Here is a 72089-nt window from a genome sequence, read left to right as displayed (position 1 = left end):
GCATGTTCTTGAAATGAAACGGCTTGAGGAGGAAACCAAAAGGGCTGAATTTCAGCTGCGGGAAAAAGAAATAGATAATTCCCGGGTTTCTTCTAGGGAACGGGAGTTTGATATGAGCAAGAACATCCGCCTGGTTCCCCCATTTCGTGAGGAGGATGTGGACAAGTATTTCACAGTGTTTGAACGGGTGGCTTTGTCCTTGAAGTGGCCTAGGGACGTGTGGACCTTGCTATTGCAGTGTGTCTTTGTGGGTAAAGCACGGGAGGTGTACTCGTCTTTATCTGTTGAAAGAAGTCTGGACTATGAGTGTGTGAAGTCGACAGTATTAAGGGCTTATGAATTAGTTCCAGAGGCGTACCGGCAGAAGTACCGGCGCTTTAGGAAGTTTGATAGTCAGACTTATGTGGAGTTTGCTAGGGAGAAGGAGGCACTTTTTGACAGGTGGTGCGCTTCTCAAGGAGTGAAGGATTTTGAGCTACTGCGGGCCTTGATGATTATGGAAGACTTTAAGAACTGTCTCCCTGAGAGGGTTACTACTTACCTTAATGAGCAGAAGGTGAATGAGGGGTCTAAGGCTGCAGTGTTGGCAGATGAGTATGTATTGACTCATAAATCTGATTTTGTTGGGCGATCCTATAGTATTGATGCACGGCCGGTTGATCGTGGTGGTGTCGCCGGTGGCAGTGTCAAAGCTGTTTCTGTGCCTGCAAGTGGCAGCACGTTGATACAGGGGGAGGTCCGAGCTGATAAGGTTGACGGAAATGTAAGGACTGATGAAGGTCCTGTGTGCTACTATTGTAGAAGGAGAGGGCACATGTTAAAGTCGTGTCCCGTTCTGAAGCAGAAAAATGCAAAGCCTGTGGCTTTGGTGGGTGCACAGAAGGCACCTGTCGTACCTGAGGTGCCTGAGTCTGATGAGTGTAGGAATTATTCTGCGTTCATCATGAATGGTTTTGTTTCTCTAGAGGATGGGGGTGATAAAGTTCCAGTATCCATCTTGCGTGATACTGGTGCTACTCAGTCCTTTATATTGGATGGTGTACTGCCGTTTTCTGGGGAATCATCGGTTGGGTCAAGTGTCCCAGTGGTAGGATTCGGGATGGATGACATGGTAGTGCCTTTGCATACCGTGCGTCTCGAGTCCGAGTTGGTTTCAGGCCGGGTAACTGTTGGGTTACGGCCGTGTTTTCCCGTTGGGGGAGTTTCTGTGATTTTGGGGAATGACTTGGCAGGAGGTAGAGTTTTAGTCACTCCTGAGGTGACGGCTGTTCCGATGGTGCAGAATCCTGATAGATTGGCTATGCAGCATCCAAAGGTCTTCGCAGCTTGTGCTGTCACGAGGGCTATGGCTAAGAGCCAGGCGAAGTTTGAGGATGTGGTGGACCTGAGTGAGAGCATTTTTGGGGATCAGGATGATAGATCCTGTGTGGTGAAGGGTGTTTCTCCATCTCAAGATGGGATAGTGTCTGGAAATGTGCCAGTGTCACTGTCACGTGACCGGCTGGTTGAGGAGCAAAAGAGTGATCCAGGTTTATCTGATCTGTTCGACTGCGCAGTGCCTGAGGGGGATATGGATTCCACAGCAAAGGGGTATTTTCTAAGGGATGGCTTACTGATGCGAAAGTGGTCTCCCTTGGATGTATCTGGGCATGATGATTGGAGCGTGGTTGATCAGATTGTGATGCCTCGTCGGTATAGGGACGAGATACTCTGTTTGGCTCATGATGGTCCTCTGGGGGGACATTTGGTGGTCAATAAGACGTATGACCGCATCTTACGGAATTTTTTTGGCCAGGGTTGAAAAAGGACGTGAAACAGCACTGCAGGTGTTGTCACATTTGCCAGGTGGCAGGAAAGCCGAACCAATCGATTGTTCCTGCGCCTTTATATCCAATCCCTGTGGTCGGTGAGCCGTTTGAGCGGATTCTAGTTGATTGTGTGGGCCCTCTACCTCGGACAAGGATGGGCAACAAGTTTTTATTAACAATTATGTGTGCGACTACCCGCTTTCCGGAGGTGGTCCCTTTGCGTAGAATTACTGCCCCTGCAATTGTTAAGTCTCTCACTAAGTTTTTTTCGTTGTTCGGTTTGCCCAAGGTTGTGCAAAGTGACCAAGGTACCAACTTCATGTCGAAGGTTTTTAGGCAGGTAATGAAGTTGTTAGATATTAAGCATTGTTACTCCAGTGCATATCATCCTGAGAGCCAGGGAGCTCTCGAGAGGTTTCACCAGACTTTGAAATCTATGTTGAGGACTTACTGCCTGGAGTTTGAAAAAGACTGGGATGAGGGGGTTCATCTAGTTATGTTTGCGGTGCGTGAGGTCGTGCAGGAGTCTTTAGGGTTCAGTCCTGCTGACCTGGTGTTCGCGCATACTGTACGTGGTCCGTTGAGGGTCCTGAAGGAGAAATGGTTGCAGGAGGATACAAAACGTAGTATTTTAGACCACGTCTGTACTTTTCGCTCTAGACTGAGGAGGGCATGCGAACTGGCAATGGGTAATCTTGCCTCTGCTCAGTCTAGGATGAAGGACTGGTTCGACAGGAAGGAGCCTGTGGAGGTTGATGGGTCGGAGCTAAGTCCTTCTAAGCATGTTTTGGCTGCAGTGGTGCTGCCCCCTGACACGGGTGGTGATGTGGGGGAGGCACGGTTGTCTGTGGCAGTAACGCAGGGAAAGCTGAGTAACTCTGAGGCTTTGGAGACGCTTCCCTTGCGGTTGTCTCATTTGACTGGCATATCCGTGGCAAGGATGATGTATTGGCTGATGCATTGTCACGCCAGTGATGTCTGTGTTACTGAATAGTTGCTGAAATTTGGTGGTGTTTTTTTTAGTTCATTTTCAGAAACTTATTCAGTATCTTTGGGTGGGGGTGTTAGGCACTTTCCCCCCCCCCCTGGTGAATGCTATGTACTTACTTCTCTGTTTCTATCCCAAGTACAGGCCTCGTGGCTGTGAGTCTGGAATCGAGGGGTTAAAGGCTCCTGTACCCGATTGGCCCAGCTGCGTCAGGTGACGGGTGACTCATCTGAAGTATAAATACGAGAGCTTCCCAGGATCCTCTTCTCTTCGTCGTGGACTCTGACTGATGAGCAGTCTGTTGGTGGGGGCCGAGGCAGCCAGACCACATGGCATAGAACTTTGTGTATTTTCACCATTCCTTGTTATCAGATATTGTATTGGGACGGATAAGGGCTGACCTTAGAGTTTTCGTGTATTTTGGTTTCAGGGTTGTAACTCTTTGGGCAGGTTTTGGAATCTCCGGTTCGACGGCCCATGGTGTGGCTGGCTGGAGCATTGTTAAATTGTTTGTCGGTTTATCCATATCCCTGACTGGGTTGTTTATATCAGGTTTGAGTTTTGTGTTCCAGTGAATAATTAAAACTGTTTTTGAACCTGAACCTGGTTATTGACTTGTGTTACGTGGCTCTGAAGTACTTGCATTCGGGAGTCGTAACACCCAACATCCCAGCCACACTGCAGCAAGACATTCAGTGATTATTTTAATGCGGTCAAGGTCGGTGAATGGAACTTTAAAAGTTAGCCCCCACCAACTGCAACAAAAGCATCAAGCATTGCTCAACTGAGCACATTCCCTTCACTCATCCACCAACAATATCCTTAAATCACGGCAGACCTACCACAGTGTGCTCCACCACCCTTGCATAATTAGTGCCCCTTCAGGTTCATAACTAGCAACATAATACTGGTAAAAACTCAATGTTGTGATGTTGACTGAATCTGAAGATGACTCCATTCTTAAGGTTTAGACAAGTGTCATCTATTCTTAGGTGGTCAATTATGAAATAAACCTGCAGCTTGGCTATAAGGCTATGTATCTAACGGTCATTTAGCGATGGAAACTACAAATATCTTACACAACTTTAGATTGATGTCTTATTTTAACATATGTCATTTCATGAGATTTTGATAGATATATTTTGATCTTTATGCCAATTAAACTTCAATACCAAGGATTGGTCTTGGAACATTTCCAAGAACGTAATTTAAGAAAAGCCCATCAAAGAAGTTCAGATCTGTGCAAATCCCTCCATTTAAAATAATTCATCACGGGAATATTGGGATGAGATCACCACCTCTGTTAAGGATTTTCTGTATTTCTAGAGAAATGTATACAGAGAAAATGTCTTTTGCTGTGCAACTACTTTTAATAAACCTATCTGTATTTGTCAGCCTGAGGTTCAATTTGATAAAGGTTCAGCCATTCTCTACTATAACCCACGATAGTTTATAGTTTCCACTATAAATCCACTGACTCCCATGGCTATCTAGAGTACTCTTCTTCCCACCCTGCTTCCTGTAAGGACTCCATCCCCATCTCCCAATTCCTCCGTCTACGCCGCATCTGTTCCCAGGATGAGGTGTTCCACACCAGGGCATCGGAAATGTCCTCATTCTTCAGGGAACGGGGGTGCCCCTCCCCCACTATAGATGAGACTTGCATCAGGGTCTCTTCCATACCCCGTAACACTGCTCTCTCTCCCCATCCCCCCACTCGCAACAAGGGCATAGTCCCCTAGTCCTCACCTTTCACCCCACTAGCCGTCACATACAACAAATAGTCCTCCGTCAGTTTCGCCACCTCCAACGTGACCCCACCACTCGCCACATCTTCCCATCTCCCCCCCTCTCTGCTTTCCACAAAGACCGCTCCCTCCGTTACTCCCTTGTCAATTCTTCCCTTTCCTCCCACACCACCCCCCTACCCGGGCACTTTCCCTTGCAACCGCAAGAGATGCTACACTTGTCGCTTTACCTCCCCCCTTGACTCCATTCAAGGATCCATGCAGTCGTTCCAGGTGCGACAGAGGTTCACCTGCATCTCCTCCAACCTCATCTATTGCATCCACTGCTCTAGATGTCAGCTGATCTACATCGATGAGACCAAGCGTAGGCTTGGCGATCATTTGGCCGAACACCCCCGCTCGGTCCGCATTAACCAACCTGACCTCCCGGTGGCTCAGCACTTCAACTCCCCCTCCCATTCCGTATCCGACCTCTCTGTCCTGGGCCTCCTCCATGGCCGGAGTGAGCACCACCGGAAATTGGAGGAACAGCACCTCATATTCCATTTGGGCAGTCTGCATCCTAGCGGCATAAACATTGAATTCTCCCAATTCCGTTAGCCCTTGCTGTCTCCTCCCCTTCCTAGCTCTCCCTCAGGCCTCGGGCTCCTCCTCCTCCTTTTTCTTGTCTTCTCCCCCCCCACCCTCCATCATTCTGAAGAAGGGTTTTGGCCCGAAACGTTGCCTATTTCCTTCGCTCCATAGATGCTGCTGCACCCGCTGAGTTTCTCCAGCACTTTTGTCTACCAGCCATTCTCTAGCATCTCAGAACATTTGGCATATATCAGAATCGTAACAACACATTCTGTTTGCACTTTGGGCTCTCCACTGCACCAAACACAACAACAAGTTGCTTTCTTTCAAGGAGTATAGGCTAAGTTCTGGGTACAGTTTTGACATTAAACGCAGTGAAAAGACTGCAGATGCTGGCAGTTGGAGCAAATAACAAACTGCTGGAAGAACTCAGCTGGTCAAGCAGCTGGTGGGGGAGGGGGAATAGTCAATGTTTTGGGACTGAGAGTGAAGAGGTAGGATAGCCAGTAAAAAGGGGGATGGGTGAGATAGTAACTTGTGGTTGATACGTGGACCAAGGAGGGGTGAAGAATGTTGGGTTATTTAGGGGTGATCGAAGGAGAGAGAGGCAGATGTACTGTGTAGGAAAGAACTGTAGATGCTGATTTAAACCGAAGATAGACACAAAAAGCTGTAGTAATTCAGTGGGACAGGAAGCATCTCTGGGGAGAAGGTATGGGTGACGTTTTGGGTCAAGACCCTTCTTCAGACTAGTTAGGGATAAGAGAAATGAGAGATATAGACAATGATGTAGAGAGATAAAGAAAAATGAATGAAAGATATATCAAAAAGTAACGATGATAAAAGAAACAGGCCATAGTTAGCTCTTTGTTGGGTAAAAACGAGAAGCTGGTGTGACTTGGGTGGGGGAGGGATAGAAAGGGAGGGAATGCCGGGGTTACTTGAAGTTAGATAAATCAATATTTATACCACTGGGCTGTAAGCTGTGATAGGTTGAGGTAGACAAGGGAGCTGGAAGCAGGTGAAGAGGGCAAAGGTGGAGGCAGCTGTTGGAAGCTGTTGTGGAGACACAATGGCTACAAGTGCAGGAACCTGATAAGTAAGGCTGAGACTCGTGGATTGTCAGAGGAATTTATAAATGAGCTCCAACTATTAATAATCTATATTATTTCCAAGTTTGCTGATCAGAAACTAGGTGGGATTATGGAGAATATAAAGACGCTTCAAGGGGATTTAAGCCAGCTGAATAAGTGGGCAAGAACATACCACATGCAATATGGAAAATGAAGTTATCCACTTCAGTGCAAAAAAAAACAAAAAGAAAGTTTCATTTTAATTCATGGAAGATTAGATAATATCACTGACAGTGCTTCCTTCTGAAGGAAGATCCCACAATGAAACATTGTCTGACCATTCCCTCACAGATGCTGCCTGACCCATTGAGTTCCTCCAGCAGGACTTTCCAATGAAATGGCACTGCATAGTGCAGGTAGATGTGCTGATATTCTTTAGGCCATGCATCTTTATATTGGACAAGTGAGACAAACTAAATTTCACTTTATTTGGCAAAATGATAAGTAGATTATTTCTGGATTTTCACTTCCACACGGCAATATGGATTCTGTATCTTTGAAGTGAAGTTCCCATGTTGATCAGAGTGCAGTGGAGAAGGAACAGTGTTCCAACAGCCCATTCTAAGCACCCTATTAACTGGCCTATTGCTAATAGTGAGTTACATCTGCCGCCTTCCTGACCTGACTTTTTGTCCAATTACTCCTGCTCCACTGAGATACACCCACACATGGCTATTTGTATTCATTCACTCCGACTACATTTTAGCATTTTAATTTTTGTCACTGCTGTGTTGGTATTTTGGAATTTGATTTATTAACTTCACTATATAAGTCTGACCTGAAGTAGAATGCGTTTTGATTGTACCGTGACATTTCAATCCTGCACAAGTTCATCGACACCAACTTGCATAAAGGTTAATAAGTAAAAATTGTTTTTTTGCTCATTTTATAAGTTTGTAGGAGAGAATTGTTGGAGTACTGCTTAACATGGACGGATATCTTTTTACATTGTATCAGACATTTAGCCCATTTTGCTCATACCTATTTCTATTAAAATCCCCCTAACTGAAACTATTAGAGGGATTTATGAGCGCTTGTGGGTGAACCTCAGTGGAGCAGGAGTAATTGGACAAAAGATCAGGTCTGTAAGGTGACAGATGTAACTCACTTTAAGCAACACCTGAAAGTGCAACAAATGCCGACTAAAATCATAGAAATGAGCCATATCCAAATCTGCCCAACATATCTTCTGAATAGCCGTTATTGTCTGAAGAATATTTTGGCTGTAAATTCTGATCAAAAAGTTCAAAATCTGAACCATTTCAGTCAGTAAAATAACAACAAAAGATTGTTGCTACTTAATTTAGATGCAAGTATCTGGCATGTAGAAGATGACATAATAAAAAAGAACACTGTTGACTGAAGCCAACATTTCTGAAGGTTTTGCCCTATGGGCTTCCTTGAGGCTTTAAGTCCACAAAACCAGAAGGTGTACATTGATGTTACCCATAAATTCTGAGTTTCCTTTTGTTTCCATTTGTACCTTATTTAGATCCAATGCAGCTCAATTGACCTGGATTGTTAACAAATGTAGGCTTTATTTTAATTCTCCCTTTATGAATGAGGTTAGCAAAACATCGGATCTTTTCGAGTCAAACTTTTCTATGGATTAAAAATTATTCAAATATAGCAGCTTTAAGGATGGAGCCTTCATCTTATGCACAAGGCTAAATGTGTTGAAATATAGAATAATTCACAATATTGAATTAATAATCAATATTAATTTGGATTACATTTATTTACTTATCTCCAAGGTATATAAGACCTTTTGAAGCTGGTCATACTGCCCAATATGTCTTCCGAAAATCCATGAAGATTATTTTGACTGTAAATCCTGATTACAAAGTTCAAAATCCAATCCATTAGAATCAGTGAATTCCCAGCAAAGGATTGTTACTAATTTACTTATGAGAAAATGTTTGCCACCAGACAATTTTGATATTCCTTGCTCATTTCAATAAAGACCAAATCTCCATTAACTCTCCTACTTATTATACCTAGAGTCAGTATAAAACACACACTAAGTGTGACACAACGTGAAAATAGGCCCTTCGGCCCAACTTGGACCAGTAACCACTGTTCTATTAGCTTAAAACTAGACTAAGTGGGACCCGTTGGGTCCCATGTTCACACGGCATGGCTGGTCCCCAGTGCAATATTCCACCTCTCCACCAATTCCAATATTGGTGGTCAGTGGAGGGGGGGGGGGGGGTTTCTGGAGTGCTAGTATGTGTGTTGAGGGCTGAAGGGACTGGTTTCCTGAGGGCTAGTATGGACATTTTGGGCCGAATGGATTTTTGGGCTGGCAGCTCAGTCACTCAGGCTTGGTAGGCCGGCAGCTCAGTCACTCAGGCCTGGTGGGCTGGCAGCTCAGTCACTCAGGGCTGGTGGGCTGGCAGCTCAGTTACCCAGGGCTGATGGGCTGACAGTTCACTCATGGCTATTCCTTGAAATTCCATTTCAAGCAGAGTGCAGACTACGAAATTCAATTTCATAGCATTTCAAGCAGAGTGCAGGCCACCAAATTCAATTTCGTACCATTTCAAGCAGGCTACCAAATTCAATTTCATAGCATTTCAAGCAGAGTGCAGGCCACCAAATTCAATTTCATAGCATTTCAAGCAAAGTGCAGGCCACCAAATTCAATTTCATAGCATTTCAAGCAGAGTGCAGGCCACCAAATTGCCAAACAACTATTGTCAATTAAGGGCTAACAAATAATTTATTGCAAATACATTGCAGACTCACAATTCAGTTGATTCACATCTTAGAATCACAGTTGTGGACTCTCCCTCGCGAGCATCCAGAGTGCCTGACTGACGTCCAGGCATCCGGGGTTTTATAGTCCCTTGACTATAGTATTATAGTCAATACGATAATGGCTGATCATCTAAAATCAGTATTCCGTTCTTTCTTTTCCCACATATCATAGAAACATAGAAACATAGAAAATAGGTGCAGGAGTAGGCCATTAGGCCCTTCGAGCCTGCACCGCCATTCAATATGATCATGGCTGATCATCCAACTCGGTATCCTGTACCTGCCTTCTCTCCATAACCCCTGATCCCTTTAGCCACAAGGGCCACATCTAACTCCCTCTTAAATATAGCCAAGGAACTGGCCTCAACTACCTTCTGTGGCAGAGAGTTCCAGAGATTCACCACTCTTTGTGTGAAAAATGTTTTTCTCATCTCGGTCCTAAAGGATTTCCCCTTTATCCTTAAACTGTGACCCCTTGTCCTGGACTTCCCCAACATCGGGAAAAATCTTCCTGCATCTAGCCTGTCCAACCCCTTAAGAATGTTGTAAGTTTCTATAAGATCCCCCTCAATCTTCTAAATTCTAGTGAGTACAAGCCGAGTCTATCCAGTCTTTCTTCATATGAAAGTCCTGACATCCCAGGAATCCGTCTGGTGAACCTTCTCTGTACTCCCTCTATGTCAAGAATGTTTTTCCTCAGATTTGGAGACCAAAACTGTACACAATACTCCAGGTGTGGTCTCACCAATACCCTGTACAACTGCAGTAGAACCTCCCTGCTCCTATACTCAAATCCTTTTACTATGAATGCTAACATACCATTCGCTTTCTTCACTGCCTGCTGCACCTGCATGCCTACTTTCAATGACTGGTGTACCATGACACCCAGGTCTCGTTGCATCTCCAATTTTCCTAATCGGCCACCATTTAGATAAAAGTCTACTTTCCTGTTTTTGCCACCAAAGTGGATAACCTCACATTTATCCACATTATACTGCATCTGCCATGCATTTGCCCACTCATCCAGCCTATCCAAGTCACCTTGCAGCCTCCTAGCATCCTCCTCACAGCTAACACTGCCCCCCAGCTTCGTGTCATCCGCAAACTTGGAGATGTTGCATTCAATTCCCTCGTCCAAATCATTAATATATATTGTAAATAGCTGGGGTCCCAGCACTGAGCCTTGTGGTACCCCACTAGTCACTCCCTGCCATTCTGAAAAGGACCCGTTTACTCCTACTCTTTGCTTTCTGTTTGCTAGCCAGTTCACTATCCACATCAATACTGAACCCCCAATACCGAACCCCCAATACCGTGTGCTTTAAGTTTGTATACTAATCTCTTATGTGGGACCTTGTCGAAAGCCGTCTGAAAGTCCAGATAGAACACATCCACTGGTTCTCCCTTATCCACTTTACTAGTTACATCCTCAAAAAATTCTATAAGATTCGTCAGACATGATTTACCTTTCGTAAATCCATGCTGACTTTGTCCAATGATTTCACCACTTTCCAAATGTGCTGCTATCCCATCTTTAATAACTGACTAACTGGTCTGTAATTCCCCATTTTCTCTCTCCCTCCCTTTTAAAAAGTGGGGTTACATTAGCTACCCTCCAATCCTCAGGAACTACTCCAGAATCTAAAGTGTTTTGAAAAATTATCACTAATGCATCCACTATTTCTGGGGCTACTTCCTTAAATACTCTGGGATGCAGCCTATCTGGCCCTGGGGATTTATCGGCCTTTTATCCATTCAATTTACCTAACACCACTTCCCCGCTAACCTGGATTTCACTCAGTTCCTCCATCTCATTTGACCCGCGGTCCCCTGCTATTTCCGGCAGATTATTTATGTCTTCCTTAGTGAAGACGGAACCAAAGTAGTTATTCAATTGGTCTGCCATGTCCTTGTGCCCCATGATCAATTCACCTGTTTCTGACTGCTAGGGACCTACATTTGTTTTAACTAATCTCTTTCTCTTCACATATCTATAAAAACTTTTGCAGTCAGTTTTTATGTTCCCTGCCAGTTTTCTTTCATAATCTATTTTCCCTTTCCTAATTAAGCCCTTTGATTCCTTTATCCCTTGATCCCTTGATTCCAGTGAATTGACCTCCACTGCCTTCTGTGGCACAGAATTCTACAGATTCACAACTCTCTGGGCGAAAAATATTTTCTTCATCTCAGTTCTACATGGCCTACTCCCTATTCTTAAACTGTGACCCCTGGTTCTAGACTCCCTCAACATCAGGAACATTTTTCCTGCATCTAACCTGACCAATCCTTTAAGAATTTTATATTTTTCTATAAGATGCCCTCTCATCCTTCTAAATTCCAGTGAATACAAGCCCAGTCGACCCATTCTTTCATCATATGTCAATCCTGCCAAACCAGGAATTAATCTGGTGAACCTATGCTGCACTTCCTCAACAGTAATAATAATGTCTTTCCTCAAATTAGGAGACCAAAAAGTGTTGTGGACAATCATTGTTCCTTTAAGGATTAATTTCTGTGAGTAATTGCTTTGGGACAAATTCCAGAAGATAGCTGGTGAAAAGTAAAGCACACTCAGGATAGTTGCTGATTTAGTACATTGTTTCATGAAAAAATTCACCTTTATAGTTTAAATTATGAACTATTTCTAATATCCTACCGAAAAAGGTGTCTGTGAACTTTTTCTCTTCATTACATATGTGTCTGAAATGATTAATATCCAGTTAATGCATCCCAGGAAACAAAGATCAGTCTGAAGAAGGGTCTCGACCCGAAATGTCACCCATTCCTTCTCTCTAGAGATGTTGCCTATCATGCTGAGTTACTCCAGTCTATCCAGGAAACAAATAATTTATTTTCTATGAGCAAACTCTGCAGGACATGGTTCAACAAGTACATTAATTTTGATTATAAACTAATTTTAGTTACACACATTCATGATCAAATAATTCCAGAATATCAAGTGTCTCTTTGCATCCCTTCGAGGTTTGATTGCAAATTGCAAGTCCAGATAAAATAAACGGCAGTTTCGTTATTTTATACCAATGCCTTATATAGAGAAATCAGAAATCCATTTAAAAGTGAGATTTCACCACATTCTGTGCAGAGAAAAATTAGATAGATTAGATTAGATTCGTTTTTTTGTCATTCAGACCTTTCGGTCTGAACGAAATTTTGTTTCCCTGCAGTCATACATATAATTTTTAAAAATGGCAAAAACACACAATCAACACAAATTTAACATCCACCACAGTGAGTTCACCAAACACCTCCTCACTGTGGTGGAAGGCAAAATCTTAAAGTCTCTGTCTCTTCCCCCTTTGTTCTCCCTCTGCGCCGAGGCGACGGTTCAAACTCCGCGGGTGGTTGCTGCCTCCGCCGCAACTCCAGGGCCGAGTCGGGTCTCCGCCGCTGCTGCTGCTGCTGCTGCCGCCACCGCAGCTTCTGTGCCGAGCCGGGTCTCCGCTGCCGCTGCTGTTGCTGCTACAGCTCCAGGGCCGAGTCAGGTCTCCGCTGCCGCTGCTGTTGCTGCTACAGCTCCAGGGCCGAGCCGGGTCTCCGCTGCCGCTGCTGCCGCCACAGCTTCTGTGCCGAGCCGGGTCTCCGCTGCCGCTGCTGCCGCCGCCACCGCTCCAGGGCCGAGTCAGGTCTCCGCTGCCGCTGCTGCCGCCACAGCTTCTGTGCCGAGCCGGGTCACCGCTGCCGCCGCCACCGCTCCAGGGCCGAGCCGGGTCTCCGCTGCCGCTGCTGCCGCCGCCACCGCTCCAGGGCCGAGTCAGGTCTCCGCTGCCGCTGCTGCCGCCGCTACCGCTCCAGGGCCGAGCCGGGTCTCCGCTGCCGCTGCTGCCGCCGCCACAGCTTCTGTGCCGAGTCAGGTCTCCGCTGCCGCTGCTGCTGCCGCCACAGTTTCGGGGCCGAGTCAGGTCTCCGCTGCCGCTGCTGCCGCTGCTACAGCTTCGGTGCCGAGTCCGGTCTCCGCTGCCGCCGCTGTTGCTGCTACAGCTCCGATGTCGCCAGCTCCGCCATTAGGCCTCGGCGCAGACGGAGACGGGGAATACGACCGAAGAAAAAGTCGCATCCCCCGAAGGAAGAGACCAAAACATGTTTCTCCCACCCCACCCACACACATACACAACTTAATAAAACAAAATTAACTAAAACATGACAATGAACAAAACGAAAGAAAAAAAACAGACGGACTGCAGGTGGGCCGCAGCTGTTAATATCTCCCACAGTATTATTGGATTGTGATCTTAAATCATAATGCAAAGTAATAAACTGTCAAATTTAGTGATTCCAACCATCGATTCTGGTATAATGGCAAGTTAACCTATTTATTATGTTGCCTTGTACATTTAAGGATACCTTGTCTGAAATCAGTAAGACAGAGGTTAAAGCCTTTAATCCACAAGATGAAATAGAACAAGCAGGGTCCTTGAAAGTGGCATTTAATTGCAATTAAGGTTAAGGTTTCTTATATCTGTAGTTTGTAATTAAGTTGAAGTACTTTTTCCAAGATAAATCAGACCTAATTATTAATAATAATTCATTAAGTCTGGGGCACAATTGTGTACAATCACAGATTACTATTACATCAAATCATGGATTTCTTTAAATTCTCAATTAAGGTTTATTCGTAATAACAATTTAGTTTAGTTTAGTTTAGTTTATTGTCCCGTGTACTGAGGTAAAGTGAGAAGCTTTTTTGTTGCATGTTATCCAGTCAATGGAAAGACTATACATGATTAGGCTGTGGATGTATTCATTGTATTATAGTCAAGCAGTATCCAGTTTGCTGATCAGTTGCTTGCTGTCTCAGCACCAGTTCAAGTGATTGCATTCTTGCATCAGACCATTGTAGTTTGCATCCTATTTCCGTGATATAAGCATAAATATCAGGCTGATGCACCAGCAGAGTGTTCACATTGTACTGTCAAAGAATCAGGAAGGTGGCCCCCATGAGTCTGCTCCATCATTCAACAACATCCTGGCTGATCTGATCTTGACCTCTGCTCCATTTTCCTGCCTTTTCATTGACTCCTTTTTAGATGAAACCATCTCCGCCTTGAGAGCATTCAATGACTCTGCCTACAACTCTCTTAGGTAACATAGAAACATAGAAAATAGATGCAGGAGTAGGCCTTTTGGTTCATCGAGCCAGCACCGCCATTCAATATGATCATGGCTGATCATCCAAAGTCAGTACCCTGATCCTGCTTTTTCCCAATATCCCTTGATTCCGTTAGCCCTAAGAGCTATATCTAATGCTCTCTTAAGGGAGTGCAAAGGTTCAAACCCTCAGGAATGTCCTCATCTGCCTGAAATGGCAAGGCCTTATTCAGAAACCATGTCCCTAATTCTAAATGCTCCTTACATGGAGAAACATTGTCTCGTCGTCCACTTAGTCATTCCCTCTGGATCTTGCCTCTTTCAGTAAGTTCACCTCGCACTGTTCCAAGTATTATATTAGTATAAAATCAACCTGCTCAATCATTCTGTGAGCATTCCCTAAACTGTAAGTTAAATATGGAGACAAGAGCTGCAAGTATTTCATGTGGTCTCAACAATGTCCTGCACTAGAACTTCAGCATATTTGCACTCCATTCCCTTTGCATTAAAGACTAGCACTTTAATCTCCTGCCTCGTTACTTGCTGTGCCTGCATGTTGGATTATATCTAGGGCACTGTCCAGCAAACCTCTGTGTTGCTTGATGACTAAACAATATTTGTGTAGATGAGACCCTCATGAAAAGTTTACATTGAAGAGGAACAGGGGAGTCTTAGTTTATTTAGGTGATATAGCACGAAAACAAGCCCGATGGTGCACCAAGCCCAAGCCAACCCATTCATAATCCGTTCACATCAGTTCCACATTATCCCATTTTCTCATCAACTCCCGAAACACTAGGGGCAATTTTACAGTGGCCAATTAATCTGCAAACCCGCATGTCTTTACGATGTGGGAAGAAACCGGAGCACCCGGATAACATCCACACAGTCATAGGGAGAATGTACAAACTCCACACAGACAGCACTCAAGATACAGATTGAATCAGGCTCTTTGACTCTGTGAGGCAGCAGCTCTACTAGCTTCACCACTATGCCACCCTCTATCCTGGGTAATATTATTCTACCATCTCCAGAATTAATTTATCTGATCTTTATCATTTTGCATTTGTGTGCAAATCAATTGGCGTATCTCAAGTCATTACATTTCAAGGATAAGAATTTCGTTGTCTGTATGGTGCTTCAGGAAATCCTCAAGGTACAAAAAACATTGCACAAATGCAAACTATTCTAAATGAGAAATGTTAGGAAAGACACATGGGAAGAAACAAAAGACTATAAGCAGGGATCAAGCAAAGTCATTCCTTCCATTTAGTAGGAGAATTGTGAACTTGTACTTACTCTCACATGTTGAGGTGGGGGGGGGGGGATCCTGCAAATTATATAATTTGTGCTGGGATGTATTTACATCAATGTTCTGGAAATTTGCAAGATCTTAAGCAAGTATGCTGATGTGCTGACATCAGCAAAAGCCATTTACTTCTTCCTGTCTTTGTGTGTCTTCTCTCTTCTTCCAAAACCAGGTTCGTGTACATTGAACTATGCATGAAATTACCTTTAAAGTCTACTTCATATAAAATTATGAGAGGCAGAGATAGAGTAGACAGTCAGAATCACTTTCCAAGGATGGAAGAATCAATTACTAAAGGGCATAGCTTTAAGGTCAGAGGAGCAAGGTTTAAAGGAGATGTGCAGAGGCAAGTATTTTACACATAGGTTGGTGAGTGCCTGGAACCTGCTGCTGGGGGTCTGAAGAAGGGTCTCGACCCGAAACGTCACACATTCCTTCTCTCCTGAGATGCTGCCTGTCCTGCTGAGTTACCCCAGCATTTTGTGTCTACCTTCGATTTAAACCAGCATCTGCAGTTCTTTCCTAAACATGCTGCCGGGGGTGGCGGTTTAAACAGATATGTTAATGGCATTTAAAAGTCTTTTGGATAGGCACATGGATAGGCAGGAAATAGAGAGATGTGGATTATGTGCAGGTAGGTAAGTGATAGTTTTGGCATTATGTTCGACACAGACATTGTGGGCCGATGGGCCTGTTCTCGTGCTGCACTGTTCTATGTTCTATGTCCAATGTTATATTCTCAGCTTTGACTGGCATTGTCAACAGTGTAAATGGGCCTGGCCACAATGGCCTTCTGCAGGGTCAGAGTGAGCTTCCAGCATTTACAGACAGCCATCTGACTCTTCTCCATTAGTGGATCCTGACCTGGGTATGACACACATCCTTGCTGTTCGCAACACAACACCAACAAAGAAGCTTCATCAGACTATATCTACCCCATTAACCCATTTTTTCCTATTGCAGATATACACTTTGTCCTATCCATCCCTTTTGTAAGATTCTCTGCACCTTCAAACTACAATTTTTTTAATCCCTTTCTCAGTTGTGATTTAGGGTCTCTGACATTTTGAATTTCTTCAACAGTTTGTTTTTTGATCAATGAGTCCAGCATTTGCAGTTTCTTGTGTCTCCATCAATCATGATTGTATGGAAATACTGGTTCAGCTTCTTATGGTCTTCTGTGAGAATTTTTGTATAATAAATCTGAGATTTCCTATTCCCATAATTATCAGGTTTATTGCCCTTTTCACCATCACATTTCTTGTACTTCCTTTGTAATGAAAACTACATAAAAACATAAAAATAGGCTATGGGTGAGTGTCTGGTGTTGAATTTGGGGCAGTGACTCAATCTTGTGGACAGCCACAAATAATTTAAGCACAGATTATGTCATCAAGCCCTTTCAAATGAAATGCCGCTTTGTAACTGACTGTAAAACATACTCTATACATTCCATAAATCTTACTATTGAAATTAAGTAAGTCATAGTATTGTAATAAGGTGCACATCAGCATAGTGTTATTAACACACAAGTTGCACTCTTACGATTTTTAGCGATGCCTCAGTTGCCCAACAACAAATTGGTAGCTAGAAACCACAATTGATGTAGAAACATGAGCAAAACAGATTAAAATTTCAATGTATTATTCAATGAAGAAAGACATTGCGGCTGAGATTCCATGGAGATTCCATCTGAGTAACTCAGGCAGAACAACAACTTCATCCTTGGAACATATCAGGCAAGGAATAGAAGACAAGAATGAAAATATAATGTCGAGTAAGGAGCACAGCAGAGGATTCTAACCTAATGCTTCATAATATCGCCAGATATGAAGCAAGACAGGTAGTTAAAAAAAGAAGCTGTTATCCAACAGAAGACTCTGATGCCAGAGGGGACAATGGCAACCAAACCCACCTGCTTGAATACAGACACACGCGACTTGACGACTGCCTGTTTTGCATCCAACTCAATTTTACTGTCCACTGATGTCAATGTAGAATAGACCAGGTATAAAATAAGTGTGCTATCTCCACCTATTTCCTAGTGAATCCACCCATTTTCTAATAACAGTATGATTTAAAGAGTTATAACCATATAACCACATAACAATTACAGCACAGAAACAGGCCATTTCGGCCCTTCTAGGCCGTGCCGAACACTTACTCTCACCTAGTCCCATCTACCTGCACTCAGACCATAACCTTCCATTCATTTCCTGTTCCTAACCTCATATCTTCTTTTAGCTTTTCTAATTTCTTTCTTAAGATTCTTTTTACATTCCTTATACTCCTCAAGCACCTCATTTACTCCATGCTGCCTATAATTATTGTAGATCTCTCTCTTTTTCCGACCCAAGTGTCAAATTTCCCGTGAAAACCATGGCTCTTTCCAATTATTACTCTTTCCTTTCAACCAAACAGGGACATAAAGATTCTGTACTCTTAAAATTTCACCTTTAAATGTCTTCCATTTCTCTTCTACATCCTTCCCATAAAACAAAATGTCCCAATTCACTCCTTTTAAATCCTTTTGCATCTTATCAAAGTTAGCCTTTCTCCAATCAAAAATCTCAACCATTGGTCCAGTTCTGACCTTCTCCATAATTATATTGAAACTAATGGTATTGTGATCACTGGACCCGAAGTGCTCCCCAACACATACCTCCGCCACCTGACCTGTCTCATTTCCTAACAGGAGGTCCAGCACTGCCCCTTCTCTAATAGGTACCTCTATGTATTGCTGCAAAAAACTATCCTGCACACATTTTACAAACTCCAAACCATCCAGCCCTTTTACAGAATGTGTTTCCCAGTCTATGTGTGGAAAATTGAAATCTCCCACAATAACTACCTTGTGCTTATCACTAATATCTGCTATCTCCTTACATATTTGCTCTTCCAATTCTCGCTCCCCATTAGGCGGTCGATAATACACCCCTATAAGTGTTGCTACACCTTTCCCATTTCTCAATTCCACCCAAATAGCCTCATAGACGAGCCTTCTAATCTATCCTGCCAAAGCACTGCCGTAATATCTTCCCTGACAAGCAATGCAACACCTCCACCTCTTGCCCTCCAATTCTATCACACCTGAAGCAACGAAATCCTGGAATATTTAGTTTCCAATCACAGCCATCCTGCAACCATGTTTCACTAATCGCCACAACATCATACTTCCAGGTGTCAATCCAGGCTCTAAGCACATCCACCTTTCTTACAATGCTCCTAGCATTAAAATGTACACATTTAAGAAACCCATCACCTCTTATTCTCTGTGTATTATCTTTTTCTTCTTTCTCCCCTACATGTTTGGTCTGAGTGCTTCCCTTCTCTGCCTCCTGCCTCACATACTGTCTACTAGCTTTCTCTATTTGAGTCCCTCCCCACAACCGTTCTAGTTGAAAGTCTCCCCAGTAGCCTTTGCAAATCTCCCCGCCAGGAGATTTAGTTAGATAACCAACTTAGTTAGTTTAGTTTATTGTCACGTGTACAGAGGTACAGTGAAAAGCTTTTGTTGCGTGCTAACCAGTAGGTGGAAAGACAATACATCATTGCAATCGAGCCATCCACAGTGTACAGATACATGATAAAGGGAATAAAGTAAATAATGCTTAGTGCAAGATAAAGTCCAATCAAAGATAGTCCGACAGTCCCCAATGAGGTAGATGGTAGCTCAGCCCTGCTCTCTAGTTGTCGGCAGGATGGTTCAGTTGCCTGATAACAGCTGGGAAGAAACGTCCCTGAATCTGGAGGCGTGTGTTTTCACACTTCTATACCCTTTTGCCCGATAGGAGAGGGGAGGAGAGCCTCCCTCCTTCTACATTTGTTCCCTACTCAGAATTCAGAGGAATTGTGCATTCTTCAGTTTTAAAAGGAGTTAAATGATTGTAACAGAGATATATATAAGGTGCAATGTTAATTTTCAGTATAATTGCAATATAAGCACAATTTAGTTAATGTGTATAAATTATAAAAAAGCAAGTTTAGAACTGAGTGGATGCAGTTAATGTTCCAAGCACAAAGCACTGATTGTTACTTGAAATATGCTGCATTTGTATTGAAATAATTTACCATCATAATTACAAATAGATTATAAATGTAATTGAGTGGACTGGTATTATCCCATGATGATTTCAGCATAAAGCACAAGGAGGCCTTTCAGTCTATTATGGCTGTTCTGACTAGCAATCCAATTAACTCCTTGCTCCTCATTTCCCCATATCCCTGTACTTTCCGTATTCAAGTACTGATCTCCCTCCAATATATCTCTCGGGCAATACCATTTGGATTACAGCAGCCTACACAGTCGCTGGAAATGGCTCCTCTTTATCAATGCAATCAAAAAGACTCGATGAATATTAACATCTCCAACATATCTACATAGTGCCAAAACGGAAACAACCCCAGCTTCCCTATATCTGTCATATCTGCTGTAATGGAGCTGCAGACATGCATTCAATCAGTTAAAATAAAGGACACAAAGTGCTGGAGTAACTCAGCAGGTCAGGCCATATCTCTGGAGAACATAGATAGGTGAAGTTTTAGGTTGAGACCCTTCCTCAGTGTGAAGAAGTGCCTCGGTCCAAAACATCACCTATCCATGTTCTCCAGAGATGCTGCCTGAGCTGCCGAGTAACTCCACCACTTTGTGCCCTTTTGTGTATTAACCAGCATCTGAAGTTCCTTGTTTCTACATCTTCAATCAGATAACCTTGCACAGAATGACAGGAGAGATGACCGAGTTTGCCTCGTAACTAATCATAGATGGAGAGGAAGCATGAACGAGTTTCAGTTCTACACTTACTTATGTAGTCACTCTTCCTAAGCAGAAATGCTTGTATATAGTATTGGGGTAATTATTAGCTTGGGTGCAGAAGTAGATTAACAACAGGCCACATTAGCCCTAATTATGGAAATTGCATTAATTTCGAGAGTTCACCCTAAATCTCCTCTCCAATTATGTGCCTGGGACCAAGGAAGGTACCTTAAAGGGCCTGTCCCACGAGCAAGTGACCTGCATGCGGCAAGCGCGACCAAACCAGAAACGGGGGCCGCGCGGAGGTCGAGTGAGTGACGTGAAGTTCGAGCGAAGTCCGCAGGAAGTTCGTGCATGACGTACGGCGTCAAGACGCTGTGTACGGCGTCGAAACACTGCGCACGCCCGTCGACGCGGTGCATACGGCGTCGAGGCGGATGCGGCTCAAGCGACCACGATAGGTCGCGCTTGCCGCATGGAGCCGCATGCTCGTGGGACAGGCCCTTAACATAGGTGACTTCAAGCATGCTGCATCTCATCCCCAGGGGTGATGAGTTAAGGGCCTGTCCCACGAGCATGCGACTCCATGCGGCAAGCGCGACCTAACGTGGTCGCTTGAGCCGTACGGCCTCGCGGGGCCGGTCCCACTTTGATCGCCGGAGCCGTATGTAGTTGTGCAGAGCTGGTCCCGACATCGCGCAGGGCTCCGAAAAACTGACCGTTTTTAAAAATTCCGACCATGTCCGGTCGCATGCTCGTGGGACAGGCCCTTAACTGCCTGGTCAGTATATTAAAGAGCTGAGAGATATTGTGGATCGAACATGAGTTGCGGCCTTTGGAGGAGAAATGAATGAGGAGCTGGGTGGTGGGGCAAGGGGTGTTGGTAAACTAAAGGGCCTGTCCCACATAGGCTATTTTTTAGGTGACTGCCGGCGACTGTCATAGTCGTAGCAGGTCGCCGAAAAACCATCGACTGGACCCCCCCTACGACAATGTCGACGACAATGTCCACGACAAGCTACAACAACCTACCACCTAGTCAACGTCAAGCTACGGCAAGCTACTGACAACCAGCGACACAATAGGACGTCCACCTACGACCACACCTACGACAAGATACGACCACACAGGCGACAACCGAATTCAACCTGCGTCCACCCGCTACGACCCTGTCGGCGACTACTGAAGACAATTCAGTCGCCCGTACCTGTCGCCGGTTGACGTGACGTAGGTAGTCGCCAATGGAATTCACCGAAGTCAGCACTGGCAACAACCTCCATCACCTGGTGACAACCTACGACAGCACCTACGTCAGGAGAAGTCAATCTCCGCTCATTTGCGTCAACCCACTGTCGGCAAATATTTTTGAACGTTGAAAATCCAGCGGCGGCCAGAAAGACTCTACAACTGTTTGGGCGACTGAGGAGACTACTCATGACCATAAAGGCGACACCCCATGCGACCATGTTTTAGTCGCCTAAAAAATAGCCAATGTGGGACAGGCCCTTGCTGCAATTGGGCGAATCAAGCTGTATAAAGTGATATTATCTGAAAAGTAGCTGGGAGAGACAAAACTGGTCCAAATATTGAATGACTTGTATGTTTACTACAGTTTTGTTTGGTTTACAGATACAGCTTGGAAACACGCCCTTTGACCTACCGAGTTCACTCCGACCATCGATCACCTGTTCAGACTAGATCTACATTTTCCCATTTTCTCATCTACTCCCCACATATTAGGAACAATTTTACAGCGGAAAATTAACCTACAAATCCGTACATCTTTGGGATGTGGGAGAAAATCAGATCATCCGGAGGAACCCCATGAGGTCACAAGGAAAACATGCAAACTCCACGCAGACAGCACTCAAGGTCAGGTGCTATGGGGCAGCAGCATTACTAGCTGCACCACTGTGCTGCACCACTGTGCTGCCTGTATGGAACAAGCTGAAGATTTTAGCAACAAATTCTCTACTGTATTAAAAAAATAACTGACTAGGTATGATCTATCATCAATAAGAGTGGCTTTATTGATCTTTACTTATTCTCCAACTCATTTTTACTCTCCATTGGATTAATGATGTTTGGAAGATTTGTATCAGTTAAGTAGCTTGGGAGCAGCTTTGAAGTATGTAAGGGATCATTGTAATGAGCCTGCCTTGCCCAGCTGCTTTGTCTTCAAGCACTTACTAACTTGCAGAAATAAGATATTATTTTTTTCTGCATTGTCCTGAGGTTTCCTAAACGATGGCTCACCTTAAGCTATGGGCCTCGTGTTTAAATTGTTCAATGAAGGCACAAAGTTCTAAAGGATTAAAATCTGCTTTCCAAGACATTGCTGCAAATAACCTCAAGAGAATGGGGTTTTTTTTAAATAAAAAGCATTTATTTTTTAATTCCTTGAGCAACTTTGTTAGCCAACAACAGACATGGAAAGCGAGATTGCTCATACGACTGTCAAGAATCATCCAACTGACAAAGAAAGATAGACACAAAGTGCTGGAGTTACTCAGCGAGTCAGGCTGCATCTCTGGAGAAAAAGAATAGGTGACATTTTGTCTCGGGACAAAGGCCCCATTCACCTTCTTGGAAACAAAGAATAGCAGATGTGGTCAATACACAAAAGGACACAACGTGCAGGAGTAACTCAGCAGGTTAGGTAGCATTTCTGGACAACATGTATAGGTGACATTTCGATTCAGACTTCTTCAGACTAATCTGGAAAGTCCCCTATTCGTGTTCTCCAGAGATACTGCCTGACCTGTTGAGTTTCTCCAACACTTTGTATAATTTAGCCCTTTGACTTTCAAATTTTTGTGAGAAGTTCACATGCATGATTAATGTGTTGAGGTAGAGTGGTTGGAAAGAGGAGGTCTTATGAGGAATGTAGCCAAGGTTGGCTCTTTAGACCCACCCAGAATTTGGTTAAAGGCTGAGAGAAACACCAATCTTTATTCCTTTCATCAAATGTTCAGTTCACATCAACCGAGCTGAATCCTCCCAGATGGTGAACAAAACTGAAGCAATTTGAACTGTAGATATGGCAGAAGTGGCCATTTCTTACATAATCAGTGGTAACTGTGAGATGCACCATGTTAAACTCAACCATGGATTTCAACGGAGAGAATTACAGGAACCGTGTTCATGTGCGCTCGGAAAATGGGAATTAGAATAATCGTCCCCCATCTATTTTTTCAAACATTCTGCAGTGTCTTTTATGTCTTGTGTCTAACATCATCAGGAACTGGTTCTTAACATGCACTATACTAGGAAAACTTTCCTCCCCTAACTGCCTAATCTTGATAGTTATATTTCACACCTCAGTAGCTGCACAGCTCCGTATTTTTTTTTTAAATTTGTGCAAACATGTTTCAATTTGCTTTGAATTGTCACATAATTAGTAAATGATGCAAAGTTACCTGTAGCATCTGGCTGAGGCATGTGTCAATTAATGAGAGCAGGTAATTGCAATGCTACCTCCCTTCTAATCCATATTTTTCTTGCAGATGATGAGTTATGGGCCTGTCTCATTTAGGCGACTTTTTCAGCGACTGCCGGCACCTGTCATAGGTCGTTGTAGGTCGCCGAAAAGGTTCAACATGTTGAAAATCCAGCGGCGACCAGAACAAGGTACGACACTTTGGGCAACTACCCACGCTCATACAGGCTTCACCCCGCGACATGTTGCCAGGGTATCATATCGCCTTTATGGTCGTGAGTAGTCTCCTTAGTTGCCCAAAGAGTCGTAGCGTCTTTCTGGTCGCCGCTGAATTTTCAACACCTGCACCGACCTATGATGGGCGCCGGCAGTCGCCAAAAAAGTTGCGTGAGTGGGACAGGCCCAATTAAGTAACAACAGTGAGCCAGGCTGCAAAAATCTCAAAGCTTCGCATGAAGCAAATCTATGTCCATTACTCAGGAAGTTCGACATTGTAGGACAGTAACCCCAAACCCAGATCTATTCAATCATCCAGTAAAATAAAATGAGATAGTGGAAGGATGTGATAGCACTGGAGAGGGTACTAAGAAGATTCTTCAGTTGCTAAGTACTCTAATAACCAGCAGGTCAGGACGTTTCCGGTCGAGACCTTTCTTCAGACTGACCTTCCTCTGAAGAAGGGTGTCGACCCAAAACGACAGTGTGAAGAAAGCTCTCATCCCAAAACGTCAACTTTCCATGTTCTCCAGAGAGGCTGCCTGGCCTACTGAGTTACCCCAGCACTTTGTGTCCTTTTGTATATTAACCAGCATCATCATTTATTTGTTTCTTCATCAGATGCTGCCTGGATTGCAGCATTAGATAGATAGATAGATAGATAGATAGATAGATAGATAGATAAATACTTTATTAATTATGGTGATAAAGAGATTGCGTTTCTTTTCCCTTAAGTAGAGGGGTCTCACAAGTGGCCTGATAGAGGTGTATAAAATTATGACGGATATAGGGTAGACAGCAAAAAAAAAAATTCCACCAAGAATCATGAAAGACACGAGGGTTCAATGGAAGTCTGAGGAGAGGTTTTCTTCATACATAACAGTTGGAGACTGGAATCCACTGACTGAAAATTTTATAAGCATCTAGACCAAGTATTTCAATTGCCTGAGCATAGTAGGCTCCAGACCTGAAATGGGTAAACAGGGGTGAAAAAGCAGGCTGCCAGCCTTATCATATCTTCCCCGAAATGGAGGATCATGGTTGTTTCTGCTATATATGTACATTTTACTCTGCCTCTGATATTATTTGAAGTCAATGGGTTAAATTTGATAAACGGTATAACATACTGACGCAACACTTTTGTGCTACCACCGATAATGAGTTTCTCAGTGGTCAGCATGGGCTTGGCGGCATGGGCTTGGTGTTACAGCCACCTATGACTGTTCTGTCCAACTGTGGCAGGAGAACACTGAAAAACTCATTCTTGATGGTAGCACAAAACTGATGTGTCAGTACATTATACTGTTACTCAAATTTAACCCATTGACGTTAATTAATACCAGAGGCAGTAATACACACAAATATAGCAGAAACAACCTAGATCCTCCTTTTTTGGGGAGATATAATAAGACTGTCAGCCTGGTGTTGGTTCTATAAAGAACTAGCAATTAACTGCAGTCTGTTCAAGATGTCAGTATCTGGTCTTTGCAGGCTGGAAGTACAGAAGATGCAAAAATAAAATCAATGGAAATGCTTGGCAAATCAGGCAACAGCTGTAGACAGATAAATGGCTAACATTTTAGGTCAATGACGTTTTATTAGAAGGGAAAGAAAAGACGTTAGTTGTTCAATTTGAATTCCCTGGAGGCATGAAAAAAGTACAAGAAAAGATTACCACATGCCTAGATAGGAGAAAAGTGTTTTTTAAATTCACTTATACATATCCAAACCTAGAGCACAAACATGAGACAGTCATCAATAACCAATCAGAGAAACCTCTTTCAGGGAATTGTTGAAGTAAATAGCATAAGACACCAGATAAATAAAGAGAAGGCTGCAGTTAAAGAAGAGTGGGTAAGGTTATTGTGGAGCATAAATATTGGCATGGACAAGTTAGCTAAAAGGCTGTTCTTCACTAGTATATACAAGCAGTTCAGAACAGGTTGGGCAGTATCTCTGAAGAAAAAATCCCCCACCTCCCCGCTACCCCCCCCCCCCCCCCTCCCCCCCCCCCTCCCCCCCACCCCCTTCCCCACCCTATTCATCCCACCAGTTCCACTGTTTGCATCCTTGTATCCTTGCTATCATCACACCTTCGCCAGTCAACAATGGGCCATTCTGGGCTCCACCCTTCCTGAGGTAATCTGTTGCCGGCATTATGTTCTGGCCTCCAGGCTCTCTCTCCTCCCCCCCCCCCCCCCCCCCTCCACCCCCCGCCATCCCTCCCTCCACCTCTACGCTCAGACTGAAGAAGGGATCTCACCCGTAACGTCACCAATTATCACCGCTGAGTTCCTCCAGCACTTTGTGGCTATCTTTGATTATATGGTCTGACCTTTTTTACAGGGCTCGAGGGTGGTGAATCAATGAAATTCTCAACCCCCTGGCTGTGTAGTCTCGAGCATTGAATTCATTCAAAGCAGGGATCGATAAATTTCAGGATATTATATGAAACTCAGCTTCAATGACCATAGTGCTTGCTCATAATTTGGTTCTTGTATTTCAGCTTCACCAGGAGTCTAGTTGCAGTTCGTTACCTGGCAAACATTGGAGTGGAGAGATCAACTGCATTGGAGGCCAGTAAGAGCTGGTGGGTTGGAAGTCATGTTTTGGGGCATCAAAAGCCAGAAGGTTGCCTGGGGCCTCAGGCTTGCTGAGCAGTGGAATTGGTTTGGAAGCAGAAGATGTAATTCAGGTAGTTAAGGATTCCTTCACAAGCTTAGGAAGCGGAGGTTGAGGTGTTGTGGATAACTTATTGTAGATATAATTTCACATACCTGCAAGGCTAACTGGCTGGTACAGTAGGGCTGAGTCCGTGTAGTCCTGGGGTACCGTACAATGGCTGCCTTCCACCAAGCTGGTCCAAGTACCTCCATCATGTTCCATGCCGAGTGTTGAGGTCTTCCCTTGAGCCTCAATATGGAAATCACCTCAAAAGCCCTGGAGTAACTTACAACAGGATGCACCCAGATGATGTTTTAGTGTAGCAAAGCGACTCAGACATGGATATTATCTGACTTCACCTGTGAAAAGATTAATTTCAAATTCCAATTTCAAAAAACAATGCAGTGTAATTGAATTTCCAGGCAATTTCAAAACCATAGAATTTTCCTATTCATTGTATCCAAATTTTCCTCATAATTTATGCATTACATTTTCCCTTGGCTTTCTCTGTATCAGTAAGTATTTTGGAGAAGATCTCAAGGTTCCTCGTATTACTTTATTATTTTGGTAAATGTATACAGGCTCTCTACCTTAAAATGTATTACTTAATTAGCAATTAGTCCCTTTATAGTTATAAAAACATAGAAACATAGAAAATAGGTGCAGGAGTAGGCCATTCGGCCCTTCGAGCCTGCACCGCCATTCGATATGATCATGGCTGATCATCCAACTCAGTATCCCATCCCTACCTTCTCTCCATACCCCCTGATCCCTTTAGCCACAAGGGCCACATCTAACTTCCTCTTAAATATAGCCAATGAACTGGCCTCAACTATCTTCTGTGGCAGAGAATTCCACAGATTCACCACTCTCTGTGTAAAAAATGATTTTCTCATCTCGGTCCTAAAAGACTTCCCTCTTATCCTTAAACTGTGACCCCTAGTTCCGGACTTACCCAACATCGGGAATAATCTTCCTGCATCTAGCCTGTCCAACCCCTTAAGAATTTTGTAAGTTTCTATAAGATCCCCCCTCAATCTTCTGAATTCCAGCGTGTACAAGCCGAGTCTATCCAGTCTTTCTTCATATGAAAGTCCTGCCATCCCAGGAATCAGTCTGGTGAACCCTTTGAAAATGTCTTTCCTCAGATTAGGAGACCAAAACTGTACGCAATACTCCAGGTGTGGTCTCACCAAGACCCTGTACAACTGCAGTAGAACCTCCCTGCTCTTATACTCAAATCCTTTTGCTATGAATGCTAACATACCATTTGCTTTCTTCACTGCCTGCTGCACCTGCATTCCTACTTTCAATGACTGGTGTACCATGACACCCAGGTCTCGTTGCATCTCCCCTTTTCCTAATCGGCCACCATTCAGATAATAGTCTACTTTCCTGTTTTTGCCACCAAAGTGGATAACCTCACAATTATCCACATTATACTGCATCTGCCATGCATTTTCCCACTCACCCAACCTATCCAAGTCACCTTGCAGCCTCCTAGCATCCTCCTCACAGCTAACAATGCCCCCCAGCTTCATGTCATCTGCAAACTTGGAGATGTTGCATTCAATTTCCTCATCCAGATCATTAATATATATTGTAAATAGCTGGGGTCCCAGCACTGAGCCTTGCAGTACCCCACTAGTCACTGCCTGCCATTCTGAAAAGGACCCGTTTACTCCCACTCATTGCTTCCTGTCTGCCAGCCAGTTCTCTATCCACATCAATACTGAATCCCCAATACCATGTGCTTTAAGTTTGTATACTAATCTCTTATGTGGGACCTTGTCGAAAGCCTTCTGAAAGTCCAGACATAACACATCCACTGGTTCTCCCTTATCCACTCTACTAGTTACATCCTCGAAAAATTCTATAAGATTCGTCAGACATGATTTACCTTTCATAAAATCATGCTGACTTTGTCCAATGAATTCACCACTTTCCAAATGTGCTGCTATCCCATCTTTAATAACTGACTCCAGAATTTTCCCCACGACCGATGTTAGACTAACTGGTCTGTAATTCCCCGTTTTCTCTCTCCCTCCCTTTTTGAAAAGTGGGGCTACATTAGCTACCCTCTAGTCCTCAGGAACTACTCCAGAATCTAAAGAGTTTTGAAAAATTATCACTAATGCATCCACTATTTCTGCGGCTACTTCCTTAAGTACTCTGGGATGCAATTTATCTGGCCCTGGGGATTTATCGGCCTTTAATCCATTCAATTTACCTAACACCACTTCCCGGCTAACCTGGATTTCACTCAGTTCCTCCATCTCATTTAACCCCCGATCCCTTGCTATTTCCGGCAGATTGTTTATGTCTTCCATAGTGAAGACAGAACCAAAGTAGTTATTCAATTGGTCTGCCATGTCCTTGTACCCCATGATCAATTTGCCTGTTTCTGACTGCAAGGGACCTACATTTGTTTTAACTAATCTTTTCCTCTTCACATATCTATAAAAACTTTTGCAGTCAGTTTTTATGTTGCCTGCCAGTTTTCTTTCATAATCTATTTTCCCTTTCCTAATTAAGCCTTTTGTCCTCCTCTGCTGGACTCTGAATTTCTCCCAGTCCTCTGGTAGGCTGCTGTTCTGGCTAATTTGTACGCTTCATCTTTTGTTTTGATACTATCCCTGATTTCCCTTGCACGGATGCATTACCTTCCCTGATTTATTCTTTTGCCAAACTGGGATTGTTGTAGTTCATCCATGCAGTTTTTAAATGCCTTCCATTGTATATCCACCGTCAACCCTTTAAGAATCATTTGCCAGTCTATCTTGGCCAGTTCACGTCTCATACCCTCAAAGTCACCTTTCTTTAAGTTCAGGACCCTTGTTTCTGAATTAACAATGTCACTCACCATACTAATGAAGAACTCAACCATATTATGGTCACTCTTGCCCAAGGGGCCACGCACAACAAGACTGCTAACTAACCCTTCCTCATTACTCAATACCCAGTCTAGAATAGCCTGCTCTCTCGTTGGTTCTTCTACATATGAAAACCTCTACCAGATCTGTTTTGAATGAAATGAATTAAAGCTCAAATTTATCCTTGTAATTGTAGCCTATTATTGCTGTTAACAAGTTACTGAACTTATTCTTACTCTGGTCCATTGCTTTTCTTACCTTTGTAAAATTAAAGGCCCAGAAAATCAAATTATGTTTCAACCAGATGTGGATGGCTCAATTATAGTCATGCATTGTCTCCGCTAACTGGTTAGCATGTAACAAAAGCTTTTTACTGTCCCTCGGTACACCTGACAATAAACTAAACTCTAACTCAAACGCAAACCTTTGAACTTAACTAAACCGTCGTACCACTCACAAACCTGAAAATAGTGGTGTTGAAGGATCAATGATATGAGTCTAAATACTGTAACAACTCCTTCTCAATAATAGCAGGGACAGGGCCGGCCTTAGGATGTGCGGGGCCCAATTGGGAAAATGTTTCGTATAAATATAAATAATAATAAATGATTCACGTGTCGTGAGTAAAATGACAATTTGGGGGAGAGTTCCTTTCACAGCGATTGGGGAATCTAGCCAGGGGTAAAGTTGCGAGGAGGGAAGGAGCATTGTGAAGGAGGGGGGTCAGGTTCATGCCAGTAACATTCACTCACCACTGCCGCGGCGCTCCGGCCGCCAACGCATTGTGGCCGGGGAGGGAAGCAGCTCGCGTAGCTACGAGCGGCTTCCATCGCCGGACAGTGGAACCGACTGCCATCTCAGCGCCTTCTGCCGGCCCGCTCACCTCTGGCAGTGCTCTCCGTCTGAACAGTGAGGGGACCAGCTCAAGAGCAAAGATCATAGAGCGGAGTGGATCAGCGGGTGATGGATAACATCACAGCTGGCGGTGGAGCTTACTCTTGTGTTCGCGCGAACAAGGGATCAATTGAGGTTACTCGCACTGACACATGGAGTAAGCTCCACCCCCCGCTTACCTGTTATCCATCGTCCCCTGACCCGCTCTTGAGCTGGATCATCCCCGACCCACCCCCCCTTCTCAGCCCCCCTGCCCTCCCCGCAACTTTACCGCTGGACTAACTGTGAAAGGAACTCTCCAACCCCCAGCAGCGAGGTCCTTTTTCAGCCACTTCCCACTTTACAGCTGCTTCCCATCAGCTGCTAGCAATGAGGGATAGACTTGGCTATACCTCAGTACAGCAATATCGTTCTTGATGTTGCTGTACTGAGTGATAACGAAGTCTATCCTTCTTGGCTAACAACCTAACCTTCGGCCTCCAAGAAGCAGGTACATTTTCTAGCAATGATACAAAATTTTGAGATTTTAAAAATCAAGCCCCTGCCCGTCCCGCTGAGCCACCACAGACAGGGAGTTGAAGGTAGACACAGGGGGGTCCACCTTCAACTTCAGAGCCAAACAAAAAACACAGAGTGCTGGAGGAACTCAGCGGGCAAGGCAGCACACATGGAGGGAACATATCACTTATCAGGAGCCGCCATGGGCCAGGATTCCTCCCCCCCACCCCTCCAACAGAAAGGAACCGCAACTGCAGCCATCACCGCAAAACGTCTAAGAAGAAATTGTAGATGCTGGAAAATCGAAGGTAGACAAAAATGCTGGAGAAACTCAGCGGGTGAGGCAGCATCTATGGAGCGAAGGAAATAGCCGGGTCTCAAAGGGTTTCGACTCGAAATGTTGCATATTTCCTTCGCTCCATAGATGCTGCCTCACCCGCTAAGTTTCTCCAGCATTTTTGTATACCGCAAAACGTCAATGATTCCGGGAATGCCGAGAGAGTTAGAGAGAGAGGTGGAGAATGGGAGAGAGAGAGAGAGAGAGAGAGCGCACGGGAGAGAGAGAGAGCGCACGGGAGAGAGAGGTAGGGAGAGAGCGAAAGACAAAGAGACACAACGTGGGTCGGTAGGTAAATTGAATGACTAACCTGCTGCAGACCAAGAAGAAGTTCTCACTCATGATGGTGAGTTTTAAGAAATTCTCAATGTGTCATTAATGCATCAATCTACATTCCTCAGTAAAATGTAATTATGTTTTGAAGAAGTCTTAATGACGCCGCGTGAATTGTATTCAAAGGAACGCAGCGTCATTAATACTTCTTCTAAAACACAATTACACATTTAATGAGGAATGCGGATCGATGCATTGATGAATGCATTGGATAACGACTTGTTAACTTCTGGCTGTTAACGCAACTGGCTGTTAACACAAGTGCTACAGTCGTTAACACATCGTTTGTGTCTGATAGCCATACGGCGCTTGTATTCCATGTACAAAACCATGTAAGTTTTGTAAAAAAAAAACGTATGGCGAATGTTTTTTTAAAATCTTTATTTAACAATGCGAATTTGAGTTTCCATATGAAATACGGAAAATTAACGCGGGGGCCCCCTTGGGCGCGGGGCCCAATTTGGAAAAATTGGTCCAATCGGCCTAGGGCCGGCCCTGGGCAGGGAATACCCAGAGGACTGGAGTCATTTAGGAAGACAGTTCCCCACCAATTTCCAATACACATTGGTCTTATAAATCACCAAAACATGACAATATTTATTAGGGATCTAACCAGTGAATGGAAGCAGAGATTTGGTGGATAATCCTTAAGAGTTGGCAAATAATCCTCCATGATGGATGAAATACAGGTGGTTCAATGAACTGACTGAAGGGCCTGTCCCACTTACGTGTCCTTGGCACGCAAATTACGCGACCTCGTGGTCGCGTTGAGCAACAACGGTCCCGCGAAGGTCGGGCGCAATTTAATGCGTACGCACAGCTGTCTGGAGCGCTTGATGTCATTTGAAGATGGACACAAAGCTGGAGTAACTCAGCGGGACCGGCAGCATCTCTGGAGAGAAGCAATGGGTGATGTTCGTGTCGAGACTCTTCTTCAGTCTGAAAAGAAGGGTCTTGACCCGAAATGTCACCCATTCCTTCTCTCCAGAGATGCTGCTGGTCCCGCTGAGTTACTCCAGCATTTTGTGTCTATCTTCCGTTTTCTTGACCCCGCTCTTTTTTTTCTTTTTTTTTCCGTCAATTTTTTTTTAATTAGATTTTTAAACAAATGTACAATTTACAAGGGAAGGTAGAAAGCTCAAACAATTTAAAAACACTTAAACAAAATTATTAAATTAAAATAATAACATTTTTATCTATAATATATTCAACCTCCTGCGGTGACCAGCGTTCACAGAAGGCCTCCACAGTCCCCGTGGACACCGCGTGTTCCCTCTCTAGGGACACGCGGGCACGGACATAACCCCGGAAAAGGGGTAGGCAGCCGACCGCTGTGCAGCCATCGACTGCCCGCTGCCTGGACCCGCGAATGGTCATCTTGGCCAGGCCCAGGAGCAGACTGACAGGGAGACCCCCTCCTCCCTCCCGACCCTCCCCCCTCTGTACCGGGTGCCCATAAATTAAAAGCGTTGGACTAAAATGTAGCCAAAACTTGAGCAGCAGCCCTTTCAGATACTCGAACAGGGGCTGCAACCTCTCACACTCTATGTACACATGGAACACGGTCTCTTCCTCACCGCAGAAATTACAAGCAGGGGAAGAGTCCATGAACCGGCTCAAGTACCTATTACAGGCACGGCTTTGTGCAAAACTCTCCACCCCATGTCCCCGATGTAAAGGGGGAGAGTTTGTAGAGAGACCTCCACTGGGGACCGCTCCCCTCGTCAGGTGGTAACACGGACCGCCAAAGTGTGTCTGGGTGGAAGACGAGGGCGAGGAAATGGAGAGTGTGCAAGAGCAGCCTGTACAGTACGCGCCTCTCCGCGTCACAGAACGGCATGCTGGGCATCTCGGAAAGGCGGCTCATGTTGCATGGGGCCGGCTCTTGGGGAGGGACCCGGGCCATGGGTCCTTTGAACAATTCCGACTGAGCGGGGGTAAGCTCGTCCGGAATCGCTCCATGCACACGCTTCTCCTCGACACCCACCATCACAGCCACGACACCCCCCTCCCCCTGAGGAGCAGGGCCCTGGCTGAAGGTGACCAAATTCCTGGCCTTCAGGAGGTCACGGTAAAAGCCAGGCAACTCCCGCCTAGCGCGTCGACTCATGCCCGCTAATGGGAGCCGTGAGCCCTCCTGAAGGCAGAGCCCCTGACGGAAAAAGTCCTTTGCCAGCACGTGCCATTTTGGAGGGTAGTCCGAGTAGACGTACCTCCGCAGGGTCCTGAGTCGGAGAGCCGCCACCTGGGTACGAATACAGACCAGCGCCTGACCACCCTCCTCCAACGGGAGACTCAGAACCCCAGCAGAGACCCAGTGGTTCCTCTCACCCCAGAAGAAGTTGACCAATCTCCTCTGTAACATGGTTATAAAATAAGAGGACGGGACCATAGTGGCCATCCGGTACCACTGCAGAGAGGCCACCAGCTGGTTTATAACTACAGCCCTGCCCCGGTAAGAGAGCACACCAAGTAGGCCGGACCAACGTCCCAGCCGGGCGACCACTTTCGCCTCCAGCTCCTGCCAATTCGCCGGCCACCCCCCCTCAGCGGGACTCAGGTAGACCCCCAGCTAGAGGAGGTGCGTGGTACTCCACGCAAAACCTGCCATCTCCTCCGGCAGGGAGTCCACCTGCCACCCACCCACCAAGAGACCCGAACACTTCCCCCAGTTGATCCTGGCGGAGGATGGTGCCAAGAAAGCCTGCTGGCACTCACGCCTCCTCCGCAGGTCAACAGGGTTGGTGAACATCAAAATGACATCATCAGCGTAGGCCGAGAGAACTACCTCCATCCCCGGCCCTGGTAATGCCAGGTCTGTCAACCACCTCCGGAGAAGGCACAGGAAAGGCTCGACACAGATCAATCAATCAATCAACCTTTATTGTCACCTTGCAAGCAACAGTTGTACAGTGCAAAATGAAAAGACGTTTCCCAGGGAATACCGGAGCATCGCACATGAAATTTAAAACATTTCACACATAATAACACTAAAAACAATCCAGTCCCTGATGGAACAGTATAAATAGTTAAAAGCAGGTAAAACAACAACGTTAAAATACAGTAAAACCAATCATAAAAATGTCCGGGGCAGCTGATTTGAGTGGCCAGTGCCAGTTATTAAAGTGGCCAGTGCCAGTTATTAAAGTGTCCGTGCCAAGCCTCAGAATCAGGTGACTGTGAGTACAGAGTGACTGTTTAGCAGCCTCACAGCCTGTGGCAGGAAGCTGTTTAGCAGTCTTGTAGTCCGGGCTTTGATGCTGCGATATCTCTTGCCTGATGGCAGGAGATCCAGGTGTATGTGGAGGGGGTGCAGTTTGTCCTTAGCAATTCTCTGAGCTTTTTTCAGACAGCGGCTCTGGAACAGTTCTTGTACCGAGGGTAGGGAGACGCCAATGATCCTCTCTGCTCCCCTCACTACCCTCTGCAGAGCCTTCCTGTCCGCGCAGTTGCAGGTGGAGTACCACGTATTTATGCAGTACGTGAGTACAGACTCCACCGTACCCCTGTAGAAAGTCCTGAGGATGTTGGTGGGGAGTGAGGCCTGTTTTAGTTTCCTCAGGAAGTGCAGTCGCTGATGGGCCCGTTTGACGGTCCCAGTGGTGTTCCTGGACCAGGTGAGGCTGTCTGTAATTTGCACACCGGAATACAGCTGGCTGGACATGGGACATCCCTGACGAACCCCCCTCCCAAAGGGAATGGGGGCCAACAAAGTGCCGTTGACCTAAAATCCACTCGCACCAGGCAAACACAGGAGACATAGGCCTTGGATACGTATAAATGATCAATACGGGAACCACCACCCTCAAACCTGTACGAGAAGGCGTTAGAGTCGGGATAGAAATTCCGCCAAGCATCTACCAGCTCAAAAGAGTCCACCATCTCCCTTAAAGACTTTACTGCACCTGGGTCACGCTGAATGCCAGAGCGATCTCTTGCCTCGAGGGCACAATTAAAATCTCCCCCAAGGAAAACACACTCCCCACGATCGATAGTATTCAACAACGTGGTCACTTCCCTTGTTAAGCGCGTCTGCATTGCGCCGATCTTGGGGGCGTACAAATTAATTAAGTGTAATGGCACGTCATCCAAGCGCACGGCTAGATACAGCAAATGGCCTGGTACAATGTCCTGCACTTTGAGGATCTCCGGCTGAAAATACGGGGCCAACAGGAAAGCCACTCCACTTGAATTGGAGCTGAGATGATTCATGTAGACCCCCCCTTCCCACTCCAGGAGCCAGGTGGGTTCATCACTAGCCACAGTGTGTGTTTCCTGCAGGAAGCTCACCGCATACCTCCCGTCCCTGAGCACTGAGAGATGGTGAAACCTACGGAGAGACCCCCTGCCCCCATTGATATTCAGGCTGGCTATAGTGAGCTTCATTTTGAAAGTACACTAGATCTTTTACCCGCCCCAGTGAAGGATTGGAGCCGCCCCTAACCTTTTGCCCTCTCTTCAGGGCTTTAAAAAGCTCTTGGAACTGGCGCCTCTCATTTCTTATTAGCCCCGCCTCATTCCCCTTCTTCTGAAGGATGGCATAAATGGACTGCATGGGCGCCCTCAGGTCCGACCAGCGGTCGACAGCAGAGGGCGGTGGGAGCGTGCAGGAGACTGGCCAATTGTCAGATAGGTTGCCGCAGTCAGAGGCACCAGTGCCTGCCCCTGTCACTGATCCTGGGGGTGGGATGGTGACAGAGGAGGGATTGTGTGATGTGGCTTGAATGCCCACCTCACAGGGAGGGGTGAGCGAGGCGGCTGAGAGTAGTAACCTTCCGGACTCGGGCACGGACATTGAGTGCAAGGAGGAGGGGTACGCGGAGTCCATCGACAGTGAGTTGACGGACTGCTCCACCCGCGGCCCCGTGTCTCGACTTGTCGAAGTCTGGGAACTTCGGAAGTTCTTAAAGGACACTAGAGGGAGTAGGAACAAGGTAACCGGATTGGGAACAGTGAAGTCGGAGCAAGTCTCCGGGCCTTGCTGTAAGCGGGTCTGTCTGAAGTCCGACCTAAGGACACGATCCGAACCCTCCTCCGCACCCAGGGTATCCGCCCCTGCACCGTCACCCAGAGAGTCCCCGTCCCCCACCACCAGGTGAATCACCTCACTGTGGCCCTCAGGGGCCGATGTTACTGGAGTCTCTCCTGCCCCCTCAACCAGTGGGTTCACACCCCTCAACTGGGCTTGTAGCCTCAACGGGGAGCTCACGTTGGGGACCCACCCCTCACCCAAGTCGGGGGCTTCAGGCTGCCCCTGGTCATCCACTAAGCTAGCAGACGCGTTCTCTGGGGGAACAGCCCCCAAGAGTAATATATCGCCACTCTCAGGTGGTCCCAGATCTACAGAGGCAACCTCCCCCTCAGAGGAAACGTGCCCTGGGTACTCCACCTCAACAGGAGGGGAAGGCTCCCCTTCAGGTTGCCCCTGAACTTCAGGGCCCTTCTCTGTATCGGAGGACCCATGCCTCCTCCTCTTCCAACCACTGGCGTGCGGTGGTACGGTGAGCTCCATTGCAGAAGCCTCTACCTCCGCACTACCGTCTATCTCAGAGGCGAGCACGAAATTATCTGCTGCCAGGGATCCCGCTTGGAGGTGATCATCTTCTAGGGGACCCGCCTGGAGATGTTTCTTCTATTTCTTGACTTTCCTCCCCCGCTGATGCTCCCAAACCTTCCCATCCACCTCACGCACTTCTCCGGCATCCACCGCCACAGGTACGGGACATGGGGGTGGTGGGGGGATAGGGGTTGGGGGTAGGGGAGTACCAGAAGGGCCAGTAGTGCTTTCCCGGGCCATCATGGTGGAACTGGCAGCCCGGGTCCTGGGACAATTCCTGCGAAAATGCCCCACCTTTTTGCAAGCGTGACAACGCACTTGGCCCGCGTTCCAGAACACGCGATAGGAGAAATAATCCACCTCCACCTCAAAACTCCCCTCCGTGTCCGTCCCCTGTGCCAACTATATATACACACGACGCTTGAACGTATATATATGCTGCATCTCAGGATCGTCAAACCTGTACAATAGTTTGGCGAGCCCTGACCGCACCTCCCCCAGCTTCCTTACATGTGGGATCAGGAGCGCATCCGGAACAAAAGTGGGAACGTTGGACAGAATGACCGACAAAACGGGACCCCCCATGGGTCCACTGCCGCGAAATTCCCACCTGCTGTTACCCCCCTTTCCAGAGCCAGAGCTACCGCCTGTTTAGTCTTCAGTAGAACAACAACCTTCCCACTGACCACCGCGCCCGAGACTATGGCTTTCTTGCCAACAGTCTCACCCAGCGCATCTAGAAAGGCCTTGAAGGGCAGGTTGCTCTGCGTGTACATTTTTACACCACGTGTGCACCCCATCAACTCGTGGCCCTCAGTCTCCGAGACTGCCGACCGTGCGACAGCTGCATAACTCTGAGGGGCCACCATCTTTAGGGCGTGGCACAACACACAAAGTATCAGTACTTTATAAATCAAAGCAGTCTTTCTGCTGTTGCTGCACCTCCACTCTTTTGCAGCAGTTAAATAGTCCTGTGAAGGCTTTCTTGGCAAGCAACAGAAGCAGTCTCCTCCTGATAAGATAGGAATGTCCGTGCCAATTCTCCCCGTCGTCAAAAATGGAGCTTCCGGAGGCTTCTTCCCCAGGTCTCCATCGCCTCCCCGGCTTCAACGAAATCCAAAACACTGTTGCCGTTCTTACCCAGCACATCTGGACCGGGCAAGTCGGTGTAGGAGGGAGCTTTCCGATGTTACTGACCACAAACACCGCTCCAGACTCAACTCCCACTTGTACAAGTGTAACTTGGCCTACCGCCAACCAAAGCCGCTCCTACGACTTTCCAGATACATGGACAAATCCTCCCTAATTAGAGGAATCTTTGAACAAAGAAAGTCTCTGCAGATCGACAAAGCTCTGAACTGCAAAGTCTGACTGCTTTTGTTTCTCCCCGCTAAACAAATCCTTCCGAAAAGTTCATCAAATCCTCCCCGCCAGCAGAACAGCTCCTCTCCTGGCCCTGCTCTGGGAGTAGAAGTGGGGGCAGATCCGGACCGCAACGGCCGTGAGTCCCAGGCCGAGTTCGGCGATCGTTTGCCTGCTTCTGCTGCTGTTGGAGGCAAGACATTGCGTCTTGGGCCTGTCCCACTTGGGCCGGCAGTTCCGCGACAGGCCATTGGCGCGCGAAGTTTTCGTTCGCTACAAAAATTTCGGAGCCCCGCGCGATGTCGCACACAACTACATATCCCTCCGCGCTTCTCAGTGCGACCGGCCCGCGCAGCCATACGATGCCCGTGCGCCTCAACGCAACCACAAGGTCACGTAATTTGCGTGCCAAGGACACGTAAGTGGGACAGGCCCTTGAGAGTCAACAAGTCAACCCAGCTGAATGGTAATTTCCATCAGCATTTGTTGATGGTGTTTGCAGGCAACTTGTGCATTCAGGCAGTGAAAGCATGTTCCGATCCCTAAACATCAAACCTGCCAAGATTCAAGATTCAAGATTCAAGAAGTTTATTGCCATGTCAACAAGTTGATAGGAATGTGTCTTGGTTCGCTCTCAGACAGATACAATACAGTACAATACAACCACCACATACACCACAATAAATAATACAGACAATACCGTACGAAGGACAATATATACAGGAAGGACAGTACCCAGCAGCGTCATGTTAAGCGCAAGTGCAACAGAAAGTGCAAAGTGATTAGTGCAAATTCAAATATCTGATGGCTTGGAGGTAGGTGCTGTCTCTGAAGCGAGATGTTTTACTTTTAATGCTTCTATATCTCCTTCCTGATGGGAGGAGATTAAAGAGGTAATGTGCCGGGTGAAAGTGGTCTGCTATGATTCTTTTTGTACTTTTTTGTACTTTTTTTGCCTTCAGGTGGTTTGGGGAAACACTCCTTGGCAAGGCACTTCAACCTGTCCACCTGCATCCTTCTCTGAGAAGGGGAGTCTTGCATTTGGATCATCATCTCCTTTTGGAGGATATCCAGCAGGATTATATTTCATGCTTCTGTCTTTTGGACCTAAATCGCGTTTTCCAAGCTAATAGAACGCAGTTCAGTGGCTTGGTTTGCTGAATGAATGCCAGTCGTTTTATAACAAAATAATAAATTAATGCCTTTATACACACTATTTTATTCAAGTCAAGTCAAGTGAGTTTATTGTCATGTGTCCCTGTATAGAACAATGAAATTCTTGCTTTGCTTAAGCACACAGAAAATAGTAGGCATTTACTACAAAACAGATAAATGTGTCCATATACCATGATATAAATATATACACACATGAATAAATAAACTGATAAAGTGCAAATAGCAGAAAGTGGTTATTAATAATCAGAGTTTGTCCGAGCCAGGTTTAATAGCCTGATGGCTGTGGGGAAGTAGCTATTCCAGAACCTGGTTGTTGCAGTCTTCAGGCTCCTGTACCTTCTACCTGAAGGTAGCAGGGAGATGAGTGTGTGGCCAGGATGGTGTGGGTCTTTGATGATACTGCCAGCCTTTTTGAGGCAGCGACTGCGATAAATCCCCTCGATGGAAGGAAGGTCAGAACCGATGATGGACTGGGCAGTGTTTACTACTTTTTGTAATCTTTTCCACTCCAGGGCGCTCAAATTGCCGAACCAAGCCAGGATGCAACCGGTCAGCATGCTCTCTACTGTGCACCTGTAGAAGTTATAGAGAGTCTTCCTTGACAAACCGACTCTCCGTAATCTTCTCAGGAAGCAGAGGCGCTGATGAGCTTTTTTGATAATTGCGTTAGTGTTCTCGGACCAGGAAAGATCTTCAGAGATGTGCACGCCCAGGAATTTGAAGTTCTTGACCCTTTCAACCATCGACCCGTTGATATAAATGGGGTTGTGGATCCCCCTCCTACTCCTTCCAAAGTCCACAATCAGTTCCTTGGTTTTGCTGGTGTTGAGGGCCAGGTTATTGCGCTGGCACCATATGGACAGTTGCTCGATCTCCCTTCTATATTCTGACTCATCCCCATCAGTGATACGTCCCACAACAGTGGTGTCGTCAGTGAACTTGATGATGGAGTTCGCACTGTGGTTGACTACGCAGTGATGGGTATAGAGTGAGTACAGCAGGGGGCTGAGCACGCAGCCTTGATGTGCTCCCGTGCTGATTGTTATCGAGGCTGACACATTTCCACCAATACGAACAGACTGTGGTTTGTGGATGAGGAAGTCGAGGATCCAGTTGCAGAGGGATGCGCAGAGACCCAGTTCTGCAAGTTTGGTAACCAGTTTGGAGGGGATGATTGTGTTGAATGCCGAGCTGTAATCGATGAATAACAGCCTGACATATGAGTTTTGGGGAAACAAAAGCACTATCAGCCAGTGGCATTATCTCAAGTACATCTGTTAAAAACGTAGAACACAAAACAGTAGAGCACAAGAACGGGCCCTTCAGCCCACAATGTTTGTGCTAAGCATGATGCCAAATTAAACTGATCTCATCTTCCTGTACATGATCCATATTCCATGCAATTCCATGTGCCTATCTAAAAGCTTCTTAAATGCCACCATCATATTTGCCTCCGGCAATGTGTTCCAGGCTCCCACCAATCTCTATGTAAAAACTTTGTCTGCACATCTCCATTTAAACTTTCTCACTCCCACCTTACAGTTATGCCCCCTAATATTGGACATTTCCACCCTGGGAAAAAAGGTTATGACTGTCTATGCTGCTCATAATTTGATATACGTCTATCAAGTCACTCCTCAACGTCGGATGTACCAGAGAAAACAGTCCAAGTCTGCCTGGAGCTGAAACCCACTAATCCAGGCAGCTTTATTGTTCTAAAGTAGTAAATGGAGCAAACAATCTGTGCACCACAAGCAGCCACAGCCAGCAATGTAATAATGACGTGATCTGCTTCAAGGGCATGGGCTGAAGGATAAATATCTGAGGTGATTGTTTGCCCCTGCTGTGCATGTTTCACACTTTACTTCAGGTTTCCTTTTGAAGACCAATTTGTTTGGACAAGTACCCAGTCATCTTAATTTGACCTAATTTGAGGAAGGACATTCTGGCTATTGAGGGAGTGCAGCGTAGGCTCACGAGGTTAATTCCTGCGATGGCGGGACTGTCATATGATGAAAGAATGGAGCGACTGGGTTTGTATTCACTGGAATTTAGAATGATCCGAGGGGATCTTATAGAAACATATAAAATGATTAAGGAATTGGACACGTAAGATGCAGGAAACATGTTCCCGATGTTGGGGGAGTCCAGAACCAGGGGCCACAGTTTAAGAATAAGGAATAGGCCATTTAGAACTGAGATGAGGAAAACCTTTTTCACACTGAGAGTTGTGAATTTGTGAAATTCTCTGCTTCAGAAGGCCATGGAGACCGATTCACTGGATGCATTCAAGAGAGAGTTAGATAGGGCTCTTCAGGCTAGCGGAATCAAGGGGTATGGGGAGAAGGCAGGAATGGGGTACCGATTGTGGATGATCAGCCATGATCACATTGAATGACGGTGCTGGCTCGAAGGGCCGAATGACCTACTCCTGGACCTTTGTCTATGTATCTATGTATCTTCTGCCTACACTGCCTACCGCTAATGCATGTGCAATTTGATAAGTTAGCACAAACATGCTAAAACATTCTGTACACAATTCGTGATTGAAATTCACACTCAGAGCACAAACGAAAACAATTGCATGCCATCCAATTTCTTATGCACTAAAGTAATGACTTAGTCAGACTATTTTATGATCTTTACTCTTTGCACTATTGCTATTGATTCCACTCTCGTCGACTTTTCAGCGAGTATATTGCAAAGCGTTTTAAATTGCAGGCAACAAAAAGCTCCTTCAGGTACTGCTGACTCATTTTAAATCCATGACAACTCTGTTTGGTGCCAGTGGTTGCACTCCTACTCTGCTCAACACTTCCCAATAGGACAGGTTTAGAGGGATATGGGAAATAGGACTAGAGTGGATGGGCATCTTGGTTGGCATGGGCAAGTTGAATTGAAGGGCTTGTTTTCCTGCTGTATTACTCCATCACCATTGAAAGGCAAATTTCTACCAGAACTTTTGTTTGGAGATGGCCCAATTTCACCGCGTTAAGCAGGTGATTTCCATGGCACTTTCCAATGGTTTGTGCTGGCACTGACTGCTTGATGAGCACAGGACTCAGTGATGGAAGGGAAGACTTGTTATGTCACATCTACATTTCTGTTTATTTTCCAGAAATCGTAAACTTGTCCTCCCAATATAGTTAAGAGAAGAATATATGCACAGAACCCTGAATTGTGGGATTGGTGAGGCCACATTTAGAGTATTGTGTTCAACTGTGGGCACCATGTTATAGGACAGATGTTGTCAAACTGGAAAGAATGCAGAGATAATTTACGAGGATGTTACCAGGACTCGAGTGCCCCAGCAGGAAGGAGAGGGTGAGCAGGCTAGGACTCTATTCCTTGGAGAGCAGGAGGATAAGGGGCGATCTTACAGAGGTATACAAAATCATGAGAGGAATAGATCGGGTAAACGCAGAGTATATTGCCCAGAGTTGGGTAATCGAGAACCAGAGGACATACTGTAGGTTTAAGGTGAGGGGGGAAAGATTTAATAGAAACTTAAGGGGCTAAATGCAGGCATGTGGGACTAGTGTAGATGGGACATGATGGTGATTTGAGCAAGTTCGATTGAAGGGCCGATTTCCACACTGTATGAATCAATGACCCTTTGTGAATTGACATGGATAGAAAATTGGTTGGCAGACAGGAAACGGAGAGTAGGGATTAACGGGTCCCTTTGAGAATGGCAGACAGTGACTAGTGGGGTACCACAAGGCTCGGTGCTAGGACAGTAGCTATTTACAATATACATCAATGATTTAGATGAAGGGATTCAAAGTAACATTAGCAAATTTGCAGATGACACAAAGCTGGGTGGCAGTGTGAACTGTGAGGAGGATGCTATGAGAATGCAGGGTGACTTGGACAGGTTGGGTGAATGGGCAGATGCATAGTAGATGCAATTTAATGTGGATAAATGTGAGGTTATCCACTTTGGTAGCAAAAACAGAAAGGCAGATTACTATCTAAATGGTTAAGAAGGAATTGCAGATGCTGGAAAATCGAAGGTACACAAAAATGCTGGAGAAACTCAGCGGGTGCAGCAGCATCTATGGAGCGAAGGAGATAGGCAACGTTTCGGGGCGAACCCCTTCTTCAGACTGATAGGGGGTGGGGGGGCCCATAGAGGGAGTGGGGGTGCAGCATACCAGCATGCGTGTCCACTCCAGAGGGAGGCAAAACGCTGACCTCCACCCCGGTGTCCACCAAGAACCTGAGCCCCGAACGCCGGTCCCAGGCATACAAGCAATGGATCCTGCCAGCGGCCGGCACTGGTGTTTCCCGAAAACGAACATGGCTGGTGGCATTGGCGGGCCGCTGAACCGATCCGGTCCCGCGATTCTAATGATTCCAGCAATTCCAGCACCCATTTGCTGCCGGTCGGACAGCCACAGCTCGTCTGCGCCCGCCGCCAGCTTCAGTGGATCCTCGAAGCTCTCCCCCGAGAGCTGCCAGCGTATATCGCACGGCAACTGCTGCAGGTAAGTAAATTCAAACAACGGGCAAGGCTGGTGGTCACCCAAGAGCGTGAGCATCTCACTCATGAGGGCCGAGGGCTTCCGGTCGCCGAGCCCGCCCATGTTGAAGACATGACAGGCGCTCTCCATGCGACTCGGCCCATAGATCCGGAGCAGCAGTTCCTTGAGGCCTGTGTACTTAATCACCGCCGGCGGATTATCGAGGTAAGGAACGACCCGACCGGCCACCTCCTGATTCAGAGCGCTTACCACATTGTGGTAAAAGGTCTCGTTGGCCGTTACGCCGCGGATGTAGAATTGGGACTTGGCCTGTTGGAACCAAACCCCCGGCTGCGAGGTCCAAAATATAGGCAGCTTCAGGGAGACCGCGTTGAGTTCGGCCTCATAGGCCTCGTAGGCGGCAGCGGCGGAAGGCATCTACTTACAAAATTTCCCTTCCAGGATTACACTCCTGGGCGTCGGGGTCACCAGTATAGGAGGGACTTGCAGGAGTCCAGCCAAAAACTAGGCGGACACAAGTTGTGTGTTTGAGTCGTGTTTTATTCGGTACGATACAGCTTCCTACTCCTCAAAACGGCACGGGCGTTGCCCGACCTTAAATACCCTCATGGGTCAACCCCGTGACCTGCGCCTCTCACACAGAGACACCTAACTCCTCCCTCCAGAGCCGAGGGTTCGCTCTGCCCGTGGCCTACCACCAGGTGCCGCCACACATATAAGATTATTAAGGGTTTGGACAAGCTAGAGGCAGGAAACATATTCCCGGTGTTGGGGTAGTCCAGAACCAGGGGCCACAGTTTAAGATTAAGGGTTAAGCCATTTAGAATGGAGACGAGGAAACACTTTTTCTGACAGAGAGTTGGGAGTCTGTGGAATTCTCTGCCTCAGAGGGCAATGGAGGCCGCCTCTCTGGGTACTTTCAAGAGAGAGCTAGATAGGGCTCTTAAAGATAGTGGAGTCAGGGGATACGGGCAGAAGGCAGGAACGGGGTACTGATTGGGGATGATCAGCCATGATCACATTGAATGGCGGTGGTGGCTCAAAGGGTTGAATGGCCAACTCCTGCACCGATTGTCTATTGTCTATTGCCAATGAATTGATTAGAGCGTGTGGAGAATATATAAATGTGCGATTAATGTTGGATTAGTGTACATGGGTAATAGTTTATGGGTATGGGTGCAGACTCATTGGGCTGAAGGGCCTGATTCCATGTTGTATCTCTCTACGACTCTATAATATCAGGCCCTATTTTCCAGCCGTTTCTCAGAGAATGGTAAACAAATCCTTGTCTTATAATAAGCATAACATTTTAACTTTTTTAATGGAGAAAAGTGCAACATAATTCCTCATTGCCATTATGCATTTCAGTTTGATCTCTTCAGGTGTCATTGCTTCAATTCTCTGTGCGCTCAGCCAAATGGAAGCATTTATTTATACTCTGTGTTCTCATTGCTGTTCAAATGTGGTAAGACTGCAGCTCCTGTTCGCCTGGTGAGCTGAGCCTGCACTTTCTGCCTCGGGGGATTCTGGTGCAAATGCGTGTGGATTTGACCTTACTAAAATTGGTATGTCGAGGCCACTTGCAAGGTGCAACATATGCCTCACACCTCCCGGCAATGCCTCATATAAAAGTTTGTTCAGCGCTCTAATTCAGAGTGACATGTCAGTAACAGCTGGCTCCACTGACAAAGGGCTACAAACTGCATCAAAGCTGAAACTCAGTTTTACTGTCACAGTGGCGGGGAACTAAGTGCGAGTTTTGCCTCCTTAGGGAAAGTCAGAATGTGATGCCCAGACAGAGTTCCAAAAGCTCCAGTTCTCTGCATGGTTCCATCCTTTTTAATGTCAGCATATAAATATAGTTTTGAAAAGCACCTCTGTTAATGCATGCATAGACTCTAAAGAATTAGGAGAAATCTTCATCTGTGTAAAGTAAACTGCAAAAAAATTGTTTGAAGTCCACGGAACGATTCCCAACAAGAGTATATTCGTGGCAGTGGTGGATATTAAAGGAATTGAAAGATATAAGCAAGACAACAAAATACTTTTAGATATGAGGGGAAGTCGATTAAGATGGGGTTTGCACAGGAAATTAATGCTGAGGTAAAATATCGTATTAAAGGAAGATCAAATGGGCTCATTTTGCTTTACTTGACTTCTTGTGTTCTCATGTCTAAAGTAGTTTAGCTCTGTGCGTATGTTAATCACTAACAATCATAAATTGGTCGTCCCCTCTGAAGCAATGGATGTTGCTCCAATCAACAGTGATGAAGTCTGAAAGGCACTGGGAAGCCTTAGAAGACCATCTGTCGGGTGAACAAGGAATATTATCTGAAGAAGGGTCTCGACCTGAAACGTCGCCTATTCCTTCGCTCCATAGATGCTGCCTCACCTGCTGAGTTTCTCCAGCTTTTTGTCTACCTTTGATTTTTCCAGCATCTGCAGTTCTTTCTTAATCAAAGGAATATTATTTGTTTTGATTCCATTATAAACCCACAAAGGTCCCACCTCATAATGTTTCAAACTTTTATGCCTGGATGTTCCTATCACGCAGGTTTACACTTTAGATTTCAAGTTTACACTTTAGATTAGTTGCAAAGGTGCATTTGCAGTGAGTATGAATTAGCAAGCATGGAAGTCCAGAAGCTCAAAGATATATCAAATGAAGTGGGGTCAAAAGTGTTTAATTGTCATACGTAGCAAAACAGAACAATGAAATTCTTAGCTGCATCAACAAGCCTGCAACCATATTGACAACATAATAAACCAAACATTCTGTAAGTATTCAAGAAGGAACTGCAGATGCTGGAAGATCGAAGGTACACAAAAATGCTGGGGAAACTCAGCGGGTGCAGCAGCATCTATGGAGCGAAGGAAATAGGTGACGTTTCGGGCCGAAACCCTTCTTCAGACTGTTACTCCAACTTATGCAATTTACTCTCCATTGCTAGGTTAACCATTTCCTCACTCACTCCCTTTTTTTAAAATAGTGTGGTTGCACTTATCACATTCAAAACTGCAGAAATCATTCTATAACCTATAGAATTTTGGATACAAAACGAATGTAAGTATTGTCTATTGTCTATTGTCTAAATATGAACAATGAATACTTAAACTTTAGATAACTTACCAAAAGCCCACCTCCAATTCTCTCCCCCCCTTTTCATTTCCCTCCCATCCCTGTGCCTCACCTGTAATTTCACCAATTTTGTCTCCCATTCCCTTCGCCTTGGTAGGCGAAGGGAATACAATTTGCAATTCTTCTGTGCTTATCTCACACCTTCAGTCTTTTCATCACTGGCCTTTGTCCAGCTAATTGCCGATCATAAAAACCTTTCAGCTATATCCTTCTATCACATGCCAGGCTTTTTCCTGCCCCTCCTCTCTTCCAGCTTTCTTATCCCCCCCCCCCCCTCCACAACAATCAGTCTGAAGGGTCTCAATCCAAAATGTCACATATCCACATTCTACAGAGATGCTGCCTGACCCGCTGAGTTACTCCAGCACTTTGTGACTATGAGTTTTATACCAGATCATAGTCATAGAGCTACTCAGCATAGAAGCAGGCCCTTCAGGCCAACTTGTTCGTGGTGACCAAGTTGACATTCATGGGTTCCACTTGTTTGAATTTGGCCCATATTTTGAGAATGATGCTCTAGTTTTCACATATCCTGAGGTGCCTAGTCAGTACCTACCACCCCCTAAAAGCTAATTTATGTATATGTTCCATTACCTGTCAAATAATTTTCAATCCATTTCAGAATATTAGCCCCAATCCCACGTGCTTCAACATTGCATTCTAATTCTTGTGTGGGACTTCATCAAAGGCTTTCTGAAAATTCAAATATATCATAGGAACTCATACCACTTCCCGACACACAAAAAAAATCACACTTAGGTTGGTCAAATACAATGTCCCCTTACATTCACACTGACTGTCTAATTCTATTGATAGTTTCAGTTCTATTGTCACAGTCTATATAATAGACCTATGCAATTTACTCTCCATTGCTAGGTTAACCATTTCCTCACTCACTCCCTTTTTTTAAAATAGTGTGGTTGCACTTATCACATTCAAAACTGCAGAAATCATTCTATCTATCTATCTATCTATCTATCTATCTATCTATCTATCTATCTATCTATCTATCTATCTATCTATCTAAGGTACACAAAATTGCTGGAGGAACTCAGCGGGTGCAGCAGCATCTATGGAGCGAAGGAAAAATGGCTATCTATCTATCTATCTATCTATCTATCTATCTATCTATCTATCTATCTATCTATCTTTATATAAAACTGTGTGCCTGCCGGCGTCCGGCGTCTGGCATCCGTCCGTCCGGCTGCCGGGCGCCTTTCTTCCTTTGATTCCTTGCTACGCCGAAACCAGACGCAGAATCGCCGAGATCTTTTCCATTTCGGTAGAGATTTCACTTTTCTTTCAAAGTATCCACTCCTGATTACATTTTGTCATGTTTATGTACACATTTTTAATCAAATCCTTCTCCCCCCCACCCCCCCCCCCAATATTTACAAAAAAAATGGCTTCTCACAATGCCCGATGCTCACAGATGTCCAATCGGAATGGATCCATTTACATATGCCTTTGCAGGAGTCCCAGCCCATGGTGAACGTTCCATTGCATGATGTCACAATGCCCAATGTTCACATATGTCCAATCGGAATGGATCCATTTACATATGCCTTTGCAGGAGCACCAGCCCCTGGTGAACGTTCCATCGTGTGATGTCACAATGCCCAATGCTCAAAGACATTCTTGCCATAGAGGGAGTACAGAGAAGGTTCACCAGACTGATTCCTGGGATGTCAGGACTTTCATATGAATAAAGACTGGATAGACTCGGCTTGTACTCGCTAGATTTTAGAAGATTGAGGGGGTATCTTATAGAAACTTACAAAATTCTTAAGGGGTTGGACAGGCTAGATGCAGGAAGATTGTTCCAGATGTTGGGGAAGTCCAGAACAAGGGGTCACAGTTTAAGGATAAGGGGTAAATCTTTTAGGACCGAGATGAGAAAAACATTTTTCACACAGAGAGTGGTGAATCTCTGGAATTCACTGGCACAGAAGGTAGTTGAGGCCAGTTCATTGGCTATATTTAAGAGGGAGTTAGATGTGGCCCTTGTGACTAAAGGGATCAGGGGGTATGGAGAGAAGGCAGGTACAGGATACTGAGTTGGATGATCAGCCATGATCATATTGAATGGTGGTGCAGGCTCAAAGGGCCGAATGGCCTACTCCTGCACTTAATTTCTATGTTTCTGTTTCCCTCTCCTCACCCCTCTCCCTCTCCCACCCATCCCACCCATCCCTCTCTCCCCCACCCCACTTCACTCTCTACCCCACCCCCTTCCCTCTCTCCACCCGCCCCCTTCCTCCTACCCCTCTGTCCCTCTTCAATCACTCCCCCTACCCCTCTCCTCCTCCCTCCCCACTCTTCCACCTCTCCCCCCTTCCCCCTCCACTCTCCCTCCCCACTCTTTCCCCTCTCTCCCCCCACCCCTCTCCCACTTCCTCCCTCCTCCCCATTCCCCCCATCTCTCTCCCCATCCCTCTCTCTCACCCCCTATCCCGCTCTCCTTTCCCTCCCAAATCTGTCCCATTTCCTCCTCCTCCTCTCCCCTCCCTCCCCTCTTCTCACCCCCCCTCCCCCCACCTGTGTGTTTGGGGGGTGGTTAATGTGAGTGTGATGCCGCAGCCCCTTCTAAATACCATAAACCTCTAAACCTTTCCTATCCATATACGTGTCCAAATATATTTTAAATGGTGTTAGTGAACCTGCTCAACCACGTTGAGCTCGTTCCATGAACCAACCAGGCTCTGTGTGAAAAAGCTGCCCTTCAGGATCATATTAAATCATTTCCCTCCCACTTTTAACCTATGTCTTCTGGTATACACATCTATAAGATTACCACTCATCCTCCTTTGCTCCAACGAATAAACCCCTAGCGTACCCAATCTCTCCCTATAGCTCAAGGGCTGAAGTCCTGGCAACATCCTCCTAAAACTTCTCTGCACTCTTTCCAGCTTAACAACATCCTTCCTATAACACGGTGACCAAAACTGAATACAAGACCAAAAGCAGCCTAACCAATGTCTTGTACAGCTGTAACATATCATCCCTACTTCAGTACTCAATATATAGTACCAAAGAACTGCAGATATCCCAACCTGAAACATGCCCATCCTTTTTCTCCAAAGATGCTGCGTGACACTGCTGAGTTACTCCAGCACTTTGTGATTACCTTTTCTATACTCAATACCCTTCTTCTTATCGAGTCCACACACAAGATTAGAAGTTGTTCAGCCAGAGCTGAACACACTTCTTGGCATCTGCATACAATGGTGTCCGTCTTGCGCTTCTTGTGCTTCTTGTGAGTGGTGGTGGAAAGATTGGTGAAAACAGGGCCGTGATGTGAATGCTATTTCCTTGAACCCTACTCAATACCCTGGTGACTGATGAAGGCTTCTGGAGTAGGAAGTATGAAAATGTCTAGCTTGAATCCCACTGCTCCAGAAATTCGACCCAGCATTTCTGGTTGTGAATCCCACATTCTCAGATAGGCCTGGAGTAATATCACTCCCTAGCATTCTCCTTCCAAACATTGCTTGTGAAATTGGATCAAGTATTTCTGAGGTATTCATCTTTCTTGGAACATCAGCAGATCTTGGTGCAGAGCCAGCTACTCAATGGTGGTAGATTCCAAACTCAACTCTCCCCAATTTGCCTACACAGTACATTTATTCCCTACTTGACCAATCACACCTTTAACCTCACTCCCTTCCCCACTCACCTCCTGACCACCTTCACTCAACTTCCCACCATTTCATCCTGGATTTTAGACCTTATAGTTTCAAAGCATGAAGGTGACTTAACTGAACCTTACAAAATTCATAATGGGCTTGACAAACTGAATGCAGTGAAGAAGTGAATAAGGGGTAGATAGACACAAAGTGCTGAAGTAACCCAACGGGTCAGGTAGCATCCCTGAAGACAACGCATGGGGGACGTTTTGGGTCAGAACATTTCTTCAGACATCTTTGGCATAAAGCATCTGCATGTCTTTGTTTCTACACCTGAGATCTACATCTGTTTAAGATGGACGTGAGGAGAAATATTTTCACACAGATATGACTTTTTGAAGCCCACCAAGAACACTAAGAGACAATCTCAGACTAAACTGCAGTCGCAGAGGAATGCTGGACAGCTGTGGTAGGGGTTGCACTGCACCACTGCAGCAAGATTGTTCCTGATGTTGGGGAAGTCCAGAACAAGGGGTCACAGTTTAAGGATAAGAGGGAAATCTTTTAGGACCGAGATGAGAAAAACATTTTTTACACAGAGAGTGGTGAATCTCAGGAATTCTCTGCCACAGAAGGTAGTTGAGGCCAGTTCATTGGCTATATTTAAGAGGGAGTTAGATGTGGCCCTTGTGGCTAAAGGGATCAGGGGGTATGGAGAGAAGGCAGGTACAGGATACTGAGTTGGATGATCAGCCATGATCATATTGAATGGCGGTGCAGGCTCGAAGGGCTGAATGGCCTACTCCTGCACCCATTTTCTATGTTTCTATGTTTCTATCACCTTCCTCAAGGCTAAACCAGGTGACACAAGTGGCAGCGACGCATCAATTTCAGATTAACTCAATACTTTGTATGCACGCTTTGGAACGGAAAACAATGTCTCTCAGGCTGATGTCAGAACATCCTTCAAGAGGGTGAATTCATGAAAAACATCCAGCCTAGAAGGCGTCCTTGGCAAATATTAAACATTTGCGTGGACCAACTGGCTGGAGTATTAAGAGACACCTTCAGCCTCTCACTTCTGCAGTCTGAGGTTCCCAAATACTTCTAAAGGGCATCTATTGAACCTGTGCCCAAGAAGAGCATGGAGACCTGCCTCAATGACTGCCATTCAGTAACACTTACATCCGCTGTAATTAAGTGCTTTGAGAGTTTGGCAATGGCACGAATCAACTCCAGCTTCAGAAATGACTTGGATCCATTTCAATTTGCCTATCGACACAACAGCTCAACAGACACATCAGACTCTGAAGGAGGGTCCCAATCCAAAACATTGTCCGTCCATTCCCCTCCACAGATGCTGCCTGACCCACTGAGTTCCTCCAGCAATTTGTTCTTTGCTCAGGATTCCAGTATTTGAAGTCTTTTGTATCTTTAATCTAAAAGTGCAATTGACCAGTTCACTAGAAATGCTTATCGTTTAGGAATCTCTTAATTTTTCTTAAGTGAACATTGGCAATGATAGTCTGCACATTAGTATCTGCAATATCAATGTTACAATGGACTGAAGATTTACTGAAATCAGGGTATGAAGGTCTAATTAATTTTATCCACAGGGAAGACTTTATTTGTACATCTGCACACTCACTGCCAGAGAGAAAAATATTCAAAATTCACAAGGAACCAAGCTGTGAAACCTTGAAATCATCTGTAATAACGCTGACACCAGATCAATATATGACTGTGATGTTATTCATCTGCTTTTTATGAGCATAAATCCATCTTCCTTCCACTCATCACTACCTCACGACCCTTTGACATTGGTCTGAAAAATATTCAGGCCAGCTCCCTTTGACAGTAAAATCCTTTTCTGTTTTATTTTATTAAGGGGCCTCCCGAATCCACAAGTAATTATTTTCACATTGCCTGCAGTCCCGAGCTTTTTGATAGCTTATCATTTCATTAAATGAAAACTGCAATGCGGCTTGAAATGGAAAAACCCTTGTACACAATACATCCTGGAAGCTGACAAACATGCATTTCCTGAGACTGTGTCTACCAGGACACTCTGCTGCTGACCCAGGAAGCCTTTCGAAAATCGGCAGAGATAAAGTAAGAAAGTCTTAAGTCTATGAACAAATTTACTCAAATATCCATAAGTGGTATATACCCAATGAAACACTTGAAAATTGATTTATTGAGTCATACAGCAAAGATACAGACCCTTTGGCCCACAAACAGTGTCTTGGTTACATGGACACAGAACTGACATTGATAGAAAGCAGAGGGTTATGGTGGAAGGACAATTTGCAGGGTGGAGATCTGTGACCAGTGGAGTTCCACAGGGATCTGTGCTGGGACCTGTTTGTGATATATATATATATGGTTTATATATATATATATGCACTTGAATTTAGTGGCTTTGCACCCTGCTTGAAATGATATGAAACTGCACTTAAATTTGGTGGCCTTGCACCCTATATATGGTTTATATATATATAGGGTGCAAGGCCACCAAATTTAAGTGCAGTTTCATATCATTTCAAGCAGGGTGCAAAGCCACTAAATTCAAGTGCAGTTTCATACCGTTTCAAGCAGGGTACAAGGCCACCAAATTCAAGTGCAGTTTCATACCACTTGAAGCAGGGTGCAAGGCCACCAAATTCAAGTGCCATTGCATACCATTTCAAGCAGGGTGCAAGGCCACCAAATTCAAGTGCCGTTGCATACCATTTCAAGCAGGGTGCAAGGCCACCAAATTCAAGTGCAGTTTCATACCATTTCAAGCAGGGTACAAGGCAACCAAATTCAAATGCAGTTTCATACCATTTTAAGCAGGGTGCAAAGCCACAAAATTCAAGTGCAGTTTCATACCATTTCAAGCAGGGTGCAAGGCCACCAAACTCAAGTGCAGTTTCATACCATTTCTAGCAGGGTGCAAGGCCACCAAACTCAAGTGCAGTTTCATACCATTTCAAGCATGGTGCAAGGCCACCAAAGACAGAGAGTCATGACCTCTCCCTCCCCCATCTTGCAGAGATTGAGCCACGCCCACACATCCGGGTTTTATAGACCATCACCCCCCCCACCACCGAAAGGGGCATAGCCTTCGTGGCATGTTTGCCAGGAGAGAGAATCTCACCATTTTTTAAACACTAATAACTCTTTTATTTTTCATCGATAAGAAAAATCCTCGGCACCTGATGAGCGGAGGGGGACTCTGTGTAAGATGGCCTAAAATCCTAGCCAAACGTAGTAGCTTTTTATCTAAAATCAATATACAGCGTGAACAGGAAGTGGTTAAGATTAGACTTTTAATTATATAGAAGGCAACAGCACTTATCAATAAGGCAACACCACTTTTCAATAAGGCAACACCACCTTTCAATAAGGCAACACCACTTTTCAAAAAGGCAACACCACTTTTCAATAAGGCAACACCACTTTTCAAAAAGGCAACACCACTTTTCAATAAGGCAACACCACTTTTCAATAAGGCAACACCACTTTTCAATAAGGCTACACCACTTTTCAATAAGGCAAAACCACATTTCAATAAGCAACATCAACACCACTTTTCAATAAGGACCACTTTTGCATTGGCAACACCAACGCCACTTTTGTATTTTCAAACCAACACCACTTTTGCATTTTCTACCCAACATCACTTTTGCATTTTGAAACCACATTATGGGCACTCACAGGTCAGTAAAACCACACTCAATTTAGTAGACATGTGTTCAGTGTTGTTCACAGTTCAGACCGAGTGTCGTGACCTCTCGCTTCCCCATCTTGCAGAGACTGAGGCACGCCCGCGCTACCTGGTTTTATAGTCCCTCCCCTTCCACCGGAAGAGGCGTGGCCTTCATGGCGTGATTGACAGGGGTGAGAATCTGAACATTTTTTAACATCAATAAGTCTTTTATTTTTCATCGATGGGAAAAATACTCTTGTCCTGCACCGCGGAGGGAGACTCTGAGTAAGATGGCCAAAAATCACAGCTGTAAGTGGTAGCGTTTTTTCTAAAGTCATCATGCAGTGCAAATAGGAAGTGGTCAAGGTTTGAGTTTTAGTTATATAGATATATATGTATGACATGACATAAACGTAGACGGGTTAGTTAGTAAGTTTGCAGATGACACCAAGATTGCTGGAGTCATGAGAGAGGGAGTCTGTCTTGGTATACAGTGAAATATGGATCAGCCACAGAAATGGGCAGAGAATTGGCAGCTGGAGTTTAATCTGACCCAGTATGAAGTGTTGAACTTTGGGAGATTAAATGTAAGGGAAACACATAGAAACATTAAAAATAGGTGCAGGTTTAGGCCATTTGGCCCTTCGAGCCAGCACCGCCATTTAATATGATCATGGCTAATCATCCCCAATCAGTACCCTGTTCCTGCTTTTTCCCCATATCCTTTGATTCCTTTATCTCTAAGTGCTAAATCTAACCCTCTCTTGAAAACATCCAATGAATTGGCCTTCACTGCCTTCTGTAGCAGAGAATTCCACAGATTCACAACTCTCTGGATGAAAACCTGAGGCCCAGGAGCGGTTGCAGTGGGAGGAGCGGCGTCATGGCAGTGAGTACAAAAACAGTGCGTGGGGCTTTGTTTTCACAGAGGCCCAGGAGCCGTTGGTGCGGGAGAAATACCCAACTCTGCAATGTTCCATTCACATTCCATTCACATTTCAAAATAAATGGGCTTGAGAAAGCCGCTGATTGGTGGAAGCGGACTAGAAGAAGCAGCTGATTGGGAGTCAGATCTCTGCTGATTTCTTCCAGCACTTTGTATTGTATTCAGGGTAAGGGGGGAGTATGAGGCCCAGGGCAGTTTACTGTTCTGGATGTCAGATGGGGATGTCATGGAGTCTGATAGCCTTTCAGACGTCCACATCTGCGCCAGGTGCGTCGAGATGGGGCTCCTAAAGGACCGTATTAGGAACCTGGAGCAGCAGCTCGATGACCTCTGTCAGGTCAGGGAGAGTGAGGAGGTCATAGAGAGGCGTTATAGAGAGGTGGTCACTCCAAGGACACGGGAGGCAGACAAGTGGGTCACGGTTAGGAGGGGCAAGGGGCAGAGGCAGCAACTAGAGAGTACCCTGGTGGCTGTACACCTTGGCAATAAGTACTCCTGTTTGAGTACTGTTGGGGGGGACAGCCTACCTGGGGGCCAGCGACAGCGGCCAGACCTCCGGTACAGTGACTGGCCCTGTTGCTCAGAAGGGTAAGGAAAAGAAGAGGAGTGCAGTAATCGGGGACTCTATAGTCAGGGGGTCAGATAGGTGATTCTGTGGACGCAGTCAGGAGACCCGGATGGTAGTTTGCCTCCCTGGTGCCAGAGTCTGGGATGTGTCTGAATGTGTCCAAGATATCCTGAAATGGGAGGGAGAGGAGCCCGAGGTTGTGGTACATATAGGTACCAATGACATAGGTTGAAAAAGAGAAGAGGTCCTGAAAGGAGAATTTAGGGAGTTAGGAAGAGAGTTAAGGAGAAGGACTGCAAACATAACAATCTCAGGATTACTGCCTTTGCCATGCGACAGTGAGAGTAGGAATGAATCGAGGTGGAGGATAAATGCGTGGCTGAAGGACTGGTGCAGTGGGCAGGGATTCAAGTTTCTGGATCATTGGGACCTCTTTTGGGGAAGGTGTGACCTGTACAAAAAGGACGGGTTGCACTTGAACCAGAGGGGGACCAATATCCTGGCGGGGAGATTTGCAAAGGCTACTGGGGAGACTTTAAACAAGAACGGTTGGGAGGAGGGACTTAAATAGAGAAAGCTAGTAGACCGTGTGTGAGGCAGGAGGCAGAGAAGGGAAGCACTCAGGCCCAACATGTAGGGGGAAAGAAGAAAAAGATAATAAACAGAGAATAAGAGACGGTGGGTTTCTTAAATGTGTGAGCAGAGAGACAGAGGGGTGTAAAATGAGGGTAGAAGCAATAGGTAGCAAGGTGAAAAGTAAAAGTGGCAGGCAGACAAATCCAGGGCAAAAGTCAACAAGGGCCACTTTTCAACATAATTGTATAAGGGGTAAGAGTGTTGTAAAAACAAGCCTGAATGCTTTGTGTCTCAATGCAAGGAGCATTCGTAAGAAGGTGGATGAGTTGAATGTGCAGATAGCTATTAATTACTATGATATAGTTGGGATCACGGAGACATGGCTCCAGGGTGGCCAAGGCTGGGAGCTGAACATCTAGGGATATTCAATATTCAGGAGGGATAGACAGAAAGGAAAAGGAGGTGGGGTAGCGTTGCTGGTTACAGAGGAGTTTAACGCAATAAAAAGAAGGACATTAGTTTGTAAAATATTGAATCAATATGGGTAGAGATGCGAAACACTAAGGGGCAGAAAACACTAGCGGGAGTTGTGTACAGACCACCTAACAGTAGTAGTGGAGTTGGGGATGCATCAAACAGGAAACTAGAAATGCGTGCAACAAATGCGTGCAAATCTGACCCCCTCCTTCACAACGCTCCTTCCCTCCTCGCAACTTTACCCCTGGCTAGACTACCCACACGCTGTGAAAGGAACTCTCCCCCAAATTGTCATTTTACTCACGACACGTGACTCATTTATTATTATTTATATTTATACGAAACATTTTCCCAATTGGGCCCCGCACCTCCTAAGGCCGGCCCTGTCCCTGCTATTATTGAGAAGGAATTGTTACAGTATTTAGACTCATATCATTGATCCTTCAACACCACTATTTTCAGGTTTGTGAGTGGTATGACGGTTTAGTTAAGTTCAAAGGTTTGCGTTTGAGTTAGAGTTTAGTTTATTGTCAGGTGTACCGAGGGACAGTAAAAAGCTTTTGTTACATGCTAACCAGTTAGCGGAGGCAATGCATGACTATAATTGAGCCATCCACATCTGGTTGAAACATAATTTGATTTTCTGGGCCTTTCATTTTACAAAGGTAAGAAAAGCAATGGACCAGAGTAAGAATAAGTTCAGTAACTTGTTAACAGCAATAATATGCTACAATTACAAGGATAAATTTGAGCTTTAATTCATTTCATTCAAAACAGATCTGGTAGAGGTTTTCATATGTAGAAGAACCAACGAGAGAGCAGGCTATTCTAGACTGGATATTGAGTAATGAGGAAGGGTTAGTTAGCAGTCTTGTTGTGCATGGCCCCTTGGGCAAGAGTGACCATAATATGGTTGAGTTCTTCATTAGGATGGAGAGCGACATTGTTAATTCAGAAACAAGGGTCCTGAACTTAAAGAAAGGTGACTTTGAGGGTATGAGACGTGAACTGGCCAAGATAGACTGGCAAATGATTCTTAAAGGGTTGACGGTGGGTATGCAATGGAAGGCATTTAAAGACTGCATGGATGAACTACAACAATTGTTCATCCCAGTTTGGCAAAATAATAAATCAGGGAAGGTAGTGCATCCGTGGATAACAAGGGAAATCAGGGATAGTATCAAAACAAAAGATGAAGCTTACAAATTAGCCAGTAAAGCAGCCTACCAGAGGACTGGGAGAAATTCAGAGTCCAGCAGAGGAGGACAAAGGGCTTAATTAGGAAAGGGAAAATAGACTATGAAAGAAAACTGGCAGGGAACATAAAAACAGACTGCAAAGGTTTTTATAGATATGTGAAGAGAAAAAGATTAGTTAAAACAAATGTAGGTCCCTTGCAGTCAGAAACAGGTGAATTGATCATGGGGAACAAGGACATGGCAGACCAATTGAATAACTACTTTGGTTCTGTCTTCACTAAGGAAGACATAAATAATCTGCCGGAAATAGCAGGGGACCGGGGGTCAAATGAGATGGAGGAACTGAGTGAAATCCAGGTTAGGCGGGAAGTGGTGTTACTTAAATTGAATGGATTAAAGGCCGATAAATCCCCATGGCCAGATAGGCTGCATCCCAGAGTACTTAAGGAAGTAGCCCCAGAAATAGTCGATGCATTAGTGGTAATTTTTCAAAACTCTTTAGATTCTGGAGTAGTTCCTGAGGATTGGAGGGTAACTAATATAACACCACTTTTTAAAAAGGGAGGGAGAGAGAAAACGGGGAATTACAGACCAGTTAGTCTAACATCGGTAGTGGGGAAACTGCTAGAGTCAGTTATTAAAGATGGGATAGCAGCACATTTGGAAAGTGGTGAAATCATTGGACAAAGTCAGCATGGATTTATGAAGGGTAAATCATGTCTGACGAATCTTATACAATTTTTCGAGGATGTAACTAGGAAAGTGGTTAAGGGAGAACCAGGGGATGTGTTATATCTGGACTTTAAGAAGTCTTTCGACAAGGTCCCACATAAGAGATTAGTATACAAACTTAAAGCACACGGTATTGGGGGTTCAGTATTGATGTGGATAGAGAACTGGTTGGCAGACAGGAAGCAAAGAGTAGGAATAAACGGGTCCTGTTCACAATGGCAGGCAGTGACTAGTGGGGTACCGCAAGGCACAGTGCTGGGACCCCAGCTATTTACAATATATATTAATGATTTGGACGAGGGAATTGAATGCAACATCTCCAAGTTTGCAGATGACACGAAGCTGGGGGGCAGTGTTAGCTGTGAGGAGGATGTTAGGAGGCTGCAAGGTGACTTGGATAGGCTGGGTCAGTGGGCAAATGCATGGCAGATGCAGTTTAATGTGGATAAATGTGAGGTTATCCACTTTGGTGGCAAAAACAGGAAAGTAAACTATTATCTGAATGGTGGCCGATTAGGAAAAGGGGAGATGCAACGAGACCTGGGTGTCATGGTACACCAGTCATTGAAAGTAGGTATGCAGGTGCAGCAGGCAGTGAAGAAAGCGAATGGTATGTTAGCATTCATAGCAAATGGATTTGAGTATAGGAGCAGGGAGATTCTACTGCAGTTGTACAGGGTCTTGGCTGAGACCACACCTGGAGTATTGCATACAGTTTTCATCTCCTAATCTGAGGAAATACATTCTTGCCATAGAGGGAGTACAGAGAAGGTTCACCAGACTGATTCCTGGGATGTCAGGACTTTCATTTGAAGAAAGACTGGATAGACTCGGCTTGTATTCACTAGAATTTAGAAGATTGAGGGGGGATCTTATAGAAACTTACAAAATTCTTAAGGGGTTGGACAGGCTAGATGCAGGAAGATGGATATAGTGTACCTGGACTTTCAGAAAGCATTTGATAAGGTCCTACATGGGAGATTAGTGGGCAAAATTAGGGACATGGTATTGGGGGTAGAGTGCTGACATGGATAGAAAATTGGTTGGCAGACAGGAAACAAAGAGTAGGGATTAATGGGTCCCTTTGAGAATGGCAGGCATTGACTAGTGGGGTACCGCAAGGCTCAGTGCTGGGACCGCATCTATTTACAATATACATTCATGATTTAGATGAAGGGATTCAAAGTAACATTAGCAAATTTGCAGATGACACAAAGCTGGGTGGCAGTGTGAACTGTGAGGAGGATGCTATGAGAATGCAGGATGACATGAGCAGGTTGGGTGAATGGGCAGATGCATGGTAGATGCAATTTAATGTGGATAAATGTGAGGTTATCCACTTTGGTAGCAAAAGCACAAAGGCAGATTACTATCTAAATTGTGTCAAGTTGGGAAAAGGTAAACTACAATGGGATCTGGGGGTCCTTGTTCATCAGTCTATGAAAGTAAGCATGCAGGTACACCAGTCAGTGAAGAAAGTGAATGGCATGTTGGCTTTATAACAAGAGTAGTTGAGTATAGGAGCAAAGGGGTCCTTCTGCAGTTGTATACGGCCCTAGTGAGACCACACCTGGAGTATTGTGTGCAGTTTTGGTCCCTAATTTGAGGAAGGACATTCTTGCTATTGAGGGAGTGCAGCGCAGGTTTACCAGGTTAATTCCCGGGATGGCGGGACTGTCATATGCAGAGAGAATGGAGCGGCTGGGCTTGTATACTCTCGAGTTTAGAAGGATGAGAGGAGATCTTATTGAAACATATAAGATTATTAAGGGTTTGGACATGCTAGAGGCAGGAAACATGTTCCCGATGTTGGGGTAGTCAAGAACCAGGGGCCACAGTTTAAGAATAAGGGGTAAGCCATTTAGAACGGAGACGAGAAAACAATTTTTCAAACAGAGAGTTGTGAGTCTGTGGAATTCTCTACCTCAGATGGTGGTGGAGGCTGGTTCTCTGGATACTTAAAGAGAGAGCTAGAAAGGGCTCTTAAAGATAGTGGAGTCAGGGGATGTGGGGAGACGGCAGGAACGGGGTACTGATTGCGGATGATCAGCCATGATCACATTGAATGGTGGTGCTGGCTCGAAGGGCCGAATGGCCTACTCCTGCACCTATTATCTATTTTCTATTGTCTATTGAGAAACTATTAATAGTTCGGGTCTGGGACTCCACATCAGAATTTCTGATGATGGGTCGCAGATTTGAAACATTAAATAGGTCTCTCTTACCACATATGTCGCCTGACATGCTGAGCTTATCCAACATTTTCTGTTTGTACTTTGGATTTCCAACATCTGCATTTTGTTTTAATTTTCAGACCTTAAAGTGTTTCATAAAGATCCAGTAACTAGGGGGATGCAACAAATATGTAGGGTTGTTGATTAAGTTACTGGGCTGTGTTGAGGACAATGTGAGTTGGTCCAGAAGAGGAGTGAAGGCCTGGGGCAGATCAGCCGTGATCATATTGAATGCCAGGCCAGGCTGGAGGGATCAGGTAATCTACTCCTTTATGCTCTTGAATTCTTTTGTTCTTATGGATTAGCATCAAAAGGATGTGAGTATAGGAGCGTGGATATTTTGCTGGGCCCTGGTGAGACTGCATCATATGTGCAATTTTAGCATCCATATCTTAGTTTAGCGTGGAAACAGGCCTTTCGGCCCACCCAGGATCCCCGACACACGAACACTATCCTACATACATTAGGGACAATTTACAATTTAACCAAGCCAATTAGCCTACAAACCTGAACGTTTTTGGAGTGTGAGAGGAAACCGGAGCACCTGGAGAAAACCCATGCATGTCATGGGGAGAACGTGACAGCACCCTTAGAAAGGATCGAACCAGGGACTCTGGCCCTGTAAGGCAGCAACTCTACCACTGTGCCACCATGTTCTGTATCTAATGAAGGATGTTCTTATTAAGGAGTGAGTTCAAGTGATGCAGATGCTAGAAAGGCAGAACTGAAATATGAAGAGATTTGGTCAATTAGATTTATATTCACTCGGGTTGAGAAGATTGACATGGGGCTTCATAGAAACCGACAAAATTTAAGGAAGTCTGGAGAGATTAGATGCAAAGAGAGTGTGGGAAAACCTCTGGAATTATCGACCACGGAAAGCTGTTAAAGCCAGATCATTAAATATATTCAAAAAGGAAATAGATATTATTCTCAGGGTTAGTTTAGTTTAGTTTAGTTTAGTTTAGTTTAGTTTAGTTTATTGCCACGTGTAAGTGAAAAGCATTTTGTTGTGTGCTAGCCAGTCAGTGGAAATACTATACAGGATTACAAACAAGCCGTCCAGATGTACAAGTGTACAGATAAACGATAAAGGGTACAACATTTAGTGCAAGATAAGGCCTGAGAAAATCTGATTAAAGATAGTTTAAATGTCGCCAATGAGGTAAATGGAAGGTCAGGACCGCACTCTTGCTGGGGAGAGGTCAGTTCAGTTACCTGATAACCGATGGGAATTCATATTGAACGGCATTACAGCTCAAAGGATCGAATGGTCAACTCCTGCTTCTCAATTCTATTTTTCTGAAGATTCAGACGTTTGACCCAGAGGTGTGAGTTTGATTCTCATTAAAGTAGAAGTGGAATTGAAATCACATGGGGAAGCAGTAGAATTCTTTACACGTTTAACAAAAATTTTTTGATTTGTTTCTATTTCATTCTATTTATCCCTTAAGTTATTATATAACTGGAATTTTCTGCATGAGTAATATCTTATTTAGTGCACTGAAATTATTCTTACAAAGTAAATACATTTTGTGCTAATGGCTTATCATTTAATTTAATGGTAATAACATAAAATGATAATGTTCGGTTTAGTACCAAATACAATTTCATGCTCAATGGGCAATTCGTATTTTGCCACAAGACTTTGTTCTATACATGGAATGTAATTGATTTTGGTTCCTTTCTTCCAGTTTTCTCCATACATGCTGCCAAATTTAGTTTTCCCTTCTTGTAGTGGCAGACAGATGCTGAAACATTCTTGTTATTTTATGCTGAACTTTAACAGATAGAATTTGTGATAAAACGGAGTGTGGGGTTGTCTTATGATTTGTAAAATCAATACCGACTTCATAAGAACCGAGAACATAAACCTAAGAGACAGAAGCGGACCATTTGGCCCTTCATGTCTAATTTCCCATTGAATAAGTTCATGACAGATCCTTTAATTCATCTTCACACACTAGCACTAATATCATCTCTCTTGGTTTCCTTAATATTCAAACGGCCATCAATGTTGGGGAAGTCCAGAACAAGGGGTCACAGTTTAAGGATAAGGGGGAAATCTTTTAGGACCGAGATGAGGAAAACATTTTTCACACAGAGAGTGGTGAATCTCTGGAATTCTCTGCCACAGAAGGTAGTTGAGGCCAGTTCATTGGCTATATTTAAGAGGGAGTTAGATGTGGCCCTTGTGGCTAAAGTGATCAGGGGGTATGGAGAGAAGGCAGGTACAGGATACTGAGTTGGATGATCAGCCATGATCATATTGAATGGCGGTGCAGGCTCGAAGGGCCGAATGGCCTACTCCTATTTTCTATGTTTCTATGTTTCTATGTAATGTCTTGAGTAGAACATAAAGCACTGGAATAAATCATCAGGTCACGTACCATCAGTCAAGGAAGTACGTAAGCGACATTTCAGGTTGGGACCCTTTTTCAGACTCTGAGTCTGGACCCGAAATGTCGCCTATCCATTCCCTCCACAGGCGGTGCCTGACCTGTTGAGTTACTCCAGCACTTTGTTTTACTTATGATTATGACATCTGAGGTTCTCTGTGTCTCCAGCTAATGTCTGCTTTGAGTTTACTCCGTATCTGAGTCTTCACAGCCCTGTGTCAAGAATTATGAGACTGACTGTCATCCTGATGAAAATGAACTTCTTATCCCATTCCTGATTGCCCATCCGCTTATTTTGAGACTGTGATCAACTGGTTGTCAAATCCCCAGTTAGGGGAAATATCATTCCTTCATCCACCCCACGTAATCCTTCAGAAAATTGCACGCTCGCTCTTCTACATTCTCTCGGCTGAGGCCCAGGCTGAAACCTGAAAGGGAACTCCTCAGATATCAGAGCATTAATTAGTCCATTTGTCGACATAGTCATAGAGTCAACAAATCATACAGCACTGAAACTGGCCCTTTTGCCCAACTCGTCCATGCCAACCAAGATGCCCCATTTAAGATAGCCCCATTTGCCTGTGTTTGGCCCATATCCCTATAAACCTACCTCCCCATGTACTTGCCCAAATCTTTTAAATGCAGTTGAAGTACTTGCCTCAACTACCTCCACTAGCAGCTTGTTCCATATGCCCACCACCTTCTGTGTGAAAAACATCTAATTTCTTCAAATTATGACTGCACAATTCATGAAGAAGGGTTTCGACCCGATACGTTGCCTATTTCCTTCGCTTCATAGATGCTGCCTCACCCGCTGAGTTTCTCCAGCATTTTTGTCTACGTTTGTTTACCTAATGTCTTTTCTGAAGCCAAGGAAGAATATACTCTCACGACATAATTGAGCAATCTTGCGATTTATTGATTAACTTTCTTATTTCTCTTTATAAGCGCTTGTGCATTAGAGAGATGAGAAAGATGTGAGCAGACGCATGGGAGAGTTGGCCAGAAGTCTGGTAGTAAATTGAGATGTGGGAGAGGCAGTTAATTGAGGTAGGAAAAGTTACAGTGTCATCTGGACTGATCAAAACTAGCTGCAATTTTTATTTTCTCAAATGGATCTTATGAAGCAAGAACGTGGGCAGAAAATTATTCCTCGTGGGTGGCTAATAGTGATTATAATGACTATTTGAGGGAGCTATTATTTCAGTTCATCCAGTTCTGTTTTTCTCCCTCATCCGACATCCATTAATATATGCAACATCATATTATCCTCTTTCTCGCAGAAATATTATCTTTTTCTGTAACGACACAACTCACTGAACTGGTAAATAACAAAATAATAATTATAATTAGTTCAACATGTTGAGCTATTTAGAATATGGTAGTTTACTGGAGAAATGATTGGTATGGGCTCCGATGTTAATCTGTAATGTGACATATACAAATTACTAACAGTCCTGCTGGCAACAAGCGAGTCCACTGGAATTAAATGGCAATAGCTGCTAGCACAGCAGGTATGTGCCCAAGATGTGCAAGACATCTAATGCAGAATTGCAGCACTTAAATAACACCAAAACCTTTGGTTTGAAGAAACCACTAGAATTGGCCATAGTGATGCAGTCATAGAAAACATAGATACAGCCCTTCAGCCCATCATGAAAAGACACAAAATGCTGGAGCAACTCAGCAGGTCAGGCAGCATCCCTATAAAAACATGGATAAGTGACGTTTCGGGTCAGGACCCTTCTTCAGACCTGAAGACTCACGATCCGAAACATTACACATCCATGTTCGCCAGGGTTGCTGCCTGACCCACTGAGTTACTCCAGCATTCTGTGCCTTTCCTTGGTAAACCAGCATCCGCAGTTCTTTGTTTCTACCTTCAGCACACCATGTCCACCTGACCAGTTTGCTCATCTCTGTTAATCACATTAGGTCTCTAGTCATCTATGCTTTGTTCGTTGAAGTGCCTGCTTTAATGCAAAGATTCCACCACCTCCTCTGGCAACTCATTCTAGATATCAACTACTCTGGGTTTCTAAACCAAAACTTTCCATTCAGGTCCTCTTTAAACTCCATTCTCTCACGTTAAACTGATGTTCATTGTTTTTGATACCCCTTACCATGGGAAAGAATTCTGACTATCCACCATATCTATAACTCTCACAATTGTATATATCAGGTCATTCCTCAGCTGATATCCAGATGGGACGGCGAAGGATGAGAAACCGAAGCCAAGAAGTCAAAGCCAAGATGCCGAACAGACATCACGTCGAAAATCCGAGATGCCGAACGGACACGACGCCGAAAGGACACGACGCCGAATGGACACAACGCCGGAAGAACACAACGCCGATAGGAAATGACGTCGAATGGACATGAAAATTTATGATACTGAATGGACATGAAGCCGAAATGATAAACAGGTATGAAACACTTTAAAAAAAAATCTATATTTGCTGCAATTGTTGTACCTTGTTACATTTTAAAATAGTTAAATTGCTGTACCTTTTTCTATATTAAAATAGTTAAATTGTTGCACCTTGTACATCTCCAGGGACGAGATTGGTCCAACACCTTGTCAGTCATTGACAAAGGTCACCGATTGGTTCAGACCCCCGCATCCATCACATCACAGCCTTTGTGGCAATCGCAGCAGCTTGGAGTCATTGCAACCATTTTACAAACGCAAGCTCAAGCTCCCCCCCACCCTTCCGTTTCTCCCTGGCCAGTAATGTGATGGACACGGGGATCTGGACTAATCGCTGACCTGTTTCAATGACTGACAAGGTGTTGGACCAATCCCGTCCCCGGAGACGTCATGTCCGTTCGGCATCATGTCCGTTCGGCGTCATGGCTTTTCGACGTCATGTCCGTTCGGTGGCTTTTCGACATCATGTCTGTTCAGCGACTTGTCCGTTCGGCATCATGTCCGTTCGGCTTTGTGTCCTTTCGGCATCATGTTTGTTCGATATCTTGGCTTTTCGGCGTGATGTACGTTCGGCATCTTGGCTTCGGCTTCTTGGCTTCGGCTTCTCATCCTTCGACGTCTACACGCCTCGGCTATGTCGCCTCAGTGAAAATAGTCAAAGCCCACCTGATTTTTCCCCATAACTAAAGGTTTAGAATTACAGTCAACATTGTGGTGCATTTCCTCTGTACTCTCTCCGGTCCAATCACATCCTTCCTCTAATGTGGCAACCAGAACTTCACACATTACTCCAAGTGCAGTCTAACTACTGTTTTGTAAAGTTTTAGTTTAGTTTAGTTTAGAGATACAGCATGAAAAGAGGCCCTTCGGCCCACATCAGTTACAGTTGCAGTTACAGTTTAGTTTATTGTCATGCCTCCCATTGATCACCCATTTACACTAGTTCTAGGTTATCCCACTTTCCCATTCGCTCCCTGCACACTAAGGGCAATTTCTAGAGGCCAATTACCATACAAAAAATCCACACATCTTTGGGATGTGGAGGAAAATGGTGCACCCAGAGGAAACTCACATAGTCACAGGGAGAACGTGCACACAGACAGCACCCGAGATCAGGATTTAACCTGGGTCTCTGGTTCTATGAGGCAGCAGCTTTATCAGCTGAGCCGCAGTGCCGCCCCTCAATAATATTACAACATAATGTTCCAACATTTATTGTCCATGCAGGCAAGCCTTCTGCTGCCTTCACCTGTCTATATACCTGTGTGGCTTCTCTACGCTTCAGTATTTCTTAGCCTCCTACTATTTACTGTACATGTCCTGTCCCTATTTAACCACAAATTGCATCATCTCACAGTTGGATTAAATTGCATATGCCAACATTCCACCCAACTGTTCTGATAAAGCCTTAAACAACATTCCTCGCTGTCCACAACCACCAATTTTTATAACATCCGCAACCTTACTGATCACATCTCCTACATTCATATCCAACTTGTGAATATATCACTAACAGCAAAGGTTCCAGCACAAATCCCTGCAGTACACCAATGCTGACAGGCTTCCAATCAGAAGAGCAACCATCCACCACTACTCTCTGCTTCCTATGCCAAATCAATTTTGTATCCAATTAGTCAGCCCAGTTTGGATCCCATGAGCCCCAACCTTCTGGACAAACTTATCAAGTGCCTGATTAAAGGCCATAATGGCAATGTCTAGTGCCCAATCTTCATCAATCTTTTTTTTTAGTTACTGTTCAAAAATAACTCAATCAAAGCAGCAGACAAGTCTTTTTTTGAGGTCAGTAATTTTCTTATATATAGTAAAAAAAATACTGAGAAGACTGAACAGGTCAGTCAACATTTGCTATTCAATCTTACCAACTTCTACAGATACACCATAGAAATCATCTTATCTGGAGCGTCCGACCCTGGAATTCACTGCCTCACAAGGCAGTGGAGGCCAATTCTCTGGATGCTGTCGAGAGAGTTATGCCCCTGTCCCACTTAGGAAACCTGAACGGAAACCTCTGGAGACACTGCGCCCCATCCAAGGTTTCCGTGCTGTTCCCGGAGGTTGCAGGTGGTTGCCGAAGGTTGCAGGTAGTGGAAGCAGGTAGGGAGACTGACAAAAAACCTCTATATACTTAAAAGTCTGATCTTGGATGTGTGTGTGTGTGTGTGTGTGTGTGTGTGTGTGTGCGTGTGTGTGCGTGCGCGCGTGTGTGCGTTTGTGTATAATCACATCTTCTCGAAAAAAACGACGCGCGAACAGTAACATTTTAATATATTTCAGTAGAGATTTTTCCCGCGGAGTCCAAAATCGGGTTATCTGAAAATGTTGTGCTTTATTTCTCGAGTTATCACTGAAAATGTTCAAAAAAACGTTGAAATAAAACGACTGTCACAATGGGTCTGCTTGCTGCCCTCTTCCTCGCGCTGCGACTGACATCACTCCCCCCTCCACCTCTTCCTCCTCCCCCCCATTATACAAAAGATGCTGCCGGAGATGAAGTCGCCGAACTCACAGTCCTTTGGTCGCCGGCTGGCCGGTTGTGCCCCCATCGCTCAGGGTCCTCAGGTCGGCGCATGGTGGGGAGGTTGCTGCTGCAGATTGGACCTGGGCTGGAGCAGATCCTGGTGCTGGAGTGAGGGAGTATTGCATTCAGGAACCAGCCCTGCCCTGTGGCGCCACGCGCTATCTCTCTGCGCCTCTGCCCTCTCTCCCACTCCCCCGGGCCTCTCTCCCACCCCTCCAGACCTCTCTCCCACCCCACCGTCTCCCCACCTCTCTCCCCCCCCTCTTCCTCCCCCCTCAATAGTGATAAGGTAATAATTTCTACCAATGTTGTAATGGACAGCTATATTTGTCACACGTACATTAGTGAAGACGAGGTCAAGTATTTTTTCCTCATCAGTTTACACGAAGCTTACTACAAACCCAGTCTTGCAATAATATCCGTCAGGATTTAGGTAACTCAGTCTGTGATGCTGCTAAACCACTGTTGGATGCACAGTGAAATCCCCCACTCAGAGTACATTCTGTGCCCTTGCTACTTGTGCCATAGTTTTACAAGTTAGCCTCACAGCGCTAGAGACTCTGGTTCAATTCTGACCTTGTCTGTTCTCTTTGTGGCATTTCTTTGTGTTCTCTTTGTGGCATTTCTACTTTATAGAACACACAACATAGAATACTACAGCACAGGATAAGGCCCTTCAAACCACAATGAGTGTGCACAACATGATGCCAAGTTGAACTAAACTTCTCTGCTGCACATGATACTTATCTCTCCATTCCCTGCATATCCATGCACCAATTCAAAAACCTCTATAATAGAGTCATAGAGTCATACAGCGTGGACACAAGCCCTTTGGCCCAACTTCCTCACGCCAACCAAAATGCCCCATCTACACCAATCCCACCTGCCTGCTTTTGGCACATATCCCTCTATCCATTTGGCACATATCCATCTTAACCTATCCTGTCCAGTACTTGTCTAAAAGTTTATTAAATGTTGCAATAGTACCTGCTGTCGTATGCCACTATCATATCGGTGATGAAGTGTTTTGAACGGCTGGTCCTGGCCCACATTAAGTCCTCACTCCCATCCACCCTGGATCAGCATCAGTTTGCATATAGAGCTAATAGGTCAACGGAGGATGCCATCAACATAGCTCTACATTCTGCACTGACACATCTGGAGCGTCCTGGCTCATATGTGAGGATGTTATTTGTAGATTTTAGTTCTGCATTTAATAAATCATCCCCAGCAGAATGGTGGACAAACTGTCTGATCTGGGTGTTAATGCAAACACATGCGGATGGATTAAGGACTTTTTAACAGATCGCCCACAGACTGTCAGGATGGGGTCCAATTACTCCCCAGTCCTGACGCTCAGCACAGGAGCGCCACAAGGTTGTGTGCCGAGTCCCATCTTGTATACAATATACACTTATGACTGTATACAAACACACAGTACAAACAGGATCATCAAGTTTGTGGACGACACGACTGTGGTGGGACTGATAAACAACAACGACGAGTCTGCCTACAGGGATGAAGTCCAAAAACTGACTGTCTGGTGTACCAAAAACAACCTGGTACTCAACCCATCAAAGACAAAAGAGCTGGTCGTTGACTTCAGGAGGAAGAGGAGAGAGGAACCTGCTCCCTTATACATCAAAGGAGACATGGTGGAGAGAGTCACTGGCTTTAAGTTCCTGGGAATAAACATCTCCCAGGACCTCAAATGGCAAATGAACACCGTCACTCTCGTGAAGAAGTCACATCAGCGGCTGTATTTCCTGAGGTCTCTGCGGAGAGCAAACGCCTCACAGCCGCTGCTGCTGTCCTTCTATCGATGCGCCGTGGAAAGTATCCTCTCCTATGGAATCCTGGTGTGGTTTGCTAGCTGACCTGTGGCTGAGAGGAGGGCGCTGCAGGGAATTATAAAAACTGCGCAGAACATTACAAACGCCCAACTGCCCTCCTTGGATGACATATATAGGGCCCGATGCTTGCGCCGGGCCACAAATATCAAGCAGGACACATCCCACACTGCCAACCACCTTTTTACTCTGCTACCCTCTGGGAGGCGATTCAGGACTCTGAAGGCTCGCACCGGTAGACTAAAAAATAGTTTCTACCCATGTGCGATAAAAGAGCTAAATTCCAACAGAGAACGCTGGGGAAGCAAAATGTAATTCCAAGAAATGCCGCCAAATTCTTTTAAATTCTTTTAAATTCTTTTAAAATACCTATTTATTATTTACTAATAAGTGTACATATGTGTTAATGGTTGTCGTGTTTGTATTTTTTTAATCGGAGGAGATGTAATGGAATTTCGTTGCACAGTATTGTGCAATGACAATAAACATATTCATTCATTCATCTACCACCACCACCATCCCTGGCAGAGAGTTCTAGGCATCCACCACACTCTGTGTAAAACCGTTGCCCTGCACATCTCCTTTAAACTTTGACATTTTCTCCTTAAACCTATGCCCTCTAGCCTTTTACACTCTGGGGAAAAATTGTCTATCCAAAACCATGCTCCATAGACAGCTTAAGTTTGCTTCCACATTCCAAAAGCTGGTAGGTTAATAGGTCACTGTAAATTGTTCCTCATGTGCAGGCGAGTGATAGGTAGAAACTATGAACTGCAGATGCTGCTTCACAGAAAAGGACAAAGAGATCTTGAGTAACTTAGCGGGTCAGGCAGCATCTCTGGAGAACAATATCCTTGTAAATCTTCTCTGCACTCTTTCCAGTTTAATGAAATCCTTGCTACAGCAGGACGACCAATACTGAACATAATAGTCCAAATGCGGCCTCACCAATATCTTCTATGACTGTAACACAACATCCCAACTTCTGTACTTAATACCCTGACTGATAACAGCCGATGTGCCAAAAGCCTTCTTGACCATCCTATCTACCTGTAACACCAGTTTCAGGGAACTATTTACCTGCACTTATAGATCCCTCTGCACAACAACAGTGACCAGGACCCTGCCATTCACCGTGAAAGTCCTTTCCTGATTTTACGTCCTAAAATGCTCCTTTCTATGAGCCACCCTTCAGCAAACTGATCCAGATCCTGCTGCCATTTTTGATGACCAACATTTAAACTTTGTAACTCTGACTCTATGACTATAAATTCAAATATTAACAAAGGTCAGTTCAAGCAGTATGACAAGAGATAGAATTAAAAGTACATAAACTTGGTTTCTGAAGCACCACATATAAAAAATAGTACTAAAGATCTCTCCAGTATTTACTTTTTTGATAAACCTGAATACTATATTATTTCCAACATGAACCCTAATTTCCTCAAGGTCATAGGTGGATTTTCCACTTCATTTTTTGCGTAATATATGTACAATTTATGTGCAATTTTGCATAATTTACATTTTTGTGTGTTTATCAAAGTCTGTGCCTGTGCAAGCAAGATTTTCATTGTACCTCTACCTCACATAACCTATCTCACCATAATTGTGCATATAACAATAAATGTAACTTGATTTAACCGTTTGCACATTGGTTCTTGG

This window comes from Amblyraja radiata, chromosome 4 (genome assembly GCF_010909765.2).
Source record: "Amblyraja radiata isolate CabotCenter1 chromosome 4, sAmbRad1.1.pri, whole genome shotgun sequence".
In the NCBI taxonomy this organism is placed as follows: domain Eukaryota; kingdom Metazoa; phylum Chordata; class Chondrichthyes; order Rajiformes; family Rajidae; genus Amblyraja; species Amblyraja radiata.
This window is presented reverse-complemented; position numbering follows the sequence as displayed.